The sequence below is a fragment of the Heptranchias perlo genome, chromosome 20, assembly GCF_035084215.1.
Source record: "Heptranchias perlo isolate sHepPer1 chromosome 20, sHepPer1.hap1, whole genome shotgun sequence".
Lineage (NCBI taxonomy): Eukaryota > Metazoa > Chordata > Chondrichthyes > Hexanchiformes > Hexanchidae > Heptranchias > Heptranchias perlo.
Window position 1 is genome coordinate 18,196,085 of NC_090344.1, and position 72,089 is coordinate 18,268,173.

Genomic DNA, 72,089 nt, shown 5'->3' on the forward strand with positions numbered 1-72,089 from the left:
ATTGACCAAAGGAGATGAGTGGCCTGCTTCCCTGCTGTAGACTCGATAAAAACATCAATTCTGTTGTTGCAGGGAAGGACGGACTGAGTGTCTGATTCCCGAGATAAGAATTTAAAAGGAGGAAACTGGATTTGAACCAGAGACCTCTTTATCTGCCGTTAAATGCTCGGTGATGATTTCGTGCACACACAAGGTAACGGAGCTCAGTATCTGGCAGTCACCATTGTTAATATAACCAACCTGAACAGAAGCTTCATAAGTTATTCTGGGAGACAAATAACTATGACAATCAGAATGTTTCCTGAATGCAGTCAGTCACACTATTGTGTATAGGTGCGATGCACAACCCAACATGGAAAGCCTTGTGACTAAGCTTCAGTGAACACATCCTCACCACAGAACGCGGAACAAGAAGCACCAGCCAAACGAAACCTGAATTTCAACCAGAGGTTTCTCCAGCTGCAGTCAAATACGATCCCACTGTGCTCTGCCCCAGCGGCCAACACAAGAAACAGCAGGTTCAATGTGCAGTTTCACAATATCATGCTCTGTCTGCCATATATGGAAGTGTACTGAATATCGCATCAATGTAATAAATAATCGTCCAGCAGGTATTAGGCAAGTGTGGACAGGAGGAGACAGTGTGTGAAGTGACTGTAAGTTGTTTTAAGTCAATACATTCGATTGCAGGTTGCGGAACAGAAGTGGGCCTTAATGAATGGAAAAGTGTGTAACATGCAGAATTCACAACCTGGCCATGAAATAGGAGGCTGTGAGTGTCCAAAGTGTGAATCCTCCAGGAAAAGAAAGTGGAAAATTCTGAAAAGTCTCATTTTTTCCGTCAGATGGAGGCAAAAATTGGTGGCGACAGGCTTGTGGTCGTCTTTCTCAATCATTATTCGAAACTTCGTTATGTTATGATCACTATTGCATAGATGTTCCCCGAAACTGACATTTCTTATCTCCTCCGTTTCAGTTCCCATTACTAGATGCAGCAGTGATTCCTCTCTTGTCTGCCTGTCTCTGTTTTATCATTTCATCGCTTCAGCCTGCTCTCCCTGCCTCCCTCTCGCATTCAATCACTCAAACACTCACTCATTCACACACGAACTGATTCACTGCCTCACTCCCACAATCCCCCTACCCGAAGAGATTGAGAAAGTCATTAGTAAGACAAAGTAATAGATTGGAACAAAGCTAATTTTCAGCGGATGAGATTGGAACTACGTTAAATAAACTGTAAAACATTTTGACAGACAAAGAGATGGAACAGCAGAGGCAAATACTGAAAACGGAGATCAATAGAGTTTAGCAGAAATATATTCCTCAAAAAACAAACTAGTCAATATTGAAACACCATTTGGTTGCCCATCCCCATCTGTAGACAATACATAAAATAATAAAATTACACAATATTATAAAAAGGATATCGAGGCATTGAAGAAGGTGCGTAAAAGATTTACTGGGATGATACCAGAACTGAGATGAGACATCTATCAGGAAAGATTGAACAGGCTGGGGCTCCTTTCTCTAGAAAAGAGAAGGCTTAGGGGTGACCTGATAGAGGTCTTTAAGATTATAAACATTTTAGACACAGAGAAAATGTTTCCACTTGTTGGGGAGTCCAAAAGCATAGGTCATCAATATAAGATCGTCACTGATAAATCCAATAGGGAATTCAGGAGAAACTTATTATCCCAGCGAGCGGTGAGAATGTGGAACTCGCTACCACAAGGAATAGTTGAGGGGAATATTGTGGATGCATTTTAGTGGAAGCTGGATTATCATATGGGGGAGAAATGAATCGAAGGATATGATGATAGGGTCAGATGAAGTAGGGAGTGAGGAGGCTATTGTGGAGCATCAATGTCAGCATAGACCAGTTGGGCCGAGTAGCCTGTTTCTCTGCTGTCGACTCAATTTTCCTCAACATAAACAACAAACCTGCAGCTGCAGGGAAGGTAGACCGACGGAATGACTCCCAACAGGATGCAGTTAAAAAAGGGAGAGCGGATATCTGGATTGGCACCAACGACATCATGATTTGCAGTTAAATGCTCGACCACTGAGCTACACCCCCACATCTGTGATGATTTCTTGCTCACAAAACTTAACGGAGCTCAGTACCTGGCAGTCAGCAATGTTAATATAACCAACCTGAAAAGAAGCTTCATCAGTTTGTAAGTGCACCAAATCATCACAGATGTCAAGGTGTGGCTCAGTGTTAGAGCATATAACTGCAGATTACAAGATTTTCGGTTCAAATCCAAACGCCTCCTTGCACGTTTTACTTCTTACCTTGGGAACCGTGCACTCAGTCTGCCTTCACTGCAGCAGTAAAATTGTTGTTTACATCGAGTCGACAGCAGGGAAACAGGCCCACTCGTTTGGTTTCTGCCATCGTTGATGCTCCACACAAGCATCCTCCCACCCGACTTCATATCACGCGATCTCCCTCGTCTGCTGCTCCGGCGAAGAAACATAGAAAATAGGAACATATTCGGCCCTTCGAGCCTGCTCTGCCATTCAATATGACCATGGCTGATCCTCTATCTCAATACCATATTCCCGCTCTCTCCACATACCCCTTGATGCCTTCAGTGTCTTGAAATCGATCTCTCTCATTCTTCAATATATTCAGTGATTTGGCCTCCACAGCCTTCTGTGGTAGAGAATTCCACAGGTTCACCACAGTCTGAGTGAAGAAATTTCTCCTCATCTCAGTCCTAAATGTCCTACCCCATACCTGTGACCCCTTGTTCTGGACCCCTCGGTCAGCGGAAAAATCGAGTGAATACAGGCCGAGTCAACCCAATCTCTCCTCTTCAGGGTCAGGCCCTGAGGGCGGAGTCAGATACAGGGGCGGGTTCACTTTCTGGGGGAAGAGTCAGATTATCGGGTCGGGGTGGGTGTCTGGCTCTGAGGCAGGATTCAAGCTCTGGGGAAGAGTCAGGCTCTGGGGGAGGAGTCAGTCTCTGGAGGCGGAATCTGGCTCTGGGGGAACAGTCAGACTCGGGGGAGGGGACCGACTCTGAGGGAGGAGTAAGGCTCTGAGGAGGAGTTAGACTCTGAGGGAGGAGGAAGGCTCTGGGGAGGAGTTAGACTCTGATGGAGGAGTAAGGCTCTGAGGGAGGACTCAGACGCTGTGGAGGTGTCCGGCTCTTAGGGCGGAGTCAGTCATTGAGGTTGGAGTCAGTCATTGGGGGAGGAGTCAGTCATTGGGGGAGGAGTCAGGCTCTGGGACAGTGGTCAGACTCGGTGTCGGGTCAGACTCTGGGGGAGGTGACAGATTCTGGGGCAAGGTTCAGACTCTGGGGGAGGAGTCCGACTCTGGAGGTAGGGTCAGACTCTGGGGGAAGGGTCAGACTCTGGGGCAGAGGTCAAAGGCTGGGGGAGGGGATCCGACACTGAGTGCCGTGTCAGATTCTGAGGGCGGAGGCAGACTCGAAGGGAAGAGTTAAATTCTGAGGGACGGGTCAGGCTCTGGAGGTGGAGTCATATTCTTGCCTATCAGAATAACTCATGAAGGTTCTTTTCAGAATGGTGCGATCAATGTTGATGATGGCCAGGTGCTAGACTCCATTGACTTGTGTGTGCTAACACTTCATGCAGATGTGAGGGTGTAGCTCAGCGGTAGAGCATTTGACTGCAGATCAAGAGGTCTTTGGTTCAAATCCAAGCGCCCCCTCTATCGTTTAATTGTTCCCTGTCGGAAGTCATGCAGTCAGTCTGTTCCTGCAGCTGCAGGATTGTTATTGACATTGAGTCCACAGTCGGCCATTTTGCCCACTTGTTCGATGCCAGCGTCCATTCTCCACACAGGCCCTCTTCCTCCCTCGTTCATCGAACCCTTCCATTCCCGTCCCCTCTCCACTTTGAGGGAGTGCCAGAGAGAGATTAATCACCTTCTTAAATATTTCCCACTCCTGTTCTATCTCTTTGTCAATTTTTTTCAACTTCCCCAGTTCTATTCTAATCCGTTCAAAATAAGTTTGTTTCAAATCAATTACTTTGTTATTTGTCTTACTTAAGTATTTCTAAATATTTTACTGAGGAGGGATTGAGGGAGGGAGGGAGTGAGTGAGTGAGTGAGGGAGGGAGGAAGTGAGCGAGGGAGGGAGGGAGTGAGTGAGTTCGTGAGCGTTTGAGTGAATGAATGAGTGAAAGCGAGAGGGTGACGGATAGAGCAGGCAGGAACGATGTAATGATAAAAGGGAGACAGGTGGGCAAGAGAGGAATCACTGCTTGATCCAATAATGGAAAATGAAACGGTGCAGGTAAGAGAAGTAAGTGTAGGAGAATAGCCAGGCACCAGCGGCAAGATTTAAAATAATGATTGAGAAACACAGCCACAAGCCTGTGGCCAGCAATTTCTATTCGAATCCGGAGGGTCAAACAGAGGCTTTTGAGCATTGTCCACTTTGGACATTCACGGTCTCTTATTTCATGGTTAGGATGTGAATTCTGCAATTTAGACACTTTTCCATTTGATAAACCAACTTCTCTTCCGTAACCTGTAACTGAATATTTTGACTTAACACATGTTACAGTCGCTTCACACACTATCTCCTCCTGTCCACACTTGCCTAATACCTGCTGGAAGCTTATTTATTAAACTGATGCGATATTCTGTACACTTTCATATATGGCACTGAGAGCATGATCTTGTGAAACTGCACATTGAACCTGTTGTTTCTTGTGTTGACTGTAACAATCTACAGAGCTAGGGGCAGAGCAGAGTGTGAGAGCACTTGACAGCTGCTGGAGAAAAATCTGGTTGAAATTCAGGTGTCCTTTGTCTGGTGCGTCCAGACCAACGTTCTGTGGTAAGGATGTGTTCACTGAAGTCTGAGGCAGAGAGTGAGTGTGTGAGTGAGTGAGGGAGGGAGGGAGTGAGGGAAGGAGGTAATGAGGGATGGAAAGAGTGAGTGAATTAGCGTGTTCGTGAGTGTGCGAGTGACTGAATGAGTGAGAGCGAGAGGGAGGCAGGGAGAGCAGGCAGGAGTGATAAAACTACAAAAGAGAGACAGGCAGACAAGAGAGGAATCACTGCTGGATCTAGTAATGGGAAATGAAATGGAGGAGATAGGAGAAGTAAGTGTCGGCGAATATCGAGGCACTAGTGATAAGGTTTAAAATAATAATTGAGAAAGACGGCCACACGCCTATTGCCAGCACTCTCTGCGAGCATCCGAGGGCCAAATAGAGGCTTTCAGCATTTTCCACATTTATTTCCTGGCGACGTCACACTTTCGACACTCACAGCTTCTTATTTCATGGCCAGGATGCAATTTACACACTTTCCCTTTCTTTAAGTCCCACTTCTGTTCCGTAACCTGTAAATGAATCTATTGACTTAACAAATATTACAGTCACTTCACACACTATCTCCTGCTGTCCGCTCTTGCCAAATGCCTGCTGGATGTTTATTTATTACATTGATTCGATATTCTGTACACTTACATATATGGCACTGAGAGCATGATCTTGTGAATCTGCACATTGAACCTGTTGTTTCTTGTTTTGACTGTAACGATCTACAGAGCGAGGGGCAGAGCACAGTGAGAAAGCACTTGACAGCTGCTGGAGAAATATCTGGTTGAAATTCAGGTGTCGTTTTTCTGGTGCTTCCAGTTTCGCCTTCTGTGGTGAGGATGTGTTCACTGAAGTTTAGTGACAAGGCTTTCCATGTTGGGTTGTGCATCACATCTGTGCACAATATTGTGACTCACTCCGATCACGAATCATTTCTGATTGCTGTAATTATTTGTGTCCCAGAATAACTGATGAAGCTTCTTTTCAGATTGGTTCTCACTTCAGTGATGACTGCCAGGTACTGAACTCCGTTGCATTACTTCATCCGTGGACGATATCAATGGGTGCATTGCTTAATTGCAGTGTTTCATTGTAAATCAAGCGATCGCTCGTTTAAATCCCGATACTCCCTCTTCTTTCTAAATGATTTTGTGATTCATACAGTAAGTCTGAATTCCCTGTAGCAGCAGGATTGTTGTTTACATTGAAGCTTCCGCAGAGAAACAGGTTAGCTATCTCGATTGGTCACTTCCGGTATTTATGCACCACATGAGTCTCCTCCTGCCCTATTTCATCTCGTTCTATCAGCCATACATTCCTTTCTCTTTCATCTCTTCATCGAGCTTCCCCTTTAAAGCATCTATGCCATTTGCCTCAATTATTCCTTTTGGTGGCGAGTTCCACATTCTTACCGCCCTTTGGGTAAAGAAGATTCTCTTGAATTCCCTCACAAATGGAACCGTTTTTTTCTCCGTCACCCAATCGAATCCTTTCAAAATCTTAAAGACCTCTATCAGGTCACCCCTCAGTCTTCCCTTTTCTAGAGTAAAGAGCTTCAACCTGTTTAGTCCTCCTGAGAAGTATATGCTCCGAGTTCTATAATCATCCTTGTGAATCTTTTTTTCAGCTTTGCCAATTCCTCTTTATTCTTCTTATAATCTGTCGACCAGAATTGTTCACGTTACTTCAAGTGTGGTTTCCTTTTTCACTTCACCTCTGAACTTTCCATTCTCAGCCTGGTTCTGCCTTGTATTATCAACCTGACATCTGCCATACGTCCACTTCCTCTGCTTCATTTTATTCTCTATCTCCTACGTCATCCAGAGAGCTCTGGCTTTCGTTGCTTCTTGTGGGAATGTACACAGACTGTACCCGAAAAACCTCCTCTTCAAAAGCCGCCCATTGCTCGATTACAGTTTTGATTCCATTTTACCAGGGCCGGATCAGTTCTCAACCCTCTGTAATTGACCCTCCTCCAATTAAGTGTTTTTAGTCCCGATTACTCCTTCTCCTTTTCCATTGCTATTCTAAACCTCATGATACTCTGTTCGCTATTCCCTAAATGCTCCCCCAAGGACACTTGCTCCACATTAACTATCTCATTCCCTAGAACCAGATCCATCATTGCCTCCTAACTACAGTTGCTTCACACACTAGCTCCTCCTGCCACACTTGCCACATGCCTGCTGGATGCATCTTTATTATATTCTGTGCACTTACATATATGGCACTGATAGCATGATCTTGGAAAACCACGCATTGAACCTGGCACTGCATTTGTTGGCTGCAAGTATCCAAAGCGATAGGGGCAGAGCACATTGACAGAGGATTTAAAGAAGCTGAAGACCTCTGCTTGAAATTCTGATGTTGTTTGGCTGGTGCTTCGAGTTCCGCGTTCTGTGGTGAGGATGTATTCACTGAAGCCGAGAGACAAGGCGTTCCAAGTTGGGTTGTGCATCGCATCTGTACACAATAATGTGACTCACTCCATTCATGAAACATTTCTGATTGCCGTAATTATTTGTCTCCCAGAATAACTCATGAAGCTTCTTTTCACATTGGTCATATCAACATTGGTGACTGCCAGCTACTGAGATCCATTACATTGTGCGTGCAAGAATGGTCAACAGATGTGGGGGTGTAGCTCAGTGGTAGAGCATTTGACTGCAGATCAAGAGGTCTCTGGTTCGAATCCAGGCGCCCCCTTGCACATTCTAAGTGCTTCTTTTGGGGACTCAGAAAATCAGCAATCTGTCGCTGTCGTTGTTTCGATTGAGTTTGCCGCACAGTTCCAGGCCTTTTGACCCAACGGGTCTGTGCCAGCCTTCATGCTTCACACAGGACACCTCCCTCCCGACTTCATTTGCCCCCATCCGCACACTCTTCCATTCCTTTCGCCCCGTGTGTTTATCTCGTTTGCCATTTCATGTATCGATGTTATTTGCCTCAAATGCTCCTTAAGGTAGCGAATTCCACATTCTTGCAACTCTTTGGTAAAGAAGTTTCCCATGAATTCTCTATTGGATTTATTAGTGACTATCTTATAACCGATAGTTTTAGAGTCCCCTACGAGTGGAAACATTTTCTCTACGTCTACCCAATCAAACCCTTTCATTATCCAAAGACCTCTATCATGTCAGCCTGTTAAATCTATCCTGACAGGTATTATCTTTCAGTTCTGGCATCATCATTATTTTCACCTTCGCCAATTCCTCGATATCCTTTTTATAATAGGGAGACCAGAAATGTTCACAGTGCTCCAAGTGTGGTTTAATCAAGGATCTCGGACTACAGGTACACAAATCACTAAAAGTGGCGACGACATAAATAAAAACAAGCCAAGCACTGGGGTTCATTTCCAGGGGGATAGAATTGAAAAGCGGAGAAGTTATGTTAAGCATGTATTGTTTCCCTGATAAATACTGACACATATATTCAGAACCTCTCTGGCCACAGGGGATGTGCCAGAGGACTGGAGAACCGCTAATGTAATACCATTATTCAAGAAGGGGAGTAGGGAAAAACCGGGGAACTACAGGCCAGTGAGCCTAACATCAGTGGTAGTAAAATTATTGGAAAAAATTCTGAAGGACAAAATTAGTCTCCACTTGGAGAAGCAAGGATTAATCAGGAATAGTCAACATGGCTTTGTCAAGGGAAGATCATGTCTGACTAATTTGATTGAATTTTTTGAGGGGGTGACTAGGCGTGTGGATGAGGGTAACGCAGTGGATGTGGTATACATGGATTTCAGTGAGGCCTTCGATAAAGTCCCCCACAGGAGACTGGTCAAGAAGGTACGAGCCCATGGAATCCAGGGTGCCTTGGCACTTTGGATACAAAACTGGCTTAGAGGCAGAAGGCAGAGGGTGATGGCCGAAGGTTGTTTTTGTGACTGGAAGCCTGTGGCCAGTGGGGTACCACAGGGATCGGTGCTGGGTCCCTTGCTGTTTGTGGTCTACATTAATGACTTGGATATGAATGTAAAAGGTATGATCAGTAAGTTCGCTGATGATACAAAGATTGGTATGGTGGTAAATAGCGAGGAGGATAGCCTCAGTCTGCAGGAAGATATAGATGGGTTGGTCAGATGGGCGGAACAGTGGCAAATGGAATTTAACCCGGAAAAGTGCGAGGTGATGCACTTTGGAGGGACTAACAAGGCAAGGGAATACACAATGAATGGGAGGACCCTAGGCAAAACAGAGGGTCAGAGGGATCTTGGTGTGCAAGTTCACAGATCCCTGAAGGCGGCGGAACAGGTAGATAAGGTGGTAAAGAAGGCATATGGGATACTTGCCTTTATTAGCCGAGGCATAGAATATAAGAGCAAGGAGGTTATGATGGAGCTGTATAAAACACTGGTTAGGCCACAGCTGGAGTACTGTGTGCAGTTCTGGTCGCCACACTACAGGAAGGATGTGATCGCTTTGGAGAGGGTGCAGAGGAGATTCACCAGGATGTTACCAGGGCTGGAGCGCTTCAGCTATGAAGAGAGACTGGGAAGATTGGGTTTGTTTTCCTTGGAGCAGAGGAGGCTGAGGGCGGACATGATTGAGGTGTACAAAATTATGAGGGGCACAGATAGGATGGATACTAAGGAGCTTTTTCCCTTCGTTGAGGGTTCTATAACAAGGGGACATAGATTCAAGGTAAAAGGCGGGAGGTTTAGAGGGGATTTGAGAAAGAACTTTTTCACCCAGAGGGTGGTTGGAGTCTGGAACTCACTGTCTGAAAGGGTTGTGGAGGCAGGAACCCTCACAACATTCAAGAAGCATTTGGATGAGCACTTGAAATGCCATAGCATACAAGGCTACGGACCAAATGCTGGAATATGGGATTAGAGTAGACAGGGCTGATGGCCGGCGCGGACACGATGGGCCGAAGGGCCTCTATCCGTGCTGTATAACTCTATGACTCTATAACTATTCAATATTCCAGCCATTTCACTGTTATTACCTCTGAGTATATCTTGTGTATCCCTTGTTGGCCCTATCCCTATCCTGATGTTATTGACGTTTCAGTGGAATAATTGACTATTTCTTGATAATTTAATTTTATATTTCCTTTCTGCTTTCCTGATTGCTTGTTGACATCCTTCCTAACGTCTTCATTTTCCCCTTTATCATCCTTTCCTTTATTGTCCATGCAGTTAGAATATGCATTTGTTCAATTTCTATTTTACCTTATCTCTATCTCTTTATTCATCCACAATGTTTCATTATTGAATATTTGTTGCTTTTTTTTTTAGAGGAATGAATTTCTCTTGAAATCTATTGATCACCGTTTCAAATATTTCCCAAAACCTGTTCTATATCTTTGTCAAGATTTTTCCGAGTTCACCTTCCCAGGTTCCAATCTCACACCCTCAAAAATAGTTTTTTCCAATCTATTAATTTGGTCTTTGTCTTACTGATGTCTCTCTCAATCTTTACGGTGGAGGGATTGAGGTAGGGAGTGATGTGTGAGTGAGTGAGGGAGGGAGTGAGGGAAGGAGGGAATGAGGGATGGATAGATTGAGTGAATTAGCGTGTTCGTGAGTGTGCGAGTGACTGAATGAGTGAGAGCGAGAGGGAGGCAGGGAGAGCAGTCATGAGCGATAAAATAACAAATGCGAGACAGGCAGACAAGAGAGGAATCACTGCTGGATCTAGTAATGGGGAATGAAACGGAGGAGATCGGAGAAGTAAGTGTAGGCGAATATCGAGGCACTAGTGATAAGGTTTAAAATAATAATTGAGAAAGACGGCCACACGCCTATTGCCAGCACTCTCTGCGAGCATCCGAGGGCCAAATAGAGGCTTTCAGCATTTTCCACTTTTATTTCCTGGCGACGTCACACTTTGGACACTCACAGCTTCTTATTTCATGCCCAGGATGCAATTTACACACTTTCCCTTTCGTTAAGTCCCACTTCTGTTCCGTAACCTGTAAATGAATCTGTTGACTTAACAAATATTACAGTCACTTCACACACTATCTCCTCCTGTCCGCTCTTGCCAAATGCCTGCTGGATGTTTATTTATTACATTGATTCGATATTCTGTACACTTACATATATGGCACTGAGAGCATGATCTTGTGAAACTGCACATTGAACCTGTTGTTTCTTCTGTTGACTGTAACGATCTACAGAACTAGGGGCAGAGCACAGTGAGAGAGCACTTGACAGCTGCTGGAGAAACATCTGGTTGAAATTCAGGTGTCGTTTGTCTGGTGCTTCCAGTTCCGCGTTCTGTGGTGAGGATGTGTGACTCACTCCGTTCATGATTCATTTCTAATTGCTGTATTTACCTGTCTCCCAGAATAACTGATGAAGCTTATTTTCATGTTGGTCATATCAACATGGTGACTGCCAGCTACTGAGTTCCATTACATTGTGCGTGCAAGAATGTACAACAGATGTGGGGGTGTAGCTCAGTGGTAGAGCATTTGACTGCAGATCAAGAGGTCTCTGGTTCGAATCCAGGCGCCCCCTTGCACATTCCTAGTGCTTCTTTTGGGGAGTCAGAAAATCAGTAATCTGTCGTTGTTAAAATTGAGTTTGCCGCACAGATCCAGGCCATTTGACCCAACGGGTCTGTGCCAGCCTTTCGGCTTCACAGAAGACTCCTCCCTCACGACTTCACTTGCCCACATCCGCACACTCTTCCATTCCTTTCGCCCCCGTGTGTTTATCTGGTTTGCCATTTCATGTATCGATGTTATTTGCCTCAACGACTCCTTACGGTAACGAATTCCACATTCTTGCAACTCTTTGGTAAAGAAGTTTCCCATGAATTTTCTATTGGATTTATCAGTGACTATCTTATATTGATAACCGATAGTTTTAGAGTCCCCTACGAGTGGAAACATTTTCTCTTCGTCGACCCAATCAAACCCTTTCATTATCCAAAGACCTCCATCATGTCAGCCATTATGTTAAGCATGTATAGTCTCCCTGATGAATACTGAGACAAAGTAACTATTCAATATTCCAGCCATTTCACTGTTATTACCTCTGAGTATATCTTGTGTATCCCTTGTTGGCCCTATCCCTATCCTGATGTTATTGACGTTTCAGTGGAATAATTGACTATTTCTTGATAATTTAATTTTGTATTTCTTTTCTGCTTTCCTGATTGCTTGTTGACATCCTTCCTAACGTCTTCATTTTCCCCTTTATCATCCTTTCCTTTATTGTCCATGTGGTTAGAATATGCATTTGTTCAATTTCTATTTTACCCTTATCTCTTTATTCATCCACAATGTTTCATTATTGAATATTTGTTGTTTTCTTCAGAGGAATATAGGTCTCTTGAACTCTATTGATCACCGTTTCGAATATTTCCCAAAACCTGTTCTCCATCTTTGTCAAGATTTTTTCCAAGTTCACATTCCCAGGTTCCAATCTCACCCCCTCAAAAATAGTTTGTTTCCAATCTATTAATTTGGCCTTTGTCTTACTTATGTCTCTCTCAATCTTTTACGGTGGAGGGATTGAGGTAGGGAGTTTGTGTGTGAGTGAGTGAGGGAGTGATGGAGGGAGTGAGGGAAGGAGGGAATGAGGGATGGATAGAGTGAGTGAATTAGCGTGTTCGTGAGTGTGCGAGTGACTGAATGAGTGAGAGCGAGAGGGAGGTATGGAGAGCAGGCAGGAGTGATAAAATTACAAAAGAGAGACAGGCAGACAAGAGAGGAATCACTGCTGGATCTAGTAATGGGAAATGAAACGGAGGAGATCGGAGAAGTAAGTGTAGGCGAATATCGAGGCACAAGTGATAAGGTTTAAAATAATAATTGAGAAAGACGGCCACACGCCTATTGCCAGCACTCTCTGCGAGCATCCGCGGGTCAAATAGAGGCTTTCAGCATTTTCCACTTTTATTTCCTGGCGACGTCACACTTTGGACACTCACAGCTTCTTATTTCATGGCCAGGATGCAATTTACACACTTTCCCTTTCGTTAAGTCCCACTTCTGTTCCGTAACCTGTAAATGAATCTATTGACTTAACAAATATTACAGTCACTTCACACACTACCTCCTCCTGTCCGCTCGTGCCAAATGCCTGCTGGATGTTTATTTATTACATTGATTCGATATTCTGTACACTTACATATATGGCACTGAGAGCATGATTTTGTGAAACTGCACATTGAACCTGTTGTTTCTTATGTTAACTGTAACGATCTACAGACCTAGGGGCAGAGCACAGTGAGAGAGCACTTGATAGCTGCTGGAGAAACATCTGGTTGAAATTCAGGTGTCGTTTGTCTGGTGCTTCCAGTTCCACGTTCTGTGGTAAGGATGTGTTCACTGAAGTTTAGTGACAAGGCTTTCCATGTTGGCTTGTGCAACGCATCTGTACACAATAGTGTGACTCAATCCGTTCATGAATCATTTCTGATTGCTGTAATTATTTGTCTCCCAGAATAACTGATGAAGCTTCTTTTCAGATTGGTTCTTTCAACAGTGATGACTTCCAGGTACTGAACTTTGTTGCATTCCCTTGTCTGTGGACGATGTCAGTGGGTGCATTGCTTAATTGCAGTGTTTAATTATAAATCAAGCGATCACTGGTTTAAATCCCGATACTCCCTCTTCTTTCTAAATGATTTTGTGATTCATACAGTAAGTCTGAATTCCCTGTAGCAGCAGGATTGTTGTTTACATTGAAGCTTCCGCAGAGAAACAGGTTAGCTATCTCGATTGGTCACTACCGGTATTTATGCACCACATGAGTCTCCTCCTGCCCTATTTCATCTCGTTCTATCAGCCATATATTCCTTTCTTTTTCATCTCTTCATCGAGCTTCCCTTTAAAGCATCTATGCCATTTGCCTCAACGATTCCTTTTGGTGGCGAGTTCCACATTCTTACCGCCCTTTGGGTAAAGAAGATTCTCTTGAATTCCCTCACAAATGGAACCGTTTTTTTCTCCGTCACCCAATCGAATCCTTTCAAAATCTTAAAGACCTCTATCAGGTCACCCCTCAGTCTTCCCTTTTCTAGAAAAAAGAGCTTCAACCTGTTTAGTCCTCCTGAGAAGTATATGCTCCGAGTTCTATAATCATCCTTGTGAATCTTTTTTTCAGCTTTGCCAATTCCTCTTTATTCTTCTTATAATCTGTCGACCAGAATTGTTCACGTTACTCCAAGTGTGGTTTCCTTTTTCACTTTACCTCTGAACTTTCCATTCTTAGCCTGGTTCTGACTTGTATTATCAACCTGACATCTGCCATACGTCCACTTCCTCTGCTTCATTTTATTCTCTATCTCCTACGTCATCCAGAGAGCTCTGGCTTTCGTTGCTTCTTGTGGGAATGTACACAGACTGTACCCGAAAAACCTCCTCTTCAAAAGCCGCCCATTGCTCGATTACAGTTTTGATTCCATTTTACCAGGGCCGGATCAGTTCTCAACCCTCTGTAATTGACCCTCTTCCAATTAAGTGTTTTTACTCCCGATTACTCCTTCTCCTTTTCCATTGCTATTCTAAACCTCATGATACTCTGTTCGCTATTCCCTAAATGCTCCCCCAAGGACACTTGCTCCACATTAACTATCTCATTCCCTAGAACCAGATCCATCATTGCCTCCTAACTACAGTTGCTTCACACACTAGCTCCTCCTGCCACACTTGCCACATGCCTGCTGGATGCATCTTTATTATATTCTGTGCACTTACATATATGGCACTGATAGCATGATCTTGGAAAACCACGCATTGAACCTGGCACTGCATTTGTTGGCTGCAAGTATCCAAAGCGATGGGGGCAGAGCACATTGACAGAGGATTTAAAGAAGCTGAAGACCTCTGCTTGAAATTCTGATGTTGTTTGGCTGGTGCTTCGAGTTCCGCGTTCTGTGGTGAGGATGTATTCACTGAAGCCGAGAGACAAGGCGTTCCAAGTTGGGTTGTGCATCGCATCTGTACACAATAATGTGACTCACTCCATTCATGAAACATTTCTGATTGCCGTAATTATTTGTCTCCCAGAATAACTCATGAAGCTTCTTTTCATATTGGTCATATCAACATTGGTCACAGCCAGCTACTGAGATCCATTACATTGTGCGTGCAAGAATGGTCAACAGATGTGGGGGTGTAGCTCAGTGGTAGAGCATTTGACTGCAGATCAAGAGGTCTCTGGTTCGAATCCAGGCGCCCCCTTGCACATTCTAAGTGCTTCTTTTCGGGACTCAGAAAATCAGCAATCTGTCGCTGTTGTTGTTTCGATTGAGTTTGCCGCACAGTTCCAGGCCTTTTGACCCAACGGGTCTGTGCCAGCCTTCATGCTTCACACAGGACACCTCCCTCCCGACTTCATTTGCCCCCATCCGCACACTCTTCCATTCCTTTCTCCCCGTGTGTTTATCTCGTTTGCCATTTCATGTATCGATGTTATTTGCCTCAAATGCTCCTTAAGGTAGCGAATTCCACATTCTTGCAACTCTTTGGTAAAGAAGTTTCCCATGAATTCTCTATTGGATTTATTAGTGACTATCTTATAACCGATAGTTTTAGAGTCCCCTACGAGTGGAAACATTTTCTCTACGTCTACCCAATCAAACCCTTTCATTATCCAAAGACCTCTATCATGTCAGCCTGTTAAATCTATCCTGACAGGTATTATCTTTCAGTTCTGGCATCATCATTATTTTCACCTTCGCCAATTCCTCGATATCCTTTTTATAATAGGGAGACCAGAAATGTTCACAGTGCTCCAAGTGTGGTTTAATCAAGGATCTCGGACTACAGGTACACAAATCACTAAAAGTGGCGACGACATAAATAAAAACAAGCCAAGCACTGGGGTTCATTTCCAGGGGGATAGAATTGAAAAGCGGAGAAGTTATGTTAAGCATGTATTGTCTCCCTGATAAATACTGACACATATATTCAGAACCTCTCTGGCCACAGGGGATGTGCCAGAGGACTGGAGAACCGCTAATGTAATACCATTATTCAAGAAGGGGAGTAGGGAAAAACCGGGGAACTACAGGCCAGTGAGCCTAACATCAGTGGTAGTAAAATTATTGGAAAAAATTCTGAAGGACAAAATTAGTCTCCACTTGGAGAAGCAAGGATTAATCAGGAATAGTCAACATGGCTTTGTCAAGGGAAGATCATGTCTGACTAATTTGATTGAATTTTTTGAGGGGGTAACTAGGCGTGTGGATGAGGGTAACGCAGTGGATGTGGTATACATGGATTTCAGTAAGGCCTTCGATAAAGTCCCCCACAGGAGACTGGTCAAGAAGGTACGAGCCTATGGAATCCAGGGTGCCTTGGCACTTTGGATACAAAACTGGCTTAGTGGCAGAAGGCAGAGGGTGATGGCCGAAGGTTGTTTTTGTGACTGGAAGCCTGTGGCCAGTGGGGTACCACAGGGATCGGTGCTGGGTCCCTTGCTGTTTGTGGTCTACATTAATGACTTGGATATGAATGTAAAAGGTATGATCAGTAAGTTCGCTGATGATACAAAGATTGGTAGGGTGGTAAATAGCGAGGAGGATAGCCTCAGTCTGCAGGACGATATAGATGGGTTGGTCAGATGGGCGGAACAGTGGCAAATGGAATTTAACCCGGAAAAGTGCGAGGTGATGCACTTTGGAGGGACTAACAAGGCAAGGGAATACACAATGAATGGGAGGACCCTAGGCAAGACAGAGGGTCAGAGGGATCTTGGTGTGCAAGTTCACAGATCCCTGAAGGCGGCGGAACAGGTAGATAAGGTGGTAAAGAAGGCATATGGGATACTTGCCTTTATTAGCCGAGGCATAGAATATAAGAGCAAGGAGGTTATGATGGAGCTGTACAAAACACTGGTTAGGCCACAGCTGGAGTACTGTGTGCAGTTCTGGTCGCCACACTACAGGAAGGATGTGATCGCTTTGGAGAGGGTGCAGAGGAGATTCACCAGGATGTTACCAGGGCTGGAGCGCTTCAGCTATGAAGAGAGACTGGGAAGATTGGGTTTGTTTTCCTTGGAGCAGAGGAGGCTGAGGGGGGACATGATTGAGGTGTACAAAATTATGAGGGGCACAGATAGGATGGATACTAAGGAGCTTTTTCCCTTCGTTGAGGGTTCTATAACAAGGGGACATAGATTCAAGGTAAAAGGCGGGAGGTTTAGAGGGGATTTGAGAAAGAACTTTTTCACCCAGAGGGTGGTTGGAGTCTGGAACTCACTGTCTGAAAGGGTTGTGGAGGCAGGAACCCTCACAACATTCAAGAAGCATTTGGATGAGCACTTGAAATGCCATAGCATACAAGGCTACGGACCAAATGCTGGAATATGGGATTAGAGTAGACAGGGCTGATGGCCGGCGCGGACACGATGGGCCGAAGGGCCTCTATCCGTGCTGTATAACTCTATGACTCTATAACTATTCAATATTCCAGCCATTTCACTGTTATTACCTCTGAGTATATCTTGTGTATCCCTTGTTGGCCCTATCCCTATCCTGATGTTATTGACGTTTCAGTGGAATAATTGACTATTTCTTGATAATTTAATTTTGTATTTCCTTTCTGCTTTCCTGATTGCTTGTTGACATCCTTCCTAACGTCTTCATTTTCCCCTTTATCATCCTTTCCTTTATTGTCCATGCAGTTAGAATATGCATTTGTTCAATTTCTATTTTACCTTATCTCTATCTCTTTATTCATCCACAATGTTTCATTATTGAATATTTGTTGCTTTTTTTTTTAGAGGAATGAATTTCTCTTGAAATCTATTGATCACCGTTTCAAATATTTCCCAAAACCTGTTCTATATCTTTGTCAAGATTTTTCCGAGTTCACCTTCCCAGGTTCCAATCTCACACCCTCAAAAATAGTTTTTTCCAATCTATTAATTTGGTCTTTGTCTTACTGATGTCTCTCTCAATCTTTACGGTGGAGGGATTGAGGTAGGGAGTGATGTGTGAGTGAGTGAGGGAGGGAGTGAGGGAAGGAGGGAATGAGGGATGGATAGATTGAGTGAATTAGCGTGTTCGTGAGTGTGCGAGTGACTGAATGAGTGAGAGCGAGAGGGAGGCAGGGAGAGCAGTCATGAGCGATAAAATAACAAATGCGAGACAGGCAGACAAGAGAGGAATCACTGCTGGATCTAGTAATGGGGAATGAAACGGAGGAGATCGGAGAAGTAAGTGTAGGCGAATATCGAGGCACTAGTGATAAGGTTTAAAATAATAATTGAGAAAGACGGCCACACGCCTATTGCCAGCACTCTCTGCGAGCATCCGAGGGCCAAATAGAGGCTTTCAGCATTTTCCACTTTTATTTCCTGGCGACGTCACACTTTGGACACTCACAGCTTCTTATTTCATGCCCAGGATGCAATTTACACACTTTCCCTTTCGTTAAGTCCCACTTCTGTTCCGTAACCTGTAAATGAATCTGTTGACTTAACAAATATTACAGTCACTTCACACACTATCTCCTCCTGTCCGCTCTTGCCAAATGCCTGCTGGATGTTTATTTATTACATTGATTCGATATTCTGTACACTTACATATATGGCACTGAGAGCATGATCTTGTGAAACTGCACATTGAACCTGTTGTTTCTTCTGTTGACTGTAACGATCTACAGAACTAGGGGCAGAGCACAGTGAGAGAGCACTTGACAGCTGCTGGAGAAACATCTGGTTGAAATTCAGGTGTCGTTTGTCTGGTGCTTCCAGTTCCGCGTTCTGTGGTGAGGATGTGTGACTCACTCCGTTCATGATTCATTTCTAATTGCTGTATTTACCTGTCTCCCAGAATAACTGATGAAGCTTATTTTCATGTTGGTCATATCAACATGGTGACTGCCAGCTACTGAGCTCCATTACATTGTGCGTGCAAGAATGTACAACAGATGTGGGGGTGTAGCTCAGTGGTAGAGCATTTGACTGCAGATCAAGAGGTCTCTGGTTCGAATCCAGGCGCCCCCTTGCACATTCCTAGTGCTTCTTTTGGGGAGTCAGAAAATCAGTAATCTGTCGTTGTTAAAATTGAGTTTGCCGCACAGATCCAGGCCATTTGACCCAACGGGTCTGTGCCAGCCTTTCGGCTTCACACAAGACTCCTCCCTCACGACTTCACTTGCCCACATCCGCACACTCTTCCATTCCTTTCGCCCCCGTGTGTTTATCTGGTTTGCCATTTCATGTATCGATGTTATTTGCCTCAACGACTCCTTACGGTAACGAATTCCACATTCTTGCAACTCTTTGGTAAAGAAGTTTCCCATGAATTCTCTATTGGATTTATCAGTGACTATCTTATATTGATAACCGATAGTTTTAGAGTCCCCTACGAGTGGAAACATTTTCTCTTCGTCGACCCAATCAAACCCTTTCATTATCCAAAGACCTCCATCATGTCAGCCATTATGTTAAGCATGTATAGTCTCCCTGATGAATACTGAGACAAAGTAACTATTCAATATTCCAGCCATTTCACTGTTATTACCTCTGAGTATATCTTGTGTATCCGTTGTTGGCCCTATCCCTATCCTGATGTTATTGACGTTTCAGTGGAATAATTGACTATTTCTTGATAATTTAATTTTGTATTTCTTTTCTGCTTTCCTGATTGCTTGTTGACATCCTTCCTAACGTCTTCATTTTCCCCTTTATCATCCTTTCCTTTATTGTCCATGTGGTTAGAATATGCATTTGTTCAATTTCTATTTTACCCTTATCTCTTTATTCATCCACAATGTTTCATCATTGAATATTTGTTGTTTTCTTCAGAGGAATATAGGTCTCTTGAACTCTATTGATCACCGTTTCGAATATTTCCCAAAACCTGTTCTCCATCTTTGTCAAGATTTTTTCCAAGTTCACCTTCCCAGGTTCCAATCTCACCCCCTCAAAAATAGTTTGTTTCCAATCTATTAATTTGGCCTTTGTCTTACTTATGTCTCTCTCAATCTTTTACGGTGGAGGGATTGAGGTAGGGAGTTTGTGTGTGAGTGAGTGAGGGAGTGATGGAGGGAGTGAGGGAAGGAGGGAATGAGGGATGGATAGAGTGAGTGAATTATCGTGTTCGTGAGTGTGCGAGTGACTGAATGAGTGAGAGCGAGAGGGAGGTATGGAGAGCAGGCAGGAGTGATAAAATTACAAATGAGAGACAGGCAGACAAGAGAGGAATCACTGCTGGATCTAGTAATGGGAAATGAAACGGAGGAGATCGGAGAAGTAAGTGTAGGCGAATATCGAGGCACAAGTGATAAGGTTTAAAATAATAATTGAGAAAGACGGCCACACGCCTATTGCCAGCACTCTCTGCGAGCATCCGCGGGTCAAATAGAGGCTTTCAGCATTTTCCACTTTTATTTCCTGGCGACGTCACACTTTCGACACTCACAGCTTCTTATTTCATGGCCAGGATGCAATTTACACACTTTCCCTTTCGTTAAGTCCCACTTCTGTTCCGTAACCTGTAAATGAATCTATTGACTTAACAAATATTACAGTCACTTCACACACTACCTCCTCCTGTCCGCTCGTGCCAAATGCCTGCTGGATGTTTATTTATTACATTGATTCGATATTCTGTACACTTACATATATGGCACTGAGAGCATGATTTTGTGAAACTGCACATTGAACCTGTTGTTTCTTATGTTAACTGTAACGATCTACAGACCTAGGGGCAGAGCACAGTGAGAGAGCACTTGATAGCTGCTGGAGAAACATCTGGTTGAAATTCAGGTGTCGTTTGTCTGTTGCTTCCAGTTCCACGTTCTGTGGTAAGGATGTGTTCACTGAAGTTTAGTGACAAGGCTTTCCATGTTGGCTTGTGCAACGCATCTGTAAACAATGGTGTGACTCAATCCGTTCATGAATCATTTCTGATTGCTGTAATTATTTGTCTCCCAGAATAACTGATGAAGCTTCTTTTCAGATTGGTTCTTTCAACAGTGATGACTGCCAGGTACTGAACTTTGTTGCATTCCCTTGTCTGTGGACGATGTCAGTGGGTGCATTGCTTAATTGCAGTGTTTAATTATAAATCAAGCGATCACTGGTTTAAATCCCGATACTCCCTCTTCTTTCTAAACGATTTTGTGATTCATACAGTAAGTCTGAATTCCCTGTAGCAGCAGGATTGTTGTTTACATTGAAGCTTCCGCAGAGAAACAGGTTAGCTATCTCGATTGGTCACTACCGGTATTTATGCACCACATGAGTCTCCTCCTGCCCTATTTCATCTCGTTCTATCAGCCATATATTCCTTTCTTTTTCATCTCTTCATCGAGCTTCCCCTTTAAAGCATCTATGCCATTTGCCTCAACGATTCCTTTTGGTGGCGAGTTCCACATTCTTACCGCCCTTTGGGTAAAGAAGATTCTCTTGAATTCCCTCACAAATGGAACCGTTTTTTTCTCCGTCACCCAATCGAATCCTTTCAAAATCTTAAAGACCTCTATCAGGTCACCCCTCAGTCTTCCCTTTTCTAGAAAAAAGAGCTTCAACCTGTTTAGTCCTCCTGAGAAGTATATGCTCCGAGTTCTATAATCATCCTTGTGAATCTTTTTTTCAGCTTTGCCAATTCCTCTTTATTCTTCTTATAATCTGTCGACCAGAATTGTTCACGTTACTCCAAGTGTGGTTTCCTTTTTCACTTCACCTCTGAACTTTCCATTCTCAGCCTGGTTCTGACTTGTATTATCAACCTGACATCTGCCATACGTCCACTTCCTCTGCTTCATTTTATTCTCTATCTCCTACGTCATCCAGAGAGCTCTGGCTTTCGTTGCTTCTTGTGGGAATGTACACAGACTGTACCCGAGAAACCTCCTCTTCAAAAGCCGCCCATTGCTCGATTACAGTTTTGGTTCCATTTTACCAGGGCCGGATCAGTTCTCAACCCTCTGTAATTGACCCTCTTCCAATTAAGTGTTTTTACTCCCGATTACTCCTTCTCCTTTTCCATTGCTATTCTAAACCTCATGATACTCTGTTCGCTATTCCCTAAATGCTCCCCCAAGGACACTTGCTCCACATTAACTATCTCATTCCCTAGAACCAGATCCATCATTGCCTCCTAACTACAGTTGCTTCACACACTCGCTCCTCCTGCCACACTTGCCACATGCCTGCTGGATGCATCTTTATTATATTCTGTGCACTTACATATATGGCACTGATAGCATGATCTTGGAAAACCACGCATTGAACCTGGCACTGCATTTGTTGGCTGCAAGTATCCAAAGCGATGGGGGCAGAGCACAATGACAGAGGATTTAAAGAAGCTGAAGACCTCTGCTTGAAATTCTGATGTTGTTTGGCTGGTGCTTCGAGTTCCGCGTTCTGTGGTGAGGATGTATTCACTGAAGCCGAGAGACAAGGCGTTCCAAGTTGGGTTGTGCATCGCATCTGTACACAATAATGTGACTCACTCCATTCATGAAACATTTCTGATTGCCGTAATTATTTGTCTCCCAGAATAACTCATGAAGCTTCTTTTCATATTGGTCATATCAACATTGGTGACTGCCAGCTACTGAGATCCATTACATTGTGCGTGCAAGAATGGTCAACAGATGTGGCGGTGTAGCTCAGTGGTAGAGCATTTGACTGCAGATCAAGAGGTCTCTGGTTCGAATCCAGGCGCCCCCTTGCACATTCTAAGTGCTTCTTTTCGGGACTCAGAAAATCAGCAATCTGTCGCTGTTGTTGTTTCGATTGAGTTTGCCGCACAGTTCCAGGCCTTTTGACCCAACGGGTCTGTGCCAGCCTTCATGCTTCACACAGGACACCTCCCTCCCGACTTCATTTGCCCCCATCCGCACACTCTTCCATTCCTTTCGCCCCGTGTGTTTATCTCGTTTGCCATTTCATGTATCGATGTTATTTGCCTCAAATGCTCCTTAAGGTAGCGAATTCCACATTCTTGCAACTCTTTGGTAAAGAAGTTTCCCATGAATTCTCTATTGGATTTATTAGTGACTATCTTATAACCGATAGTTTTAGAGTCCCCTACGAGTGGAAACATTTTCTCTACGTCTACCCAATCAAACCCTTTCATTATCCAAAGACCTCTATCATGTCAGCCTGTTAAATCTATCCTGATAGGTATTATCTTTCAGTTCTGGCATCATCATTATTTTCACCTTCGCCAATTCCTCGATATCCTTTTTATAATAGGGAGACCAGAAATGTTCACAGTGCTCCAAGTGTGGTTTAATCAAGGATCTCGGACTACAGGTACACAAATCACTAAAAGTGGCGACGACATAAATAAAAACAAGCCAAGCACTGGGGTTCATTTCCAGGGGGATAGAATTGAAAAGCGGAGAAGTTATGTTAAGCATGTATTGTCTCCCTGATAAATACTGACACATATATTCAGAACCTCTCTGGCCACAGGGGATGTGCCAGAGGACTGGAGAACCGCTAATGTAATACCATTATTCAAGAAGGGGAGTAGGGAAAAACCGGGGAACTACAGGCCAGTGAGCCTAACATCAGTGGTAGTAAAATTATTGGAAAAAATTCTGAAGGACAAAATTAGTCTCCACTTGGAGAAGCAAGGATTAATCAGGAATAGTCAACATGGCTTTGTCAAGGGAAGATCATGTCTGACTAATTTGATTGAATTTTTTGAGGGGGTAACTAGGCGTGTGGATGAGGGTAACGCAGTGGATGTGGTATACATGGATTTCAGTAAGGCCTTCGATAAAGTCCCCCACAGGAGACTGGTCAAGAAGGTACGAGCCTATGGAATCCAGGGTGCCTTGGCACTTTGGATACAAAACTGGCTTAGTGGCAGAAGGCAGAGGGTGATGGCCGAAGGTTGTTTTTGTGACTGGAAGCCTGTGGCCAGTGGGGTACCACAGGGATCGGTGCTGGGTCCCTTGCTGTTTGTGGTCTACATTAATGACTTGGATATGAATGTAAAAGGTATGATCAGTAAGTTCGCTGATGATACAAAGATTGGTAGGGTGGTAAATAGCGAGGAGGATAGCCTCAGTCTGCAGGACGATATAGATGGGTTGGTCAGATGGGCGGAACAGTGGCAAATGGAATTTAACCCGGAAAAGTGCGAGGTGATGCACTTTGGAGGGACTAACAAGGCAAGGGAATACACAATGAATGGGAGGACCCTAGGCAAGACAGAGGGTCAGAGGGATCTTGGTGTGCAAGTTCACAGATCCCTGAAGGCGGCGGAACAGGTAGATAAGGTGGTAAAGAAGGCATATGGGATACTTGCCTTTATTAGCCGAGGCATAGAATATAAGAGCAAGGAGGTTATGATGGAGCTGTACAAAACACTGGTTAGGCCACAGCTGGAGTACTGTGTGCAGTTCTGGTCGCCACACTACAGGAAGGATGTGATCGCTTTGGAGAGGGTGCAGAGGAGATTCACCAGGATGTTACCAGGGCTGGAGCGCTTCAGCTATGAAGAGAGACTGGGAAGATTGGGTTTGTTTTCCTTGGAGCAGAGGAGGCTGAGGGGGGACATGATTGAGGTGTACAAAATTATGAGGGGCACAGATAGGATGGATACTAAGGAGCTTTTTCCCTTCGTTGAGGGTTCTATAACAAGGGGACATAGATTCAAGGTAAAAGGCGGGAGGTTTAGAGGGGATTTGAGAAAGAACTTTTTCACCCAGAGGGTGGTTGGAGTCTGGAACTCACTGTCTGAAAGGGTTGTGGAGGCAGGAACCCTCACAACATTCAAGAAGCATTTGGATGAGCACTTGAAATGCCATAGCATACAAGGCTACGGACCAAATGCTGGAATATGGGATTAGAGTAGACAGGGCTGATGGCCGGCGCGGACACGATGGGCCGAAGGGCCTCTATCCGTGCTGTATAACTCTATGACTCTATAACTATTCAATATTCCAGCCATTTCACTGTTATTGCCTCTGAGTATATCTTGTGTATCCCTTGTTGGCCCTATCCCTATCCTGATGTTATTGACGTTTCAGTGGAATAATTGACTATTTCTTGATAATTTAATTTTGTATTTCCTTTCTGCTTTCCTGATTGCTTGTTGACATCCTTCCTAACGTCTTCATTTTCCCCTTTATCATCCTTTCCTTTATTGTCCATGCAGTTAGAATATGCATTTGTTCAATTTCTATTTTACCTTATCTCTATCTCTTTATTCATCCACAATGTTTCATTATTGAATATTTGTTGCTTTTTTTTTAGAGGAATGAATTTCTCTTGAAATCTATTGATCACCGTTTCAAATATTTCCCAAAACCTGTTCTATATCTTTGTCAAGATTTTTCCGAGTTCACCTTCCCAGGTTCCAATCTCACACCCTCAAAAATAGTTTTTTCCAATCTATTAATTTGGTCTTTGTCTTACTGATGTCTCTCTCAATCTTTACGGTGGAGGGATTGAGGTAGGGAGTGATGTGTGAGTGAGTGAGGGAGGGAGTGAGGGAAGGAGGGAATGAGGGATGGATAGATTGAGTGAATTAGCGTGTTCGTGAGTGTGCGAGTGACTGAATGAGTGAGAGCGAGAGGGAGGCAGGGAGAGCAGTCATGAGCGATAAAATAACAAATGCGAGACAGGCAGACAAGAGAGGAATCACTGCTGGATCTAGTAATGGCAAATGAAACGGAGGAGATCGGAGAAGTAAGTGTAGGCGAATATCGAGGCACTAGTGATAAGGTTTAAAATAATAATTGAGAAAGACGGCCACACGCCTATTGCCAGCACTCTCTGCGAGCATCCGAGGGCCAAATAGAGGCTTTCAGCATTTTCCACTTTTATTTCCTGGCGATGTCACACTTTGGACACTCACAGCTTCTTATTTCATGCCCAGGATGCAATTTACACACTTTCCCTTTCGTTAAGTCCCACTTCTGTTCCGTAACCTGTAAATGAATCTGTTGACTTAACAAATATTACAGTCACTTCACACACTATCTCCTCCTGTCCGCTCTTGCCAAATGCCTGCTGGATGTTTATTTATTACATTGATTCGATATTCTGTACACTTACATATATGGCACTGAGAGCATGATCTTGTGAAACTGCACATTGAACCTGTTGTTTCTTCTGTTGACTGTAACGATCTACAGAACTAGGGGCAGAGCACAGTGAGAGAGCACTTGACAGCTGCTGGAGAAACATCTGGTTGAAATTCAGGTGTCGTTTGTCTGGTGCTTCCAGTTCCGCGTTCTGTGGTGAGGATGTGTGACTCACTCCGTTCATGATTCATTTCTAATTGCTGTATTTACCTGTCTCCCAGAATAACTGATGAAGCTTATTTTCATGTTGGTCATATCAACATGGTGACTGCCAGCTACTGAGCTCCATTACATTGTGCGTGCAAGACTGTACAACAGATGTGGGGGTGTAGCTCAGTGGTAGAGCATTTGACTGCAGATCAAGAGGTCTCTGGTTCGAATCCAGGCGCCCCCTTGCACATTCCTAGTGCTTCTTTTGGGGAGTCAGAAAATCAGTAATCTGTCGTTGTTAAAATTGAGTTTGCCGCACAGATCCAGGCCATTTGACCCAACGGGTCTGTGCCAGCCTTTCGGCTTCACACAAGACTCCTCCCTCACGACTTCACTTGCCCACATCCGCACACTCTTCCATTCCTTTCGCCCCCGTGTGTTTATCTGGTTTGCCATTTCATGTATCGATGTTATTTGCCTCAACGACTCCTTACGGTAACGAATTCCACATTCTTGCAACTCTTTGGTAAAGAAGTTTCCCATGAATTCTCTATTGGATTTATCAGTGACTATCTTATATTGATAACCGATAGTTTTAGAGTCCCCTACGAGTGGAAACATTTTCTCTTCGTCGACCCAATCAAACCCTTTCATTATCCAAAGACCTCCATCATGTCAGCCATTATGTTAAGCATGTATAGTCTCCCTGATGAATACTGAGACAAAGTAACTATTCAATATTCCAGCCATTTCACTGTTATTACCTCTGAGTATATCTTGTGTATCCCTTGTTGGCCCTATCCCTATCCTGATGTTATTGACGTTTCAGTGGAATAATTGACTATTTCTTGATAATTTAATTTTGTATTTCTTTTCTGCTTTCCTGATTGCTTGTTGACATCCTTCCTAACGTCTTCATTTTCCCCTTTATCATCCTTTCCTTTATTGTCCATGTGGTTAGAATATGCATTTGTTCAATTTCTATTTTACCCTTATCTCTTTATTCATCCACAATGTTTCATTATTGAATATTTGTTGTTTTCTTCAGAGGAATATAGGTCTCTTGAACTCTATTGATCACCGTTTCGAATATTTCCCAAAACCTGTTCTCCATCTTTGTCAAGATTTTTTCCAAGTTCACCTTCCCAGGTTCCAATCTCACCCCCTCAAAAATAGTTTGTTTCCAATCTATTAATTTGGCCTTTGTCTTACTTATGTCTCTCTCAATCTTTTACGGTGGAGGGATTGAGGTAGGGAGTTTGTGTGTGAGTGAGTGAGGGAGTGATGGAGGGAGTGAGGGAAGGAGGGAATGAGGGATGGATAGAGTGAGTGAATTAGCGTGTTCGTGAGTGTGCGAGTGACTGAATGAGTGAGAGCGAGAGGGAGGTATGGAGAGCAGGCAGGATTGATAAAATTACAAAAGAGAGACAGGCAGACAAGAGAGGAATCACTGCTGGATCTAGTAATGGGAAATGAAACGGAGGAGATCGGAGAAGTAAGTGTAGGCGAATATCGAGGCACAAGTGATAAGGTTTAAAATAATAATTGAGAAAGACGGCCACACGCCTATTGCCAGCACTCTCTGCGAGCATCCGCGGGTCAAATAGAGGCTTTCAGCATTTTCCACTTTTATTTCCTGGCGACGTCACACTTTCGACACTCACAGCTTCTTATTTCATGGCCAGGATGCAATTTACACACTTTCCCTTTCGTTAAGTCCCACTTCTGTTCCGTAACCTGTAAATGAATCTATTGACTTAACAAATATTACAGTCACTTCACACACTACCTCCTCCTGTCCGCTCGTGCCAAATGCCTGCTGGATGTTTATTTATTACATTGATTCGATATTCTGTACACTTACATATATGGCACTGAGAGCATGATTTTGTGAAACTGCACATTGAACCTGTTGTTTCTTATGTTAACTGTAACGATCTACAGACCTAGGGGCAGAGCACAGTGAGAGAGCACTTGATAGCTGCTGGAGAAACATCTGGTTGAAATTCAGGTGTCGTTTGTCTGGTGCTTCCAGTTCCACGTTCTGTGGTAAGGATGTGTTCACTGAAGTTTAGTGACAAGGCTTTCCATGTTGGCTTGTGCAACGCATCTGTACACAATAGTGTGACTCAATCCGTTCATGAATCATTTCTGATTGCTGTAATTATTTGTCTCCCAGAATAACTGATGAAGCTTCTTTTCAGATTGGTTCTTTCAACAGTGATGACTTCCAGGTACTGAACTTTGTTGCATTCCCTTGTCTGTGGACGATGTCAGTGGGTGCATTGCTTAATTGCAGTGTTTAATTATAAATCAAGCGATCACTGGTTTAAATCCCGATACTCCCTCTTCTTTCTAAATGATTTTGTGATTCATACAGTAAGTCTGAATTCCCTGTAGCAGCAGGATTGTTGTTTACATTGAAGCTTCCGCAGAGAAACAGGTTAGCTGTCTCGATTGGTCACTACCGGTATTTATGCACCACATGAGTCTCCTCCTGCCCTATTTCATCTCGTTCTATCAGCCACACATTCCTTTCTTTTTCATCTCTTCATCGAGCTTCCCTTTAAAGCATCTATGCCATTTGCCTCAACGATTCCTTTTGGTGGCGAGTTCCACATTCTTACCGCCCTTTGGGTAAAGAAGATTCTCTTGAATTCCCTCACAAATGGAACCGTTTTTTTCTCCGTCACCCAATCGAATCCTTTCAAAATCTTAAAGACCTCTATCAGGTCACCCCTCAGTCTTCCCTTTTCTAGAAAAAAGAGCTTCAACCTGTTTAGTCCTCCTGAGAAGTATATGCTCCGAGTTCTATAATCATCCTTGTGAATCTTTTTTTCAGCTTTGCCAATTCCTCTTTATTCTTCTTATAATCTGTCGACCAGAATTGTTCACGTTACTCCAAGTGTGGTTTCCTTTTTCACTTTACCTCTGAACTTTCCATTCTTAGCCTGGTTCTGACTTGTATTATCAACCTGACATCTGCCATACGTCCACTTCCTCTGCTTCATTTTATTCTCTATCTCCTACGTCATCCAGAGAGCTCTGGCTTTCGTTGCTTCTTGTGGGAATGTACACAGACTGTACCCGAACAACCTCCTCTTCAAAAGCCGCCCATTGCTCGATTACAGTTTTGATTCCATTTTACCAGGGCCGGATCAGTTCTCAACCCTCTGTAATTGACCCTCTTCCAATTAAGTGTTTTTACTCCCGATTACTCCTTCTCCTTTTCCATTGCTATTCTAAACCTCATGATACTCTGTTCGCTATTCCCTAAATGCTCCCCCAAGGACACTTGCTCCACATTAACTATCTCATTCCCTAGAACCAGATCCATCATTGCCTCCTAACTACAGTTGCTTCACACACTAGCTCCTCCTGCCACACTTGCCACATGCCTGCTGGTTGCATCTTTATTATATTCTGTGCACTTACATATATGGCACTGATAGCATGATCTTGGAAAACCACGCATTGAACCTGGCACTGCATTTGTTGGCTGCAAGTATCCAAAGCGATGGGGGCAGAGCACATTGACAGAGGATTTAAAGAAGCTGAAGACCTCTGCTTGAAATTCTGATGTTGTTTGGCTGGTGCTTCGAGTTCCGCGTTCTGTGGTGAGGATGTATTCACTGAAGCCGAGAGACAAGGCGTTCCAAGTTGGGTTGTGCATCGCATCTGTACACAATAATGTGACTCACTCCATTCATGAAACATTTCTGATTGCCGTAATTATTTGTCTCCCAGAATAACTCATGAAGCTTCTTTTCATATTGGTCATATCAACATTGGTGACTGCCAGCTACTGAGATCCATTACATTGTGCGTGCAAGAATGGTCAACAGATGTGGGGGTGTAGCTCAGTGGTAGAGCATTTGACTGCAGATCAAGAGGTCTCTGGTTCGAATCCAGGCGCCCCCTTGCACATTCTAAGTGCTTCTTTTCGGGACTCAGAAAATCAGCAATCTGTCGCTGTTGTTGTTTCGATTGAGGTTGCCGCACAGTTCCAGGCCTTTTGACCCAACGGGTCTGTGCCAGCCTTCATGCTTCACACAGGACACCTCCCTCCCGACTTCATTTGCCCCCATCCGCACACTCTTCCATTCCTTTCGCCCCGTGTGTTTATCTCGTTTGCCATTTCATGTATCGATGTTATTTGCCTCAAATGCTCCTTAAGGTAGCGAATTCCACATTCTTGCAACTCTTTGGTAAAGAAGTTTCCCATGAATTCTCTATTGGATTTATTAGTGACTATCTTATAACCGATAGTTTTAGAGTCCCCTACGAGTGGAAACATTTTCTCTACGTCTACCCAATCAAACCCTTTCATTATCCAAAGACCTCTATCATGTCAGCCTGTTAAATCTATCCTGATAGGTATTATCTTTCAGTTCTGGCATCATCATTATTTTCACCTTCGCCAATTCCTCGATATCCTTTTTATAATAGGGAGACCAGAAATGTTCACAGTGCTCCAAGTGTGGTTTAATCAAGGATCTCGGACTACAGGTACACAAATCACTAAAAGTGGCGACGACATAAATAAAAACAAGCCAAGCACTGGGGTTCATTTCCAGGGGGATAGAATTGAAAAGCGGAGAAGTTATGTTAAGCATGTATTGTCTCCCTGATAAATACTGACACATATATTCAGAACCTCTCTGGCCACAGGGGATGTGCCAGAGGACTGGAGAACCGCTAATGTAATACCATTATTCAAGAAGGGGAGTAGGGAAAAACCGGGGAACTACAGGCCAGTGAGCCTAACATCAGTGGTAGTAAAATTATTGGAAAAAATTCTGAAGGACAAAATTAGTCTCCACTTGGAGAAGCAAGGATTAATCAGGAATAGTCAACATGGCTTTGTCAAGGGAAGATCATGTCTGACTAATTTGATTGAATTTTTTGAGGGGGTAACTAGGCGTGTGGATGAGGGTAACGCAGTGGATGTGGTATACATGGATTTCAGTAAGGCCTTCGATAAAGTCCCCCACAGGAGACTGGTCAAGAAGGTACGAGCCTATGGAATCCAGGGTGCCTTGGCACTTTGGATACAAAACTGGCTTAGTGGCAGAAGGCAGAGGGTGATGGCCGAAGGTTGTTTTTGTGACTGGAAGCCTGTGGCCAGTGGGGTACCACAGGGATCGGTGCTGGGTCCCTTGCTGTTTGTGGTCTACATTAATGACTTGGATATGAATGTAAAAGGTATGATCAGTAAGTTCGCTGATGATACAAAGATTGGTAGGGTGGTAAATAGCGAGGAGGATAGCCTCAGTCTGCAGGACGATATAGATGGGTTGGTCAGATGGGCGGAACAGTGGCAAATGGAATTTAACCCGGAAAAGTGCGAGGTGATGCACTTTGGAGGGACTAACAAGGCAAGGGAATACACAATGAATGGGAGGACCCTAGGCAAGACAGAGGGTCAGAGGGATCTTGGTGTGCAAGTTCACAGATCCCTGAAGGCGGCGGAACAGGTAGATAAGGTGGTAAAGAAGGCATATGGGATACTTGCCTTTATTAGCCGAGGCATAGAATATAAGAGCAAGGAGGTTATGATGGAGCTGTACAAAACACTGGTTAGGCCACAGCTGGAGTACTGTGTGCAGTTCTGGTCGCCACACTACAGGAAGGATGTGATCGCTTTGGAGAGGGTGCAGAGGAGATTCACCAGGATGTTACCAGGGCTGGAGCGCTTCAGCTATGAAGAGAGACTGGGAAGATTGGGTTTGTTTTCCTTGGAGCAGAGGAGGCTGAGGGGGGACATGATTGAGGTGTACAAAATTATGAGGGGCACAGATAGGATGGATACTAAGGAGCTTTTTCCCTTCGTTGAGGGTTCTATAACAAGGGGACATAGATTCAAGGTAAAAGGCGGGAGGTTTAGAGGGGATTTGAGAAAGAACTTTTTCACCCAGAGGGTGGTTGGAGTCTGGAACTCACTGTCTGAAAGGGTTGTGGAGGCAGGAACCCTCACAACATTCAAGAAGCATTTGGATGAGCACTTGAAATGCCATAGCATACAAGGCTACGGACCAAATGCTGGAATATGGGATTAGAGTAGACAGGGCTGATGGCCGGCGCGGACACGATGGGCCGAAGGGCCTCTATCCGTGCTGTATAACTCTATGACTCTATAACTATTCAATATTCCAGCCATTTCACTGTTATTACCTCTGAGTATATCTTGTGTATCCCTTGTTGGCCCTATCCCTATCCTGATGTTATTGACGTTTCAGTGGAATAATTGACTATTTCTTGATAATTTAATTTTGTATTTCCTTTCTGCTTTCCTGATTGCTTGTTGACATCCTTCCTAACGTCTTCATTTTCCCCTTTATCATCCTTTCCTTTATTGTCCATGCAGTTAGAATATGCATTTGTTCAATTTCTATTTTACCTTATCTCTATCTCTTTATTCATCCACAATGTTTCATTATTGAATATTTGTTGCTTTTTTTTTTAGAGGAATGAATTTCTCTTGAAATCTATTGATCACCGTTTCAAATATTTCCCAAAACCTGTTCTATATCTTTGTCAAGATTTTTCCGAGTTCACCTTCCCAGGTTCCAATCTCACACCCTCAAAAATAGTTTTTTCCAATCTATTAATTTGGTCTTTGTCTTACTGATGTCTCTCTCAATCTTTACGGTGGAGGGATTGAGGTAGGGAGTGATGTGTGAGTGAGTGAGGGAGGGAGTGAGGGAAGGAGGGAATGAGGGATGGATAGATTGAGTGAATTAGCGTGTTCGTGAGTGTGCGAGTGACTGAATGAGTGAGAGCGAGAGGGAGGCAGGGAGAGCAGTCATGAGCGATAAAATAACAAATGCGAGACAGGCAGACAAGAGAGGAATCACTGCTGGATCTAGTAATGGGGAATGAAACGGAGGAGATCGGAGAAGTAAGTGTAGGCGAATATCGAGGCACTAGTGATAAGGTTTAAAATAATAATTGAGAAAGACGGCCACACGCCTATTGCCAGCACTCTCTGCGAGCATCCGAGGGCCAAATAGAGGCTTTCAGCATTTTCCACTTTTATTTCCTGGCGACGTCACACTTTGGACACTCACAGCTTCTTATTTCATGCCCAGGATGCAATTTACACACTTTCCCTTTCGTTAAGTCCCACTTCTGTTCCGTAACCTGTAAATGAATCTGTTGACTTAACAAATATTACAGTCACTTCACACACTATCTCCTCCTGTCCGCTCTTGCCAAATGCCTGCTGGATGTTTATTTATTACATTGATTCGATATTCTGTACACTTACATATATGGCACTGAGAGCATGATCTTGTGAAACTGCACATTGAACCTGTTGTTTCTTCTGTTGACTGTAACGATCTACAGAACTAGGGGCAGAGCACAGTGAGAGAGCACTTGACAGCTGCTGGAGAAACATCTGGTTGAAATTCAGGTGTCGTTTGTCTGGTGCTTCCAGTTCCGCGTTCTGTGGTGAGGATGTGTGACTCACTCCGTTCATGATTCATTTCTAATTGCTGTATTTACCTGTCTCCCAGAATAACTGATGAAGCTTATTTTCATGTTGGTCATATCAACATGGTGACTGCCAGCTACTGAGCTCCATTACATTGTGCGTGCAAGAATGTACAACAGATGTGGGGGTGTAGCTCAGTGGTAGAGCATTTGACTGCAGATCAAGAGGTCTCTGGTTCGAATCCAGGCGCCCCCTTGCACATTCCTAGTGCTTCTTTTGGGGAGTCAGAAAATCAGTAATCTGTCGTTGTTAAAATTGAGTTTGCCGCACAGATCCAGGCCATTTGACCCAACGGGTCTGTGCCAGCCTTTCGGCTTCACACAAGACTCCTCCCTCACGACTTCACTTGCCCACATCCGCACACTCTTCCATTCCTTTCGCCCCCGTGTGTTTATCTGGTTTGCCATTTCATGTATCGATGTTATTTGCCTCAACGACTCCTTACGGTAACGAATTCCACATTCTTGCAACTCTTTGGTAAAGAAGTTTCCCATGAATTCTCTATTGGATTTATCAGTGACTATCTTATATTGATAACCGATAGTTTTAGAGTCCCCTACGAGTGGAAACATTTTCTCTTCGTCGACCCAATCAAACCCTTTCATTATCCAAAGACCTCCATCATGTCAGCCATTATGTTAAGCATGTATAGTCTCCCTGATGAATACTGAGACAAAGTAACTATTCAATATTCCAGCCATTTCACTGTTATTACCTCTGAGTATATCTTGTGTATCCGTTGTTGGCCCTATCCCTATCCTGATGTTATTGACGTTTCAGTGGAATAATTGACTATTTCTTGATAATTTAATTTTGTATTTCTTTTCTGCTTTCCTGATTGCTTGTTGACATCCTTCCTAACGTCTTCATTTTCCCCTTTATCATCCTTTCCTTTATTGTCCATGTGGTTAGAATATGCATTTGTTCAATTTCTATTTTACCCTTATCTCTTTATTCATCCACAATGTTTCATTATTGAATATTTGTTGTTTTCTTCAGAGGAATATAGGTCTCTTGAACTCTATTGATCACCGTTTCGAATATTTCCCAAAACCTGTTCTCCATCTTTGTCAAGATTTTTTCCAAGTTCACCTTCCCAGGTTCCAATCTCACCCCCTCAAAAATAGTTTGTTTCCAATCTATTAATTTGGCCTTTGTCTTACTTATGTCTCTCTCAATCTTTTATGGTGGAGGGATTGAGGTAGGGAGTTTGTGTGTGAGTGAGTGAGGGAGTGATGGAGGGAGTGAGGGAAGGAGGGAATGAGGGATGGATGGAGTGAGTGAATTATCGTGTTCGTGAGTGTGCGAGTGACTGAATGAGTGAGAGCGAGAGGGAGGTATGGAGAGCAGGCAGGAGTGATAAAATTACAAATGAGAGACAGGCAGACAAGAGAGGAATCACTGCTGGATCTAGTAATGGGAAATGAAACGGAGGAGATCGGAGAAGTAAGTGTAGGCGAATATCGAGGCACAAGTGATAAGGTTTAAAATAATAATTGAGAAAGACGGCCACACGCCTATTGCCAGCACTCTCTGCGAGCATCCGCGGGTCAAATAGAGGCTTTCAGCATTTTCCACTTTTATTTCCTGGCGACGTCACACTTTCGACACTCACAGCTTCTTATTTCATGGCCAGGATGCAATTTACACACTTTCCCTTTCGTTAAGTCCCACTTCTGTTCCGTAACCTGTAAATGAATCTATTGACTTAACAAATATTACAGTCACTTCACACACTACCTCCTCCTGTCCGCTCGTGCCAAATGCCTGCTGGATGTTTATTTATTACATTGATTCGATATTCTGTACACTTACATATATGGCACTGAGAGCATGATTTTGTGAAACTGCACATTGAACCTGTTGTTTCTTATGTTAACTGTAACGATCTACAGACCTAGGGGCAGAGCACAGTGAGAGAGCACTTGATAGCTGCTGGAGAAACATCTGGTTGAAATTCAGGTGTCGTTTGTCTGGTGCTTCCAGTTCCACGTTCTGTGGTAAGGATGTGTTCACTGAAGTTTAGTGACAAGGCTTTCCATGTTGGCTTGTGCAACGCATCTGTACACAATGGTGTGACTCAATCCGTTCATGAATCATTTCTGATTGCTGTAATTATTTGTCTCCCAGAATAACTGATGAAGCTTCTTTTCAGATTGGTTCTTTCAACAGTGAAGACTGCCAGGTACTGAACTCTGTTGCATTCCCTTGTCTGTGGACGATGTCAGTGGGTGCATTGCTTAATTGCAGTGTTTAATTATAAATCAAGCGATCACTGGTTTATATCCCGATACTCCCTCTTCTTTCTAAATGATTTTGTGATTCGTACAGTAAGTCTGAATTCCCTGTAGCAGCAGGATTGTTGTTTACATTGAAGCTTCCGCAGAGAAACAGGTTAGCTATCTCGATTGGTCACTACCGGTATTTATGCACCACATGAGTCTCCTCCTGCCCTATTTCATCTCGTTCTATCAGCCATACATTCCTTTCTCTTTCATCTCTTCATCGAGCTTCCCCTTTAAAGCATCTATGCCATTTGCCTCAACGATTCCTTTTGGTGGCGAGTTCCACATTCTTACCGCCCTTTGGGTAAAGAAGATTCTCTTGAATTCCCTCACAAATGGAACCGTTTTTTTCTCCGTCACCCAATCGAATCCTTTCAAAATCTTAAAGACCTCTATCAGGTCACCCCTCAGTCTTCCCTTTTCTAGAAAAAAGAGCTTCAACCTGTTTAGTCCTCCTGAGAAGTATATGCTCCGAGTTCTATAATCATCCTTGTGAATCTTTTTTTCAGCTTTGCCAATTCCTCTTTATTCTTCTTATAATCTGTCGACCAGAATTGTTCATGTTACTCCAAGTGTGGTTTCCTTTTTCACTTCACCTCTGAACTTTCCATTCTCAGCCTGGTTCTGACTTGTATTATCAACCTGACATCTGCCATACGTCCACTTCCTCTGCTTCATTTTATTCTCTATCTCCTACGTCATCCAGAGAGCTCTGGCTTTCGTTGCTTCTTGTGGGAATGTACACAGACTGTACCCGAAAAACCTCCTCTTCAAAAGCCGCCCATTGCTCGATTACAGTTTTGATTCCATTTTACCAGGGCCGGATCAGTTCTCAACCCTCTGTAATTGACCCTCTTCCAATTAAGTGTTTTTACTCCCGATTACTCCTTCTCCTTTTCCATTGCTTTTCTAAACCTCATGATACTCTGTTCGCTATTCCCTAAATGCTCCCCCAAGGACACTTGCTCCTCATTAACTATCTCATTCCCTAGAACCAGATCCATCATTGCCTCCTAACTACAGTTGCTTCACACACTCGCTCCTCCTGCCACACTTGCCACATGCCTGCTGGATGCATCTTTATTATATTCTGTGCACTTACATATATGGCACTGATAGCATGATCTTGGAAAACCACGCATTGAACCTGGCACTGCATTTGTTGGCTGCAAGTATCCAAAGCGATGGGGGCAGAGCACATTGACAGAGGATTTAAAGAAGCTGAAGACCTCTGCTTGAAATTCTGATGTTGTTTGGCTGGTGCTTCGAGTTCCGCGTTCTGTGGTGAGGATGCATTCACTGAAGCCGAGAGACAAGGCGTTCCAAGTTGGGTCGTGCATCGCATCTGTACACAATAATGTGACTCACTCCATTCATGAAACATTTCTGATTGCCGTAATTATTTGTCTCCCAGAATAACTCATGAAGCTTCTTTTCATATTGGTAATATCAACATTGGTCACAGCCAGCTACTGAGATCCATTACATTGTGCGTGCAAGATTGGTTAACAGATGTGGGGGTATAGCTCAGTGGTTGAGCATTTGACTGCAGATCAAGAGGTCTCTGGTTCGAATCCAGGCGCCCCCTTGCACATTCTAAGTGCTTCTTTTGGGGACTCAGAAAATCAGCAATCTGTCGCTGTTGTTGTTTCGATTGAGTTTGCCGCACAGATCCAGGCCTTTTGACCCAACGGGTCTGTGCCAGTCTTCATGCTTCACACAAGACACCTCCCTCCCGACTTCATTTGCCCCCATCCGCACACTCTTCCATTCCTTTCGCCCCGTGTGTTTATCTCGTTTGCCATTTGATGTATCGATGTTATTTGCCTCAACTGCTCCTTAAGGTAGCGAATTCCACATTCTTGCAACTCTTTGGTGAAGAAGTTTCCCATGAATTCTCTATTGGATTTATTAGTGACTATCTTATAACCGATAGTTTTAGAGTCCCCTACGAGTGGAAACATTTTCTCTCCGTCGACCCAATCAAATCCTTTCATTATCCAAAGACCTCCATCATGTCAGCCATCAGCCTGTTAAATCTATCCTGACAGGTATTATCTTTCAGTTCTGGCATCATCATTATTTTCACCTTCGCCAATTCCTCGATATCGTTTTGATAATAGGGAGACCAGAAGTGTTCACTGTGCTCCAAGTGTGGTTTAACCAAGGATCTCGGACTACAGGTACACAAATCACTAAAAGTGGCGACGACATAAATAAAAACAAGCCAAACACTGGGGTTCATTTCCAGGGGGACAGAATTGAAAAGCGGAGAAGTTATGTTAAGCATGTATAGTCTCCCTGATAAATACTGAGGCAAAGTAACTATTCAATATTCCAGCCATTTCACTGTTATTACCTCTGAGCATATATTGTGTATCGCTTGTTGGCCCTTTCCCTATCCTGATGTTATTGACGTTGCAGTGGAATAATTGACTATTTCTTGATAATTTAATCTTGTATTTCCTTTCTGCTTTCCTGATTGCTTTTTGACAACCTTCCTAACATCTTCATTTCCCCTTTATCATCCTTTCCTTTATTGTCCATGTGATTCGAAGATGCCTTTGTTTAATTTCAATTTTACCCTTATCTCTTTATTCATCCACAATGTTTCATTATTGACTATTTGTTGTTTTCTTTAGAGGAATATAGTTCTCTTCAACTCTATTGATCACCGTTTCAAATATTTCACAAAACCTGTTCAACATCTGTGTCAAGATTTTTTCCAAGTTCACCTTCCGTGGTTCCAATCTCACCCCATCAAAAATAATTTGTTTCCAATCTATTAATTTGGTCTTTGTCTTACTTATGTCTGTCTCAATCTTTTACGGTGGAGGGATTGAGGTAGGGAGTTAGTTTGTGAGTGAGTGAGGGAGTGATGGAGGGAGTGAGGGAAGGATGGAATGAGGGATGGATAGAGTGAGTGAATTAGCGTGTTCGTGATTGTGCGAGTGACTGAATGAGTGAGAGCGAGAGGGAGGTATGGAGAGCAGACAGGAGTGATAAAATTACAAAACAGAGACAGGCAGACAAGAGAGGAATCACTGCTGGATCTAGTAATGGGAAATGAAACGGAGGAGATAGAAGTAAGTGTAGGCGAATATCGAGGCACTAGTGATAAGGTTTAAAATAATAATTGAGAAAGACGGCCACACGCCTATTGCCAGCACTCTCTGCGAGCATCCGCGGGCCAAATAGAAGCTTTCAGCATTTTCCACTTTTATTTCCTGGCGACGTCACACTTTCGACACTCACAGCTTCTTATTTCATGGCCAGGATGCAATTTACACACTTTCCCTTTCGTTGAGTCCCACTTCTGTTCCGTAACCTGTAAATGAATCTATTGACTTAACAAATATTACAGTCACTTCACACACTATCTCCTCCTGTCCGCTCTTGCAAATGCCTGCTGGATGTTTATTTATTACATTGATTCGATATTCTGTACACTTGAATATATGGCACTGATAGCATGATCTTGTGAAACTGCACATTGAACCTGGTGTTTCTTGTGTTGACTGTAACGATGTAAAGAGCGGGGTCAGAGCAGAGTGAGAGAGCATTTGACTGCAGCTGGCGAAAAGTCTGGTTGAAGTTCAGGTGTCGTTTGTCTGGTGCTTCCAGTTGCACGTTCTGTGGTCAGGATGTGTTCACTGAAGCTTAGTGACAATGCTTTCCATATTGGGTTGTGCATCGCATCTGTACACAATAGTGTCACTCACTCTATTCATGAAACATTACTGATTGCCCGAGTGATTTGTCTCCCTGAATAACTGATAAAGCTTCTTTTCATGTTGGTTTTTCAACATTGATCACTGCCAAGTACTGAGCTCCGTTACCTTGTGTGTGTAAGAAGCGGGGCTGGTTGTGGGGGTGTAGTTCAGTGGCAGACCATTTGACTTCAGATTATGAGGTATTTGGTTCAAATCCAGGTCCCCCTTTGCATTGTAATTGCTTATCGTGTGATGCGTAGGGTAAGTGTACCCTCCCTGCAGAAGCTGGATTTTTGCTTATGTTCTGTTACGTTATGCCGACAGCAGTTGAGAAGTCCACTCATCTCGATTGTTCCATCCTGATGTTTCCGCTCCACATGAGCCTCCTCCCTCCCTACTTCATCTCACCCGATCACCCTGCCCTTTACTTCATCTGCTTATCTTGCTTCCCCTTTAAAGCATCTATGCCATTCGCCTGAACTATTCCTTTTGTTGGGAGTTTCACATTCTTACCAAACTTTCAGTAAAGATGTTTCTCTTCAATTCCGATTGGATTTATTCGTGACTAGCTCATATTTATGACCTCTCGTTTTGGTCTCCCTCACAAATGGAAACTTTCTGACGACGTCTACCCTACCAAACCCTTTAATTATCTTAAAGATCTCTATCAGGTCATCCCCCAGTCTTCTCTTTTCGAGAGAAAAGAGCTCCAACCTGTTGAGCCTTTCCTGACAAGTGTTTCCTGATAAGTCCGAGTTCTATTATCATCCTTGTGAATCTTTTTTGCTGCTTTGCCAATTCCTCTCTAATATTCTTATAATCTGGAGACCAGAACTTTTCACATTACTTCAAGTGTGGTCCAACCACGGTTCTATTCCTGCTTATCATCTGGTTTTCAATTGTAGCCCTTAGTGGTCTCAGCCCGGATCCCTGTGGAATACCACTTCTCATCTATTGTCAGTCTGAATAACGACCCTTACCCTTACTCGCTGTTTTCTGTTTTGTATCCAGCTTGCTATCCATTCTGATACTTGTCCACTGACTCCACATCCTCAGACCTTAGATATGAGTTGAAAATGCTGAACCTTATCGAAGGCTTTTTGAAAATCCAAATTTATTACGACTGCTACATCAGCCATGTCTATTCTTTCTGTTACTTCTTCAAAGAATTCAATAAGATTGCTCAAGCATGACCTTCCTTTCTGAAATCCGTGCTGTCTATTATTTATTATAATTTAGTTTTCTAGATATTTTTTCTGTTGCATCATAGAGTAATCATTCCATTATCTACACTAACACCGATTATAAACTCACTGTTTTGTTGCTCCCTGGGCTTGTTCTATCTCCCTTGTTTTATTTTAGGAATAGGATTGCTGTCCATCAGACCTATAACAATATTCCCTTTTCTCATGAATGTTTACACATATGAAAGAATATCTCTGCTATCTCTTCCCTAATGTCTATTAACATGCGCGGCTGCAATCGATCCTGACTGGGGGTCCTTTCCTCTCTAAGTTTGATTAGTTTATCAATTATCTTTTATGTTTTGTAGTGAAATTGCAGTTAAGGAGGAGGAGTGTGAAACATTGGATGGAATAAACATGTTGAGAGAAGAAGTATTAAGGAGATTAGCATCTTTGAATGTAGATAAATCCCCAGGGCCGGATGAAATGTATCCCAGGCTGTTAAAAGAAGCAAGGGAGGAAATAACGGAGACTCTGAACATCATCTTCCAATCTTCCCTGGATAAGGCGTGGTGCTGGAGAATTGGAGGACTGCTAGTGTCTTACCGTTATTTAAAAAGGGAGATAAGGATAGACCGAGTTATTATCGGCCAATCAGTTTTACCTCGGTGGTGGGCAAATTTTTGGAATCAATTCTGAGTGACACGTTAAACCATCACGTAGAAAGGAACGGGTTAATGAAGGACAGTCAAGATGGATTTATAAGGGAAGGTCGTGACTGACTGACTTGATTGAATTTTTTGAGGAGGTAACAAGGATTGTCAATGACGGCAGTGCATTTGATGTCGTCCACAAGGATTCTCGCAATGGTCGACGGGAGTTTTTATGACTGGAAGGCTATTTGCAGTCAGGTTCCGCATGGCTCACCATTAGGTCCCTTGCTTTTCCTGGTATATATTAATGATTTTAACTTAAATGTACGGGCATGATAAAGAAGTTTGCTGAGGATACAAAAATTGACGGTAAACTTTTGTATTCTCTGCAAACTTCTTTATCATGCCCCCTAAATTTAAGTTAAAATCATGAATATATAGTGAGGAGGAAACCTGTAGACTGCAGGAAGATATCAACGGACTGATCAGGTGGGCAGAAAATTGACAAATTGAATTCAATCCGGACAGGTGTGAGGTGATGCATTTGGGGAGGGCAAACAAGGCAATGGAATACAAAATAAATGGAATGATACTGAGAGGTAGAGGACGTGAGGGACCTTGGAGTGCATTTGCTTTCTTCGCCGAGGCATAGAATATAAGAGCAGGGACGTTATCCTCGAACGGTATAAAACACTGGTTATATCACAGCTTAAGTAATGCATACAGTTCTGATCACCATATTACAGGAAACAATCTAATTGTACCGGAGAAGATACAAAGGAGAGTGGACGAATGAGTGAATGAGTGATTGAGTGAGTGAGTGAGTGATTGAGTGAGTGAGCGAATGAGTGCGTGAGTAAGTGAGTGAGTGAGTGAATGAGTGAGTGAGTGATTGAGTGAGTGAGCGAATGAGTGCGTGAGTAAGTGAGTGAGTGAGTGATTGAGTGAGTGAATGGGTGAGTGAGTGAGTGAATAAGTGAGTGAGTGGATGAATGAGTGATTGCGAGAGGGAAGCAGGGAGAGAAGACAGGAGCGATGAAATGACAAAAGGGAGACAGGCAGACAAGAGAGGAATTACTGCTGGATCTCGTAATGGGAAGTGAAATGGAACAGATAAGAGAAGTAAACGTTGGGGAACATCTAGGCACGAGCGATCACAACATAATAAGGTTTATAAATATCATTGCGAAAGACGGTCACAGTTCTGTCGCCTGCACTTTCTGACTGCATTTGACGGCCAAAAGTAGTTTATGGAGAATTTTCCACTTTTGTTTCCCGGAAATTACACACTTTGGGCACTCACAGCCTCTTATTTCATGGCTAGGATGTAAATTCTGTAATTTACAAAGTTTTCCATTCGTAAAGACCCATTTCTGTTCCGTAACCAGCAATTGGATGTATTGACTTAACATATAGAATCATAGAAAGGTTACAGCACAGAAGGAGACCATTCGGCCCATCGGGCGCGGGCCGGCTCCCTGCAAGTGCAACCCAGTGACACTCCCCCATCCTATCCCCGTAGCCCTGCAATTTTTTCCCTTCAAGTACTTATCCAGTTCCCTTTTGAAGACCATTATTGAATCTGCCTCCACGACCTCCTCGGGCAGTGCATTCCAGATTCTAACAACTCAATGCGTAAAACAGTTTCTCTCTATCTACTCTGCAAGAAACCTCATGGTTTTTAAGACCTCCATCAAATTTCGTCTCAACCTTCTCTGCTCTGAGGAGAACAACCTCAGCTTCTCCAGTCTATGCACGTAACTGAAGTCCCACATCCCTGAAATCATTCCAGTAAATATTTTCTGCACCCTCTCTAAGGCCTTCACATCCTTCCTAAAGCGTGGTGCCCAGAATTTGACACAATACTCCAGTTGAGGCCAAACCAGTGTTTTACAAAGGTGAAGCCCTGAGAGGGGGTGCAGAAAAAAATTACTAGCATAATTCCAGGAATGAGGGACTTTAGTTACATGGATCGACTGGAGAATATGGGGTTGCTCTCCTTGGAACAGAGACGGTTTTGTCGAGTTTTGATAGAGGTATTCAAATCATGAAGGATCTCGACATGGAAGAAGGAGAGAAACTGTTCACATTGGCGGAAGGGTTAAGAACCAGAGGACATAGATTTAAGGTGATTGGCAAAATAACCAAAGGTGACATGAGGAAAAACTTTTTCACGCAGTGAGAGGTTCGGATTTGGAATGCACTGCCCGAGGATGTGATGGAGGCAGATTCAATCATGGCCTTGAAAGGGGAGCTGGATAAGTACTTGAAAGGAAAAAAAATGCAGGGCTTCGGGGAAAGGCAAGGGAGTGTTTCTAGCTGGATCGCTCTTGCAGAGAGCCAGCACGGACTCGATGGGCCAAATGGCCTCTTTCCGTGCTGTAACCTTTCGATGATTCAACTTTATGTGTTGGAGGCGATTCAAAGGGAACAGAGCGTGCCGTAAATCGACACACCTCTCAGTATCCTCGCAAGCAATGTAGTTTAAGAGCAATTAATCCTGAAACGTCTTACTTGATAACTCAAGTCCTACACTCGAAACCAATTTGGTAATGGAAGACTAATATTGGGGACTGGAAATAGTTAGTGTACAACTTGATATTGCTGTACACTGGAATAGAAAACGAGATTGGATGGACAGAAGTGGTCTGAAAGGATGGCCGATCGGCTGTGGGACGCAATGAACTTTTACACTGGCTGCACAATTGAGCGAACAGCGGCTCGTTGGTCTCGGGGTATGATTCTTGCTTCGGGCGTTTCATTGAATAATATGCAAGAGGTCCCGGGTTCAAATCACAGACGAGCCCTCCTGTGTTGCTCCTTTTAGTGAAAAGTCACCAATTGGCTTCTGACATCTTTTCAGTGTTGCTGTTGGTGGAACTGAATTCTTTCCAGACCATGTTTGAGCTCCAGTGGACTGAATGCCGAAGATTCATCGGCGCAACACACAGAAAGCAAATAAAATGTCTCAAGATGATGAGGAGATTGAAACTGAATTTGCATTTTTCCCAATTCAGGCGGATATTAGATGGCGGGATAGAAAGCCACGTATCCAAGTTTGCCGATGACACCAAGATGGGCAGCATTGTAAGCAGTGCAGATGGAAGCATAAAATTACAGAGATGCATTAATACAATGAATGACTGGGTAAAATTGTGTCAAATCGATATCTGTTTAGTCAAGTATGAGGTCATCCACTTTGGACCTAGAAGGATAAATCAGAGTATTTTCGAAATGGTGAAAAGCTCGAAAAAGTGAAGGTCCAAAAAGACTTCGGGGTCCATGTACATAAATCATTAAAATGTCATGGACAGGTAAAAAAAATAATCAAAAAGGTTAATGGAATGTTGGTCTTTATATCTGGACGACTAGAATACAAGGAGATAGGCATTATGATACAGTTATACAAAGCTCTGGTTAGACCACACCTGAAGTATTGTATTCAGTTCTGGGCAACGCACCTTCGGAAGGATATATTGGCTGTGGAGTGAGTGCAGGGTCGATTTACTAGAATGTTACCTGGACACCAAGGGTTAAATTAGGCGGAAAGTTTACAGAAACTTGGGTTTACCTCGAATTTAGTCGATTAAGGGCTGATTTGATCGAACTTTTCAAAATATTAAGGGGAACTGGTGGAGTCGATAGAGAAAAACTATTTCCGCCGGTTGGGATGTCTAGGACTCGGGGACATCGCCTAAACATTAGGGTCAGGACTTTCAGGAGTGAAGTTGGGAAACACCTCTGCAAAGCAAAGGGAGGTAGAAGTTTGGAACTCTCTTCCGCAAACGGCAGTTGATGCGAGCTGAATTGTTAATTTTAAACCTGAGATTGATCGATTTTTGTTAACTGAAGTTATTGAGCGATACGGGGCTAAGGCGATTATATGGAGTTCGGTCATATATCAGCCATGATCTGTTTGAATTGCGGAACAGGCTCGAGGGGTGAAATGGCATACTTATATTCCTCAGCTCCTCATTGGTGAGAATGATTCTGTATTGGCCGGAAATCGAACCAAAGTCTCCCGCATAAGAGTTGAGAATTCGACCCCTGCACAACCAATGCGCGCGTTCTTAATAGCGGCAAGTGTCCATTTGGAATCCTATCTGAACGAACATGCCGTTTACAGCTGCGGTGGCCGAGTGTTTAAAGCGTTGGACTCAAAATTCAATTGAGGTTTTCCTGCGCAGGTTTGAATTCTGCTCGCAGAGCTTCTGTTTCAAGATCACTTCAGTGCTGAAATAGATTAACTTGGAGTTAATTGACCGCATTTATCTCTCTCCCAGAATGAGAGATTTTACAGCGTGGCCGGTGCTTTTAATTAGTGTCGGATCTTCTCTTGCAAGATTTCAAGACCCGAGAAGGAATCTCTCCCAATCTGTAACTTAAATTCTGCTAGTTTGCAAAACCTGACATTTTTACTCTTTATTTTCTTTGTCTGCATCTCTCTATCTCTCCCTGTCTCTGTCTCTTGTCTCTCTGTTTTGTCCCGATGGACTTCTCAGGCTTCCTTGAACGGCGACAGCTGATCTCACCAGCAACAATAGCAGAGAATGTGAAAGGAAAAAAAAGACTGAGACAGTAGGAAAAGGAAAGGTGCAACCCAGCTGATAAATTGGTAGCTAATGTATCCACATTCATGGATCTTCACTCTCATAGTGAATGAAAGCAGCAATTTGAGTAAAGTGTACTTATGGTGGAGTGTAAACTATGACGATGCCGAGACAGACGACAATGTCGTTTCAGAGTAATTCATTCTGTAAAGTGTTACTTGATAATACAAGTCGTACATTCAAAACAAATTTGATATTTTTGATGTGATATAATTAGTGCAGAACTTGACATTGTACAAGAAAGCGGGATTCTATCGACAGAGCCTTCTGAAAGGATGGCGGATCGGCTGCGTGGCAGCGAAATTTTACAGTGGTTGCACGGCTCTGTTGCCAGTTGGCCTTTGGGTCTGATTCTCGCTCAGGGAGTTTCATTGGTTCAAATCCAGGATAAGCCCCGTTGTGTCCCCATTTTTAGTCAAAAATCACCAATTGGCTTCTCACATCTTTTCAGCGGTGCAGAAGGCAGGTTTGACTTATCTCCAGCAGAACATGTTTGAGCACCAGAGGACAGAATGCAAAGGGTTTGTCCACGCAACACACGGAGACGAAATGAAGATAATCTTTCAAGAAGTTGGACAGATTGAAGCCGTCACATGAATTTATCCCAATTCAGGCGATCTCATGGGTGCAGAATACAAAAGGTAAAGGATGCTGCATTGTCCTGGAAACAAACTCATGGTTTACCGCCGGCAGGCAAGGGTTTCACACTGAGCCACCAATGCACACCACGGCTGCAGACTGCACGTGTAACGTTGGATACATGTCTGGAACATGCAGACTGGCAGAGTTCCGGTTTGTCCACCTCAAAAATTTCAAGAATTGCCTTCAAGCTGCACCTTAAAATCTGCTCAATCACAGAATTTGGAGATTTATACTATTTTTCTTTGCATGCATCTCGATATCTCTGTCTGCGTTTCTTCCCTCTCTGCCATTCCCCCTGATAGACTTATCCAGCTTCTTTGAACGGCCAGACGGGTTTCTGGAACGCCCAGGTTTCCAGACTGTAGAATCTTCAGTCCATTTATTGTATTTCGACAGGATGATCTTTGCTATTTTTCCGTCTCCGTTTTCAGAAAATATAAGCCCAGATGGGATTTCATCTCCTCGGGTCCCGTCACCTTCGGGTAATGGGAATGAACCCAATCTATCATTCGGTCTTAATATCTGTATTCTCATTGCTTAAGAATAAAATTACGGGGTTACAGTTATTTTGAGGACACATTTTAGAAATTAACACATAAGCGACAGGTCTGAATTTTGGATCATCCAGCAGAGACACATGAGAGAACAAAAACAGGATATAGACAAAGGTGCTGGAGGCAGAAAGAAAAAGCACGAAATAAGAGGAATGAAAAGAGAGTGACTTAGTGGAGCGCGAAGAGATACAGGAGCATAGTGGTTATGTTAAGTGGCTAATAAGCCAGAGACCTGGACTCAGAATCCGGGGTCACGAGTTCATAATCCCGCCATGACAGCTGGAGAAATTCAATTCATGAAAAATAAAAGTTGGAATTAAAATACCAGTATCAGTAATGGTGGCCATGAAACAACCGGATTGTTGTAAAAACCCATCTGGTTTACTCATGCCCTTCAGGGAAGGAAACCTGCCTTCCTTACCCAGTCTGGCCTCTATGTGACTCCAGACCCACAGCGACCAATGTGGTTCATTCCTAATTGCCCTCTAAAATGGCCTAGCAAACCACTCAGTTGTAAAATCTCGATTAACAAAAAAGTCTTAATAAAACCGGACGGGCCACCAGGCACCGCACACGACAAAGGCTCAAACCAAGCCCAGTCGAGTCTGCAAAGTCCTCCTCACGAACATCTGGGGACTTGTGCCAAAATTGGGAGAGCTGTCCCACAGACTTGTCAAGCAACAGCCTGACATAGCCATACTCACAGAATCATACCTTTCAGCCAAAATCCGCAGACTCTTCCATCACCATCTCTGGGTATGTCCTGTCCCACTGGCAGGACAGACGGACCAGACAGTGGCGGTACAGTGATATGCAGTCAGGATGGGAGTGCTCAACATTGACTGTGGACCTCATGGCATCAGGTCAAACATGGGCAAGTGAAACCACCTACTGACAAGCCCTCAGCAGCTGATATCAGTCCTCCTCCATGTTGAACACCACTTGGAGGAAGCACTGAGGGTAGCTGGAAGACTTCAATGCTCATCACCAAAGGTGGCTCGGTAGCACCACTACTCGCCGAGGCCTGAAGGGCATTGCTGCAAGATTGGGCCGACTGTAGATGGTGAATGAATCAACACGAGGGAAAAACCAACTTGACCTCGTCCTCACCAATCGACGTTTCGCAAATGCATCTGTCCATGACAGTATTGGTAGGAGTGACCACTGCACAGTCCTCGTGGAGACGAAGTCCTGTCTTCGCACTGAGGATACCATCCAACGTGTTGTGTGGCACTACCACCGTGCTAAATGGGATAGATTCAGAACAGATCCAGCAGCTCAAAACTGGGCATTCCATGAGGTGCTGTGTGGCCATCCTGCAGCAGCATAATTGTATTCCAGCACAATCTGTAACTTCTTCGCCCGGCATATTCCTCACTCTGCCAACAAGCCAGGGAATCAATCCGGGTGCAATGAGGAGTGTGGAGGAGCATGCCAGAAGCAGCACCAGGCGTACCTAAAAATGAGGTGCCAACCTGGTGAAGCTACAACTCAGGGATAAACATGCTGTAGATTAGAGCAAAGCGAATCCACAACCAACGGATCAGATCAAAGCTCTGCAGTCCTGCCACAGCCAATCGTGAATGGTGGTGGAAAATTAAACAACTAACGGGAGGAGGAGGCTCTGTGAACTCTGTAGACATCCCCATCCTTAAGTGATGGACGAGTCCAGCACGTGAGTGCAAAAGACAAGGCTGTCAGCGTTTGCAGCCAGAAGTGCCAAGTGGATGAATCCATCACGGCCTCCTCCCAATATTCATCGCAGCCAGTCATCAACCAATTCGATTCACTCCACGTGATATCAAGAAACGGCTAAATGCACTGGATACATCAAAGGCTATGGGCCCCGACAACATTCCGGCGGTAGTACTGAGGTCTTGTGCTCCAGAACTAGCTGCGCCTCTAACCAAGCTGTTTCAGTACAGCTACAACACTGGCACCTACCCGACAATGTGGAAAATTGCCCAGGTATGTCCTGTCAACAAAAAGCAGGACAAATCCAATCTGGCCAATTACTGCCCCATCAGTCTACTCTCAATCATCAGCAAAGTGATGGAAGGTGTCGTTGACAGCGCTATCAATCGGCACTTACTCACCAATAACCTGCTCACCGATGCTCAGTTTGATTCCGCCAGGACCACTCGGCCCCAGACCTCATTACAGTCTTGGTCCAAACATGGACAAAAGAGCTGAATTCCAGAGGTGAGGTGAGAGTGACTGCCCTTGACATCAAGGCAGCATTTGACCGAGTGTGACACGAAGAAGCCCTAGTAAAATTGAAGTCAATGGGAATCAGGGGAAAACTCTCCAGTGGCTAACACAAAGGAAGATGGTTATGGTTGTTGGAGGCCAATCATCTCAGCCCCAGGTCATTGATGCAGGAGTTCCTCATGGCAGTGTCCTCGGCCCAACCATCTTCAGCTGCTTCATCAATGACCTTCCCGCCATCATAAGGTCAGAAATGGGGATGTTCGCTGATGATTGCACAGTGTTCAGTTCCATTCGCAACCCCTCAAATAACGAAGCAGTCCGAGCCCGCATGCAGCAAGACCTGGACAACATCCAGGCTTGGGATGATAAGTGGCAAGTAACATTCGCGCCAGACAAGTGCCTGGCAATGACCATCTCCAACAAGAGAGAGTCCAGCCACCTCCCCTTGACGTTCAACGGCATTACCATCGCCGAATCCCCCACCATGAACATCCTGGCGGTCACTATTGACCAGAAAATTTACTGGACCAGCCATGTAAATGCTGTGGCGACGAGATGCTGGGTATTCTGCGGAGAGTGACTCACCTCCTGACTCCCCAAAGCCTTTCCGCCGTCTACAAGGCTAAGGTCTGGAGTATAATGGAATACTCTCCCCTTGCCTGGATGAGTGCAGCTCCAACAACACTCAAGAAGCTCGACACCATCCAGGACAAAGCAGCCCCCTTGAATGGCACCCTAGCCACCACCCTAAACATTCACTCCCTTCACCACCTGCGCACAGTGGCTGCAGTGTGTACCATCCACGGGATATAGTGCAGCAACTCGCCAAGGCTTCTTCGACAGCACCTCCTAAACCGACGACCTCTACCACCTAGAAGGACAAGAGCAGCAGGCACATGGGAACAAAACCACCTGCACGTTCCCCTCCAAGTCACACACCATCCCGACTTGGAAATATATCGCCGTTCCTTTATCGTCGCTTGGTCAAAATCCTGGAATTCCATTCCTAACAGCACTTTGGGAGAACCTTCACCACACGGACTGCAGCGGTTCAAGAAGTCGGCTCACCACCACATTCTCAAGGGGCAATTAGGGATGGGCAATAAATGCCGGCCTCGCCAGCGACGCCCACATCCAGTGAACGAAGAAAACATTAATGTGAAGACATTGGCTGCAGCAGCGGGGTTGCACATTTTATTTTCCGACTGTCTCAATCTTTCTTTATTAACTGGACAAATCAAATTGGGCAGGGCAACCTTGAGGAAGAGTTTATTTAGTGTATTCGGGATGGATTTCTTGAGCAGTATGTAACTGATCCAACAAGGGGCCAAGCAACCTTGGACCTGGTCCTGTGTAATGAGCCAGGATTAATTATTAATGTCCTAGTTAAGGATCGCCTTGGAATGAGTGACCATAACATGGTGACATTCCATATCGAATTAGAGGATGAGAAGATTGGTTCTCAAACAAGCGTACTGAGCTTGAATAAAGGAGACTATGATGGTATGAGAGCGGAACTGACTAAAGTGGACTGGGAAAATAGATTAAAGGGTAAGACGGTACATGAGCAGTGGTGTTCATTCTAGGAGTTATTTTACAACTTTCAAAAAAAAAATATTCCACTGAGGATAAAAGGGTGTAAAAGAAATGACAGCCATCCGTGGCTAAGTAAAGAAATTAAGGACAGTATCCGACTAAAAACAAGGACATATAAGGTAGCCAAACTTAGTGGGAGGATAGAAGATTGGGAAGTCTTCAAAAGACAGCAAAAAGTAACTAAAGGATTGATTATGAAAGGGAAGATAGATTATGAAAATAAATTAGCAAAAAATATAAAAGCAGATAGCAAGAGTTTCTATAGTTATATAAAAAGAAAAAAGGGTGGCAAAGGTAAACGTCGGTCCCTTTCGAGGATGAGAACGGGAAATTAATGGTGGGAAACATGGAAACGGCAAAAATGCTGAACAAATATTTTGTTTCAATCTTTACGGTAGAGGACACTAATAATATCCCAACACTGGACAAACAGGGGGCTCGAGGGGGGGAGGAGCTAAATACGATTAAAATCACTAAGGAATTGGTACTCAGTAAAATAATGGGACTGAAGGCGGATAAATCCCCTGGACTTGATGGCTGACATCCGAGGGTCTTGAGGGAAGTGGCAGTTGGGATTGTGGATGCTTTGGTAATAATTTTCCAAAATTCTCTGGACTCGGCAAAGGTCCCGGCAGATTGGAAAACTGCAAATGCAACACTCTTATTTAAAAAGGGTAGTCGGCAGAAGGCTGGAAATTATAGACCAGTTAGCCTAACATCTGTGGTGGGTAAAATTTTGGAATCTATTATTAAGGAGACAGTAGCGGAACATTTGGATCAACATAATTTAATAGGACAAAGTCAGCATGGCTTTACGACGGGGAAGTCATGTCTGACAAATTTGCTTGAGTTCTTTGCGGACATAACGTGCAGGGTGGATAAAGGGGAACCAGTGGACGTAGTGTATTTAGACTTCCAGAATGCATTCGACAAGGTGCCACATAAAAGATTATTGCTTAAGATAAAGAATCACTGGATTGGGGGTAATATTCTGGCATGGGTGGAGGATTGGTTATCCAAAAGGAAGCAGAGAGTTGGGATAAACAGTTCATTCTCGGACTGGCAACCTGTAGCCAGTAGTGTTCCGCAGGGGTCGGTGCTGGGTCCCCAACTCTTTACAATCTATATTAACGATTTGGAGGAGGGGACCAAGTGTAACATATCAAAGTTTGCAGATGATACAAAGATGGGAGGGAAAGTGGAGAGTGAGGAGGACATAAAAAACCGACAGGGGGATATAGACAGGCTGGGTGAGCGGGCGGAGATTTGGCAGATGCAATACAATATTGGAAAATGTGAGGTTATGCACTTTGGCAGGAAAAATCAGAGAGCAAGTTATTATCTTAAAGGCGAGAAACTGGAAAGTACTGCAGTACAAAGGGATCTGGGGGTCCTCGTGCAAGAAAATCAAAAAGTTGGTATGCAGGTGCAGCAGGTGATCAAGAAGGCCAACGGAATGTTGGCTTTTATTGCTCTGGGGATAGAATATAAAAACAGGGAGGTATTGCTGCAGTTATATAAGGTCTTGATGAGACCGCACCTGGAATACTGCATACCGTTTTGGTCTCCATACTTAAGAAAATACATACTTGCTCTCGAGGCGGTACAACGAAGGTTCACTCGGTTAATCCCGGGGATGAGGGGGTGGACATATGAGGAGAGGTTGAGTAGATTGGGACTCTACTCATTGGAGTTCAGAAGAATGAGAGGCGATCTTATTGAAACATATAAGATTGTGAAGGGGCTTGATCGGGTGGATGCGGTAAGGATGTTCCCAAGGATCGGTGAAACTAGAACTAGGGGGCATAATCTTTGAATAAGGGGCTGCTTTTTCAAAACTGATATGAGGAGAAACTTCTTCACTCAGAGGGTAGTAGGTCTGGAATTTGCTGCCCCAGGAAGCTGTGGAAGCTACATCATTAAATAAATTTAAAACGGAAATCGACAGTTTCCTGGAAGAAAAGGGAATTAGGGGTTACGGGGAGCGGGCAGGAAATTGGACATGAATTTAGATTTGAGGTTAGGATCAGATCAGCCATGATCTTATTGAATGGCGGAGCAGGCTCGAGGGGCCGATTGGCCGACTCCTGCTCCTATTTCTTATTGACCTTCTCTGCTGGTGTTGCAGATTCGATCAGGCATCGCCGTTTCAGGAAGCCTGAGAAGTCCATCAGGGGACAATACAAGAGACAGAGACAGGGAGAGATAAAGAAATGCATGCAAAGAAAATAAAGAGAATACATAGAATCATACAGTCATAAAATGGTAACAACACAGAAGGAGGCTATTCGGTCCATTGAGCCCGTGCCGGCTCATTGTAAGAGCGATCCAGTTCGTCCCACTCACCCGCTCCTTCACGTGTGTTGCGCCTTGGAAACTTCCACACCCTGTCCTCTGGAGCTCAAATATTCTCTGGAAAAAAATCAATTCTCCCAACAGCAACACCGAAATGATGTCGGAAGCTAATTGCTGACTTTTCACGAAAAGCACTGAGATAGGAAAGATCGTGCGGAATTTGAAACTGAGATCTCACGTATATCATTTAACGCAAAAGCTCCAAGCGAGAATCATACCCCGAGACCCACGAACCGCTGACATTGAAATCGTACACCAGTTAAAATTTGCGCTGCCTCCCACTGCCGATCGGCCATCCTTTCAGACCTCTTCTGTCCATCCAATCTCGTTTTCTATTCTGGTGCACAGCAATATCAAGTTGTACATTAACGACTTCCAGTGACCAATATTAGTCTCCCTTTACCAAATTGCTTTCGACTGTACGATTAGAATTATGAAGTAAGACGTTTCAGAATTAGTTGCTCTGAAACTACATTGCTTGGGAGGAGACTGAGAGATCCAGATGAACGGCGGAACCTTGCAGTCCATGTCCACAGATCCCAGAAGGTAGTAGAACAGGTAGATAAGGTGGTTGTGAAGTCACAAAGGATACTCTCCTTTATTTGCGAGGCATAGAATAAAAGAGCAGGGAGGTTATGGAAGAAATGTATGAAACAATAGTTAGGCCACAGCCAGAATACTGCGTACAGTTGTGGTCACACATTACAGGATAGGTGTGATTGCACAAGAGAGGGCACAGAGGACATTTACGACAACGTTGCCAGAACTGGAGAATTTTAACGATGAGGATAGATTGGATAGGCTGGGGTTGTTTGCTTTGGAACTGATGAGGCTTTTGGGAGATTTAATTAAGGTGTATAAAATTATGACGGGCCTAGATAGAGTGGATAGCAAGAACCTATTTCCCTTTGCAGGGAGGTCAATAATCAGGGTACATAGATATAAGATAATTGGTCGAAGGATTAGAGGGGAGCGGAAGATTTAATTCCCAGCCAGTGAGCGGTGGGTGTCGGGAATTCACTGCCTGAATGGGTGGGAGAGGAGGAAACCCTCATCGCATTGAAAAATAAAAACTTCAACATGCACGTGAAGATCCGTAACCTACAAGATTAGTGACCAAACGCTGGAAAGTGAGATGAGGCTCGGTACCGATTTTTCGGTAAGCACAGGCAAGATGTGCAGAATGGCTTCCTTCAGTGGCCTAACTTTCCATGATTCGATGATATGATTGCCGTCTGTCTCGGCATCGCGATAATATGCACTCTACCATAAGTATACTTCAATCAAATTGGTGCTTTGTTTCACTGTGAGAGCGAAGAGACATAAGTGTGTAGACATTGGCTGCTGCAACTCGGTTGCACCTTTACTTTTCCTACCGTCTCAGTCCTCTTCTCCAGCCTTCTCTGCTGGTGTTGCAGGTGAGATCAGCCTTCGCCGTTCAAGGAAGCCTGAGAAGTCCATCAAGGGACACACAGAGAGACATGAGACAGAGACAGGGAAAGATAGAGATATGCATGCAAATCAAATAAAGAGTATAAATGTCAGGTTTTGCAAACTAGAAGAATTTAAGTTACAAAATTGGGAGAGATTCCTTCTCGGGTCTTGAAATCTTAGAAGAGAAGATTGGACGCCCGATTAAAAGCACCGGCCACGTTGAAGCATCTGGGAGAGAGGTAAATGTGGTCAATTAATTCCATTTAATGTATTTGAGCATTGAAGAGATCTTTGAAGAGGAGCGCTTCAAGCAGAATTCAAACCGAGGCAGGAAAACCACATTGGAGTTTTGAGACCACCGCTTCAACCTCTCGGCCATCCCAGCTGCAAACGGCATGTTCGTTCAAACAGGATTCCATTCAGAAACATGCAATTTCTGTATAAGTTAGCATTGGTGGTTCAGGGGTAGAATTCTCGCCTGCCACGCAGGAGACCCGGGTTCGATTCCCGGCCAATGCACGATTATTTTGCATTCTGCACCAAGGAGGAACTTCGGAACAGGAGTGTGGTATTTGGTCCTTCCAGCCTGTTCCGCAACTCAATGAGATCATGGCTGAGTTGTGACCGAAGTCCCTGGACCCGCCTTCGTCCCATGGTTCTCAATACGTTTGGTTCACAAAAATCTATAAATCACGGGTTTGAAATTAACAATTGAGCTTACATCAACTGCCGTTTGTGGAAGAGACTTCCACACTTCTACCTCCCTTTGCTTGTGGAAGTGTGTCCTAACTTCACTCCCGAAAGTCCTGACTCTAATGTTTAGGCTATGCCCCCAAGTCCAAGATACCATAACGAGCGGAAATAGTTTCTTTGTAACTACCCCATCAGTTCCTCTTAATATCTTGATAATTTCGATCATATCAGCCTTTAATCCACTAAATTGCAAGGAATACAACCATAGTTTGTGTAATCTCTCCTCGTAATTTAACGCTTAGAGTCCAGGTATCATTCTAGTAAATCTACACTGCACTCCCTCCAAGGACGGTATATCCTTCCTAAGGTGCGGTGCCCAGAACTGAACACAGCACTCCAGGTGTGGTCCAACCAGAGCTTTGTGTCGATGTAGCATAATGTCTATTCCCTTGTATTCTCATCCTCGAAATATACAGGCCACCATTCCATTAGCCTTTTTGATTATTTCCTGTACCTGCCCATGAAATGTTATTGATCTATGTACATGGACACCTACGTTCCTGTGGAACTTCACAGTTTCGAATTATTCACCTTTTGTAAAGAATTCTGATCTATCATTGTGAAGTCCAAAGTGGATGACCTCACACTTGCCAAAATTGAAATCCATTTGCCACGGTTTTGGCCATTCATTTATTATATTAATGTCTCTCTGGAATGTTATGCTTTCATCTGCACTGCTCACAACGCTGCTCATTTTGGAGCCATCCACAAACTTCGATATGTCGTTCTCGAACCCGTCATCTAATATTAATGAGAATGCCTGAACTGGGGGAATTCACATTCAGCATCAATCTCTTCATCATCCAGAGACATTTTATTTACTTTACACGAGTTGCGCCTTGGGAAACTCAGCACTCTGTCTTCTGGAGCTCAAACATGCTCTGCATGTAATTCAATCCTACCAACAGCAATACTGAGAAGATGTCAGAAGCCAATTGGTGTCTTTTCACTCAAAGTTGTGGAATAGCAAGGCTCATCGGGGATTTGAACGCAGAACTTTTCGGATTTTAATTAACTGAAGCCCCAAAGCGAGAATCATGCATTTGGATCAACCAGGCGCTGTTCCTTGCTTTGTGCAGCCAGTGACAAGTTTCGTTGTCTTCCAAAGCCGATCGGCCATCCTTTCAGACCTCTTCTGTCCATCCAATCTCGTTTTCCATTCCGGTGTGCACTAATATCAAGCTGTACACTAACTATTTCCTGTCGCCAATATTAGTTTCCCTTTACTAAATTGGTTTCGTCTGTGCGACTTTTATTATCAAGCAAGACGTTTCAGAATTAGTTGCTCTGAAACTACATTGCTTTGGAGGACACTGAGAGGTGTCGATGAAAAGAGGGACCTTGGAGTGCATGTCCACAGATTCCTGAAGGTAAGAGGACACGTAGTTAAGGTGGTTAAAAAGGCATACAGGATACTCTCCTTTATTAGCTGACGCATAGAATATAAGAGCATGGAGGTTATGGTAGAAATTTATAAAACAATGGTTCAGCCTCAGCAAGAAAGCAACATATAGTTGTGGTCACCACATTACAGGAAAGATGTGATTGCACTAAAGATGGTGCAGAGGAGATTTACGACACTGTTGCCAGAACATGATAATTTTAGCTATGAGATTAGATTGGATAGGATGAGGTTGTTTGCTTTGGAGATGAGGAGGCTGTTGGCAGATTTTATTGAGGTGTATAAAATTATGACGGGCCGAGATTGAGTGGATAGCAAGGACCTATTTCCCTTAGCAGGGAGGTCAATAATCAGGGTACATCGATCTAAGGTAATTGGTAGAAGGATTAGAGGGGAGAGGAAGATTTTTTTCCCACCCAGTGGACGGTGGGGGTCGGGAAATTACTGCCCGAAAGGGTGGGAGATGCAGAAACCTTCATCGCATTGAAAAAATAAAAACTTCAATCTGCATGTTAAGATCCGTTACTAAAAGTATTAGCTATCAAACGCTGGATAGTGAGATAAGGCTAGGTATCGATTTTTTCGGCCGTCACAAGCACGATGTGCAGAATGGTTTCCTTCTGTGGCCTAACTTTCTAGGATTCGATGATATGATTGCCGTCTGTCTCGGCATCGTGATAACATACACTCTCCCATGAGTATACTTTAATCAAGTTGGTGCTTTGTTTCACTGTGAGAGCAGAGACATAAGTGTGTAATCATTTGTTACAGCAGCTGGGTTGCACCTTTATTTTCCTACCGTCTCAGTCCATTGTTTTACCCTCCTCTGCTGGTGTTGCAGATTCGGTCAGCCTTTGCCGTTCAAGGAAGCCTGAGAAGTCCATCAGGGGTCACACAGAGAGACAAGAGACAGAGACAGGGAAAGATAGAGAGATGCATGCAAAGAAAATAAAGAGTATAAATGTCAGGTTTTGAAAACTAGCGGAATGTAAGTTACAGATTGGGAAATATTGCTTCTCGGTCTTGAAATCTTGGAAGAGAAGATTGGACGCCCAATTAAAAGTACCGGCCACGTTGAAGTATCTCTCATGCTGGGACAGAGGTAAATGCGGTTAATTAATTCCAATTTATGTATTTGAGCATTGAAGAGATCTTTAAACCGGAGCACTGCGAGCCGAATTCAAACCAAGGCAGGAAAACTCCATTGGGGTTTTGAGACAACAGCTTTAACCACTCGTCCATCGCAGCTGGAAACGGCATGTTAGTTCAGACAGGATTCCATTTAGAAACATGCAAATTCTACACAAGCCAGCATTGGTGGTTCAGGGGTAGAATTCTCGCCTGCCACGCGGGAGACCCGGGTTCGATTCCCGGCCAATGCATGATCGTTTTGCATTCTGCACCAAGGAGGAACTTCGGAACAGGAGTTTGGTATTTGATCCTTCCAGCCTGTTCCGTTGCTCAATGAGTTGTAACCGAACTCCCTGTCCCCGCTTTCCTCCCATATCTCGAAATACCTTTGGTTAACAAAAATCTATAAATCCGGGTTTGAAATTAACAATTGAGCTGGCATCAACTGCCGTTTGTGGAAGAGATTTCCACACTTCCACCTCCCTTTGCTTGTAGAAGTGTGTCCTAACTTCACTCCTGAAAGTCGTGACTCTGATGTTTCGGCGATGCCCCCAAGTCCTCGACACCCCAACGAGCGGAAATAGTTTCTTTCTAACTACCCCATCAGTTCCTAATAATATCTTGATAATTTCGATCACATCAGCCTTTAATCTACTAAATTGCAGGGAATACAACCATAGTTTGTGTAATCTCTCCTCGTAATTTAACGCATCGGGCCCAGGCATCATTCTAGTAAATCTACACTGCACTCCCTCCAAGGACAGAATATCCTTCCTCAGGTGCGGTGCCCAGAACTGAACACAGTACTCCAGGTGTGGTCCAACCAGAGCTTTTTGTAGCTGTAGCATAATGTCTATTCCCTTGTATTCTCGTCCTCTAAATATATAGGCCACCATTCCATTATCCTTTTTGATTATTTCCTGTACCTGTCCATGACATGTTATTGATCTATGTACAGGGAAAACCTAAGTTCCTTTGGAACTCCACAGTTTCGAATTTTTCACCTTTTGTAAAGTATTCTGATCTATCTTTGTGAAGTCCAAAGTGGATGACCTCACACTTGCCAAAATTGAAATCCATTTGCCACGGTTTTGTCCATTCATTTATTATATTAATGTCTCTCTGGAATGTTATGCTTTCATCTACACTGCTTACATCGCTTCCCATTTTGGGTCCATCGGCAAACTTCGATATGTCGTTCTCTATCCCGTTATCCAATATCAATTAGACCGACTGACCTTGGGGAAATTCACATTCAGCATCAATCTCTTCATCATCTTGAGACATTTTATTTACTTTACATGTGTTGCCCAGGCATAGAATGTAAGAGCAGTGAGGTCGTTCTTGAAATGAATATAACACTAGTTAGGCCACAGCTGGAGTATTGCCTACAGTTGTGGTCACCACATTACAGGAAAGATGCGACTGCACGAGAAATGGTACAGATGTGATTTACGACGATGTTTAGAGGACTGGAGAATTTTAGCTATGAGAATAGATTCGAAAGGCTGAGGGTGTTTTCTCTGGAACCGAGGAGGCTGAGGGGAGACTTAATTGAGGTGTACAAAATTATGACGGGCCTGGATAGAGTGGAAAGGAAGGACCTGTTTCACTTAGCAGGGAGGTCAATAAAAAGGGCGCATAGATTTAGGGTAATTGGTCGAGGATTAGAGTGGAGCAGAGGGGATTTTTTTCCACCCAGCGGGTGGTGGGGGTCTGGAACTCACTGCCTGAGAGGGTGGGAGAAGCAGAAACCCCTCATCGGATTTAAAAAGCACTTCAATATGCACTTGAAGAGCCATAACCGACAAGACTACGGACCAAACGCTGGAAAGTCGGGCGATGCTGGATACCTCTTTTCCGGCCGGTACAAACACGATCGGCGGAATGGCCTCCACTGGCGTAAATTTTTCAGAATGTCTGATTCTCTGATATGATTGCCGTCTGTCTCGGCATGGTGATAACATACACTCTACCATAAGAATACTTTAATCAAATTGGTGATTTGATTCACTGTGAGAGCGACGATACATAAATGTGTAGACATTGGCTGCAGCAGCTGGGTTGCACCTTTACTTTTCCTACCGTCTCAGTCTTTCTTTAATCTTCTCTGCTGGTGTTGCAGGTTCGATCAGCCGTCGCCGTTCCATTTTACGCTCAGGCCTACCCGCACTCGGTACTGTCATGGCCTGAACACGTCTTTCGTGTTCTCACAGAAAATGCCACTTTTGCGAGCAGCTTGTCTGGACTGGACTGCACTGAGCTGGGACACTGGGAGTATTCAATTAATGAAATCAGTACTTCAAACAGAAAAAAATCTTCACTCACTCATCCTGATACATTAGGGTCTCATTAGAAGCCTAAAAAACCCATCAGGCAACAACACAAGAGACAGAGATAGGGAGAGAACGAGAAATGCATGCAAAGAAAATATAGGTTTTCAATAGAATCATACAATCATAAAATGGTTACAGAACAGAAGGAGGCTATTCGGCCCATCGAGCCCGTGCCGGGTCATTTCAAGAGCAATCCAGTTAGTCCCATTCCCCCGCTCCTTCCGGTCGCTCTATATTTTAATGCCTTCAATTATTAATCGAATTCCTTTTTAAAACCCACGATTCAATCTGCTTCCACCATCCTTTCAGGCAGCGCATTCCAGATTATAACTACTCGCTGGGTAAAAAAGTGATTCCTCATGTCGCCTTTGGTTCTTTTGCCAATCACCGTCAATCTGTGTCCTCTGGTTCTCGATCCTTCCGCCAATGGGAACAGGTTCTCTTTATTTACTTTATCTGAACCCTTCATGACTTTGAATACTTCTATCAAATCTCCTCTTAACGTTCTCTGCTCGAAGGAGAACAACCCCAGCACGGGGTAAATGCGATCAATCAGCTTCAATTCATTAATTTGAGCATTAAACAGCTCTTTAAACGTTACTGTGACGTTATGGTAGCGTGGCCTCGCGGTCTACAGTGTTCCATCAAATTTCTATGGAGGCGTGGGTTTGAATCCCACTGATGCTAGAATTTCTGGCAATGTTTATTTTGATCTGTTCACAGAAAACCCGATTGTCGTGCGGTGGAGCAGAGGATGTGAAAGAAGCTAAAAGTGAAATGCAGATATTATTTTCATCAAGGGGACAGGACACGTTTCCACAGGTAAGCGTCTCTCACCTTAAGATTCTTTCCACCAGAGTGGGACAGTTGATCAGAGTGACCGGGCTCCAGCGGCGCAATCAGTCAGTGCGTCGTCCTAAAATGACTGTACAGGGTCGGGAAATGGCGAGGTTGTTAGTTGAGTCTCACCGAGATAAACGAATCTTTTTCCTTTTGAACATTTCGAACGGAGCAAAAGGAATAATTGAGGTGTTCCAAAATGCATCAATTATTTGTCTCGCCACGTGGTTCCTCTTGTTGCAATAGCAGATGTGATATTTAGTGTTATTAGTTTACAGGAGGTAGACTGCGGTATTGGAGCCACGCACTATGATTTTGATCCGTCTGTAAATTATGGGATTTAGCTTGAGCTTTAAACCAGCGCGTTCGACCGCACAGCCACGATAATTTCCATCTTGCGATCTTCAGGAGCCACTTCTACAGCATAGAATTACTGCAAGCAAGAATTCTACCCCTGAAGCACCAATGCTTGCACGGCAGCCGGATGCATTTGTCCAGTTGGAAACCTGTCTGATGGAACAAGCAGTCTGATAGAACCGGAAGTCCAGCAGATTGACTTTTGCGGTGAGCAGATGATGAGCCTCCTTCTTGAGAGTGTTTCGCCAATCCATCTCAGAGTGGATTAAGCATTATAAATTCGGGTGGGACTGGAGCCACTTGTATAAGAGAAAGTGTAGGGGGTTATTTCCCTTCCTTGAAGGGCATTAATGATCCTGTTGAGGTTTTGATGCAAAATTTCACTTCCCAGCGCCGAAATCACCGAACCCTGAGCTAAAATTCAACGATGGTGAGATTTGGACACACAACTTTTGCAGTGATTAGAAGAAGTCCCACGTGCTACCCATGGCGCCACAAATCGGCTATCGATTAGGTTATTTCACGTTACCCATATGCTGCTTTGGAACTTTTGCTGCGGTGCAGTAAGTGGTTCAAAAGCTCAGTGGAGATTCAAAGCAGCTCCTGAGAAAGCGACACAGCGACGGTTTGTGCAATGCATAGTCCTCTCTCTCTCTCCCATTTGCTCACTCTCGCTTTCCATCTTGAGCTCTCACTCTCCCCGTTTATCTCATGAGCGCTGGAATACCAAGGGGTGGAAGTTATGTTAAAGCTGCACAGAGCTCTGGCAAGACCCCATCTGGAGGACAGCATTCAATTCTGGGCACCCCACCTCAGGAAGGATGTATGAACCTGGATGTTCGAGGGGCTGAATGGCCTACTCATGTTCCTATGTTCCAATAAATGAAAGAATAATTCAAGTATGGAGACCCGAATGTATCAGGATGAGTGAGTGAAGAATGTTTTCTGTTTGAAGTGCTGATTTCATTCATTGAATGCGCCCAGTGTCCCAGCTCAGTGCAGTCCAGTCCAGACAAGCTGCTCGCAAAAGTGGCATTTTCTGTGAGAACACGAAAGACGTGTTCAGGCCATGACAGTACCGAGTGCGGATAGGCCTGCGCGTGAAATGGAAAATTGAGGTGAAATACTCCCACAAGCAGCGGGTGTCTCTGTTTCCATTTCCAAAATACACGCACGCACGGGCCGAATCGATGCAGCTCCTGGGAAATCTGTGAGGCGACGCAGGGCTGCCGTGGATCATTTGAAGCAACTGGCACACACAAGATTCGGCCCGTTTCACGTGGAATCTCCTGTTTCTGAATCTTCTTTCCTTCCTGCTTCCTCTGCACCTCCAGCTGCCAGTTGAATTAGATGCTTGATGCAAACACAGCGAATACATGAAACCCATCTTGACCTGGTCAGCAGGGAGAGGGAAAGGATGGTGCTGGCCATTGAGAAGGGATGGATTTTGCACATACCGGGAAAAATAGACGCAAAGGTCTCATCTCCCTGCTTCTTTGCTTTGCGGAATATCTTAGCATTCAGAGATGATCTCACTGCCCCCCAGGCCCATGATCCCCACTCGCACTCTCCTTCCAATCTCAAACACTTTGCTTAGGTTTGAAATTGTATATGTTTTCACACTGGGATTTAATTTGCAGAAAGCGATGCTGTGATAACCCGAGGCTATTGAGGAGATGCAGTGCAAGAAGATATATAAAGGGCTAATTATAATAATGACTGTTCTCACACTGTGAGCTACAGTTAAAGGTGAACAACATTTAAAGTCTCATGCAGCAGGTCTGGGCCCAAATCTTTCACGTGGCATCTCCTTCTGCTTCTGTCACTCCGTTTCCTCCACGGAGAGTTCATTTGGAATTCCTGTGCGGCTGCATTGCGCATTTTCCAGAACTGCTTCGAGCGCAATTCGCTCCAGTCCATCAATTGCAGATATTAGTTTCATGAAGGGGAGAGGACACCTTTTCACAGGCAAGGGCTGTTCATCCTATTGTTTTTCTGCCAGATTAGGGCAGATGATCAAAGTAACCGGATTGGGTGAACTGTCCGTACAGGTGCCTGGTGGGCTCGTGGTTATGATTCGGCGCTTACACTGATATAATTAATTACATGAAACCAAATAAACTCTACGAAAAGAGGAATATTTCTGTAAACACCATTAACCAACCTATAACATTTTGTTGCAGACTGAAAGAAACCCTAACATGGTTACCGAGTGACACTCATAAGTTTAATAATGATTTGTTTTGTTTGTGAAACGCTTTTCCGACTGCATTTTAGGAGACTGTTTGGAAATGTTCAGTGTGTATGAGACCAGGAGTTTGGTGCAGCCGTTGTTAAATTGAACAGGAACAGCCAATTGTCGACCTATCAACACAGGAGAAGAAACTCGCCCCTGGAGGTACATCTGAAGCAAGTTCCAATATAATGAAAAAATTCTGCCCGGGATCGAATCGGGGGCTTTTTGCGTGTGAGGCAAACGTAATAATCGCGATAATACAGAAACCGCAACACGGTAAGTATTTTTAAAAATGCTCAGTGTTTATCACACCAGTAACCTGGTGCAACCGCTGATCAATTTCACATTACCGGTGCTTTGTATCAAAAAGTGTTATTAATGGTAATAGTGGGACTGAGAAATGCTTCAACAACCGGCACTCTGTAAAACAGAACTCCAATTATCGGTTTAAATAAAATCCTGAACTGACAGAGCGGAGGGCAATTAAAGATTGAATTATATCGCAATTCACTGAATCCAAACAACGTTTAAAGAAGTGAATCTCTCAGGAGTAGGATTCCTGCGCTTTTGGTGAGGAAGTGTGTTTGGCTGCTGCTTTCGTCCCCTGCACTCCCAGAAGCGCGGTGGTGGTCAGTACCGATCGCCATCCATATGGATTTCGGATCCACAAGTTTCCTGTGGAGCTGGTGGCAGAACTGCAGCATCTGACTTCAGATCCGAAGACTAAGTGTTTGAATTACGTTGGGTCGCAGCATTTTCACTGCGGCTCAGGGCTCTGCGACTGATTTTATGTCGGGACAGTGTTTGAGGGATTGGCTGTTCAGCATTTGCGCAGTAAAGCAAAATTACATTTCATACATCAATGTTTTTTTTCTGTTACTTTCTGTTTAGACCCTTTCCAGTTTTATATAGAAACAGATATCAGTATTTAAGGGATGTGCTGAGCAATGTTTGTGGAATCAGTGCAATTAAATTTGATACCTCAATGTTGTTTTTTCTGTAACTTTCTATTTACACCTTCTCCAGTTTTACATAGAAACAGGTATCAATGTTTGGAGGGTGTGGTGTGCAAAGTTTGTGTAATCAGCATAATTCAGTGTAATACAATGAATGGCTTTTTCTGTTACTTTCTATTTAGACCCTCTCCAGTTTTATATAGAAACAGGTCTCAATTTTTAAGATGTGGAGATGCCGGTGATGGACTGGGGTTGACAATTGTAAACAATTTTACAACACCAAGTTATAGTCCAGCAATTTTATTTTAAATTCACAAGCTTTCGGAGATTTTCTCCTTCCTCAGGCAAATGTTTCAAGAGCTCCTTGAAGCCTACGCATTTATACATATTGAACAATACATGGTGTTTACAGACTGCCCCTGCAACTGCCCGTTGCCAAGGCAATCACCGTGTTCAGACAGAGAGGTGTCACCTGCAGAACCCCCGAATACACATTCAACAAAAAAACAAACAGGGAAAAAAAACAGAGAAAAAAAAAACACAGAGAGAGGCAGAAACATCCGGAAGGCAGAGAGAGCCAGCAAATGACCCATTATATTAAAAACAGATAACATTTGTTCGCTGGTGGGGTAACGTGTAGCGTGACATGAACCCAAGATCCTGGTTGAGGCCGTCCTCATGGGTGCGGAACTTGGCTATCAATTTCTGCTCGACGATTTTGCGTTGTCGTGTGTCTCGAAGGCCGCCTTGGAGTACGCTTACCCGAAGGTCGGTGGATGAATGTCCATGACTGCTGAAGTGTTCCCCGACTGGGAGGGAACCCTCCTGTTTGGCGATTGTTGCGCGGTGTCCGTTCATCCGTTGTCGCAGCGTCTGCATGGTCTCGCCAATGTACCATGCTCTGGGGCATCCTTTCCTGCAACGTATGAGGTAGACAACGTTGGCCGAGTCACAGGAGTATGAACCAGCCAACACACCCGGACGTCCCATCGTATCAGGCAACGGAACCCTGTGTGAGAACCTCTCTGGATACATCGAGGGCATCCTGAAACCCATCGTACAGGGAACCCCCAGCTTCTGTCGTGACACTACAGACTTCCTACAAAAACTCAGTACCCACGGACCAGTTGAACCAGGAACACTTCTCACCACGATGGACGTCTCGGCACTATACACCAGTATCCCCCACGATGACGGCATCGCTGCGACAGCATCAATACTCAACACCAACAACAGCCAATCTCCGGAAGCCATCCTACAACTCATCCGCTTCATCCTGGATCACAATGTCTTCACCTTCGATAACCAGTTCTTTACCCAAACACACGGAACAGCCATGGGGACCAAATTCGCACCCCAATACGCCAACATTTTCATGCACAAGTTCGAGCAGGACTTCTTCACTGCACAAGACCTCCAACCAACACTATACACCAGATACATCGACGACATTTTCTTTCTATGGACCCACGGCAAGGAATCACTAAAGAGACTACACGATAACATCAACAAGTTCCATCCCACCATCAAGCTCACCATGGACTACTCCTCAGAATCAGTTTCTTTCTTGGACACACGAATCTCCATCAAAGACGGGCACCTCAGCACCTCACTCTACCGCAAGCCCACGGACAACCTCACGATGCTCCACTTTTCCAGCTTCCACCCTAACCACGTCAAAGAGGCCATCCCCTATGGACAGGCCCTGCGAATACACAGGGTCTGCTCAGACGAGGAGGAACGCGATGGACACCTACAGACGCTGAAAGACGCCCTAGTAAGAACGGGATATGACGCTCGACTCATCGATCGACAGTTCCGACGGGCCACAGCAAAAAATCGCATAGACCTCCTCAGGAGACTTACACGGGACGCAACCAACAGAGTACCCTTTGTCGTCCAGTACTTCCCCGGAGCGGAGAAACTACGCCATGTTCTCCGGAGCCTTCAACATGTCATCAATGAGGACAAACACCTCGCTAAGGCCATCCCCACACCTCCACTACTCGCCTTTAAACAGCCACCCAACCTCAAACAGACCATCGTTCGCAGCAAACTACCTAGCTTTCAAGAGAACAGCGTCCACGACGCCACACAACCCTGCCACGGTAACCTCTGCAAGACATGCCAGATCATCGACACAGATACCACCATCACACGAGATGACACCACCCACCAGGTGCATGGTTCATACTCCTGTGACTCGGCCAACGTTGTCTACCTCATACGTTGCAGGAAAGGATGCCCCAGAGCATGGTACATTGGCGAGACCATGCAGATGCTGCGACAACGGATGAACGGACACCGCGCAACAATCGCCAAACAGGAGGGTTCCCTCCCAGTCGGGGAACACTTCAGCAGTCATGGACATTCATCCACCGACCTTCGGGTAAGCGTACTCCAAGGCGGCCTTCGAGACACACGACAACGCAAAATCGTCGAGCAGAAATTGATAGCCAAGTTCCGCACCCATGAGGACGGCCTCAACCGGGATCTTGGGTTCATGTCACGCTACACGTTACCCCACCAGCGAACAAATGTTATCTGTTTTTAATATAATGGGTCATTTGCTGGCTCTCTCTGCCTTCCGGATGTTTCTGCCTCTCTCTGTGTTTTTTTTTTCTCTGTTTTTTTTTCCCTGTTTGTTTTTTTGTTGAATGTGTATTCGGGGGTTCTGCAGGTGACACCTCTCTGTCTGAACACGGTGATTGCCTTGGCAACGGGCAGTTGCAGGGGCAGTCTGTAAACACCATGTATTGTTCAATATGTATAAATGCGTAGGCTTCAAGGAGCTCTTGAAACATTTGCCTGAGGAAGGAGAAAATCTCCGAAAGCTTGTCAATTTTTAAGGGCTGTGGTGTGCAATGTTTATGGAATCAGCGTAATTAAATTTGCTTATTTAGTCTATTCCGTCTCCAGCCCAAACTCTTGTTGTTAGATTTGTAACTTCACCGAGTTCAAACTGGGATAAATCCACCGTCCAGCCACTCGGCAATCATAAATTTTAATTGAACTTTACTCTGGCCCAGAGTCACCCGCTGTAATCCAGTCTTTCTCGGGCACATTAACATCATAACCACTGGTTTAAAAGAGAAAACTGCCGTCCGTTTCACTGGAAGTGCAAGAGACAACTTTGTAGACACCAGCTCGTTGGACCTTCTCATTTCAACTCATCTCATTTTCAGCAAACCAGAAATAGAGGATGGTGAATAACAGCTCGAAAAATCAATGTTGTCTATCATTGGGTGACTGAGTCTTCCAACATGCAGACATACAGACATTTCGGGGCAAGGGGAGTTTGAAGTTCAGAAATAACACAGCACAGATTTTCACTCGTGCAAGCTGCACACCCTTTATTTTGGAAAAGTAAACTGATGGTAAGACCGCTGTTACATTGATCACTACAAGCTGAAGCTTTCGCTCGGCGAATTAATGGTTCAGTGCGCAAGACGTCGTGTTTCTATCGCGCAATTGGTTCCTGTTAATTAATAATGGTTGGTGGTTCAATTCCACTCACAGAGGGTGACTGTTACCTTAACATTCATTGTCTCGCATTGCCGGGTTTCTAAAGTGCTGCTATCAGCTGAGCACGGCTGATATTCCAACATTTCGCCTGCGGTCGGAGAGCAGGCACACGAACAATAAATAAAAAACCGAGATTGGCTTCAAGGTAATCAGAATTCTTCGTGACAGACCAGATCCGAAGAGAATGCTCACGGTTTGCCGGAGAGCTGTCTCGCTGTGACGTGGATATTTCTGCAGTGAGCGAGAGGCAAACTGTTTCCCATTTTTCCGTGATGAATGTCACTCCCCTTACTTTGGAAAAGTAAAATGGTATTCACATTCCGACAGGTTTCAGTTGATTTGTGAGGGATCATTAAAGGATCCTGCAACGCTGCCTCCGTTAACAACAGCAGTTCTGAGCCGCATCTCAGATGCAGCAACAATCCCATCAGTTTTTCGCTGTTCCCCAGCTCCCGGAGTGAGCGAGACCGTGACAGCAGCACCATTCAGGCCGCCTGTCCGGCCCTGCTCTCTCCAATCACCGGCTGCCGATGGAAAGCAGCGAATGCAGTCTCAGACCGAGCATTATTGCCCTTCCCTGGGAAACTGGATACCACGGCCCGACCAAACGTCCCCATACACCGAGCACAGGCAGAGGAAACTCCGGGGAGTTTATATATTGATCAGACGGCCTTCCAGCAGGTTTTAGCGAGAATGAGAGAGAGTGAAACTGCCATTGGGCCTCACTGAGAAAATCGGGGTCAGTAAATTAGAGATTCTGGAGTCAGGATGAGCCAGCGGTTGAGGTCGCTGTATTCAGATCGCAGTTTCCCTGGTGTTGAGGTTTTGAATCCTCAATCTTCACATTCAGTCCTTTGCTTGTACGAAATTCTTTCTTGTGCCTTAGGCTGGAGGTGTTTTTTTTTTTCTGCACAGTTGATTTGCTACTTCCAGAAAACCAACCCGACATCCGTCCCGGCAGGTTTATTTTTATTTGTTGTAAGAATGTGTAGTGTTTGGGGTCAGTAGAACACGGCCCGTGGAATCAATCCATTGTGGCATTGACCAGTTGTTCCAATACCTTTGCCACGAGACTCATCTGGCGAAATGGAAATCCAGATGTGGCTCATTGCAATTGCGATTATCAAATAAAAATGAGTCATGGACACGGCCTTTAGGCCTATGGTCTCAATACTCATATTCGCATGTGGACATTAAACTTTTTGTGTGTTGTTGATAAAATGGTGAAAAGCAGAGTTCGAATGTTTTTGATCGTTGTGAGTCCTTTACTTCCTCGGTTACTGAATGGTGGGAGATGTTTGTTATGAAACAGACACATATGAAGTACATCTCACTGTATATTGTGCGTGTGCAAGATGTTTTCTGCTAAAATTCGTTCATGTGACTTAAATAATGCCACCACAGCCACACCTGCGGCGAGTCAGCAATTTCTCTTGGACAACACTGACATAGAGCATGGCCGAGTGCACTGAGTCCGGACATTGATGCTTCAGGACTGTCAGGGTGGGATTCGATATTCGTCTCTAACAAAATTTCCATAGCAATGGAAAGAATGGCGGCTGCTGTTGCATAAACATCACAGTCAAACAAACACACACTCTTTGTATATACTCACTTGAGGTTGTACAAGATTGGGGGGCACTAGTTAATGTACTTTAACTGAGGCGGCACTAGTTGGGTTTGTATGATAGAGTGTAGCAGCCGTTGCCCTTCTGTATTACTAAGGTGGGAATCCAGACTACTTGTATCACAAGCACGGAACATTTTTAACCAAGTCCTAAAATACCGCCTGTAAGATGAGAACGGGTGACAATTCAACACAGGGAAAACACAGCAAACTCATTTAAGTTTAGACTGTCACTTGTTAACCAAGGTGGAAAGCCAACAAAGTGGAGCATTGTTCAGGGATGTCCTGTTCATAATAGGCTGGAAAAAGCCAATCCGGCAAATTATTACCCCGTCAGTCTGCACTCAATCATCAGCAAAGTGATGGAAGGTGTCGTCGACAGTGCTATCAAGCGGCACTCACTCACCAATAACCTGCTCACCGATGCTCAGTTTGGGTTTCGCCAGGACCACTCGGCGACAGACCTCATTGCAGCCTTGGTCCAACCCTGGACAAAAGAGCTAAATTCCGGAGGTGAGGTGAGAGCAACTGCCCTTGACATCAAGGCACCCTTTGACCGATGTGTCTTCAAGGAGCCCTAGGAAATTTGAAGTCAACGGGAATCAGGGGGAAAACTCTCCAGTGGCTGGAATCTTACCTGGCGCCAAGTAAGATGGTAGTGGTTGTTGGAGGCAAATCATCTCCGCCCCAGGACATCACTGCAGGAGTTCCTCAGGGCAGTGTCCGACGCCCAACCATCGTCAGCTGCTTTATCAATAGCCTTTCCTCCATCATAAGGTCAGAAATGGGGATGTTCGCTGATGATTGCACAGTGTACATTTCCATTCGCAATCCCTCTACTAATGAAGCAGTACGTGCCCGCGTGGAGCAAAACCTGGACAACATTCAGCCTTGGGCTGATGAGTGGCAAGTAACATTCAAGTGCCAGGCAATGACCAACTCTAACAAGAGAAAACCTAACCAACTCCCCTTGACATTCAACGGCATTACAATCGCCGAATTCCCCGCCATCAACAGCCTGGGGGTCACCATTGACCAGAAACTTAACTGGACCAGCTACATAAATACTGTGGCGACAAGAGCAGGTCAGAGGATGGGTATTGTGCGGCGAGTGACTCATCTCCTGACTCCCCAAAATCTTTCTACTATCTACAATGTACAAGTCAGGAGTGTGACGGAATACCCTTCACTTGCCTGGATGTTTGCAGCTCCAGCTTCAATCAAGAAGCTCGACATCATCCAGGACAAAGCAGCCCGCTTGATTGGCACCCCATCCACCACCCTAAACATTCACTCCCTTCACCACCAGCGCACCGTGGCTGCAGTGTGTACCATCTACAGGATGCACTGCAGCAATTCGCCAAGGCTTCATCGACAGCACCACCCAAATCCGCGAACTCTATCACCTAGAAAGTCAAGGGCATATGGCACATAGGAACAACACCACCTGCATGTTCCCCTCCAGGTCACACACCATCCTGCCTAGGAAATATATCGCCGTACCTTCATTGTAGCTGGGTCAAAATCCTGGAACTCCCTTCCTAACAGCACTGTGGGAGAACCTTCACCGCACGGACTTTAGCGGTTCAAGGAGCTGGATCACCACCACCTTCTCAAGCACAATTAGGGATGACGAATAAATGCTGGCCTTGCCAGCGACGCTCAAATCTCATAGAATCGTAGAATGTTTACAGCACGGAAGGAGGCCATTCGGCTCCACGCAATCGTAATCCAGCTAGTCTCACTCTCCCGCCCTTTCCCTGTAGCCCTGCATTTTTTTTCCTTTCAAGCACTTATCCAGTTGCCTTTGAATCTGCCTTCACCGCCCCCTCGGGCAGTGCATTCCAGATCCTAACCATTCGCTATTTAAAAACGTTTTTCCTCATGTCACCTTTGGCTCTTTTGCCAATCACCTGAAATCTATGTCCTCTGGTTCTCGACCCTTCTACCATTGGGAACAGTTTCTCTCTATCTATTCTGTCTAGACCCATCATGATTTTGAATTCCTCTATCAAATCTCCCCGCAACCTTCTCTGTTCCAACGAGAACAACCCCAGCTTCTCCAGTCTGTCCAAGTAACTAAATTCCCTCATCCCTGCAATCATTCTAGTAAATCTCTCCTGCACCCTCTGTAAGGCCTTCACATCTTTCCTGAACTGCGGTGCACAGAACCGGACACAATACCATAGTTGTGGCCGAAACAGTGTTTTATAAAGGTTCATCATGACTTCCATACTTTTTTAC

General features: G+C 44.3%; 12 non-coding genes across 12 annotated transcripts; all 12 read left to right on the forward strand.

The window, feature by feature from the left end:
- The first annotated feature begins 3,616 nt into the window (after positions 1–3,616).
- On the forward strand, positions 3,617–3,688 carry trnac-gca (transfer RNA cysteine (anticodon GCA)). Its single transcript has one exon. It is a non-coding gene; the product is annotated as a tRNA-Cys (tRNA).
- A 3,761-nt stretch (positions 3,689–7,449) lies between these two features.
- Positions 7,450–7,521, forward strand: trnac-gca (transfer RNA cysteine (anticodon GCA)). Its single transcript has one exon. It is a non-coding gene; the product is annotated as a tRNA-Cys (tRNA).
- Positions 7,522–11,221: 3,700 nt separating this feature from the next.
- trnac-gca (transfer RNA cysteine (anticodon GCA)) lies at positions 11,222–11,293 on the forward strand. Its single transcript has one exon. It is a non-coding gene; the product is annotated as a tRNA-Cys (tRNA).
- A 3,605-nt stretch (positions 11,294–14,898) lies between these two features.
- Positions 14,899–14,970, forward strand: trnac-gca (transfer RNA cysteine (anticodon GCA)). The gene has a single exon. It is a non-coding gene; the product is annotated as a tRNA-Cys (tRNA).
- A 3,700-nt stretch (positions 14,971–18,670) lies between these two features.
- On the forward strand, positions 18,671–18,742 carry trnac-gca (transfer RNA cysteine (anticodon GCA)). The gene has a single exon. It is a non-coding gene; the product is annotated as a tRNA-Cys (tRNA).
- A 3,606-nt stretch (positions 18,743–22,348) lies between these two features.
- trnac-gca (transfer RNA cysteine (anticodon GCA)) lies at positions 22,349–22,420 on the forward strand. The gene has a single exon. It is a non-coding gene; the product is annotated as a tRNA-Cys (tRNA).
- Positions 22,421–26,119: 3,699 nt separating this feature from the next.
- Positions 26,120–26,191, forward strand: trnac-gca (transfer RNA cysteine (anticodon GCA)). The gene has a single exon. It is a non-coding gene; the product is annotated as a tRNA-Cys (tRNA).
- Positions 26,192–29,796: 3,605 nt separating this feature from the next.
- trnac-gca (transfer RNA cysteine (anticodon GCA)) lies at positions 29,797–29,868 on the forward strand. Its single transcript has one exon. It is a non-coding gene; the product is annotated as a tRNA-Cys (tRNA).
- A 3,700-nt stretch (positions 29,869–33,568) lies between these two features.
- On the forward strand, positions 33,569–33,640 carry trnac-gca (transfer RNA cysteine (anticodon GCA)). Its single transcript has one exon. It is a non-coding gene; the product is annotated as a tRNA-Cys (tRNA).
- A 3,606-nt stretch (positions 33,641–37,246) lies between these two features.
- On the forward strand, positions 37,247–37,318 carry trnac-gca (transfer RNA cysteine (anticodon GCA)). The gene has a single exon. It is a non-coding gene; the product is annotated as a tRNA-Cys (tRNA).
- Positions 37,319–55,130: 17,812 nt separating this feature from the next.
- trnag-gcc (transfer RNA glycine (anticodon GCC)) lies at positions 55,131–55,201 on the forward strand. The gene has a single exon. It is a non-coding gene; the product is annotated as a tRNA-Gly (tRNA).
- A 2,947-nt stretch (positions 55,202–58,148) lies between these two features.
- trnag-gcc (transfer RNA glycine (anticodon GCC)) lies at positions 58,149–58,219 on the forward strand. Its single transcript has one exon. It is a non-coding gene; the product is annotated as a tRNA-Gly (tRNA).
- Positions 58,220–72,089: the final 13,870 nt, after the last annotated feature.